At 45.4% G+C, this 60,948-nt stretch overlaps 1 protein-coding gene across 1 annotated transcript; it reads left to right on the forward strand.

Moving 5' to 3' along the window:
• The first annotated feature begins 18,591 nt into the window (after positions 1–18,591).
• Positions 18,592–57,575, forward strand: BBS5 (Bardet-Biedl syndrome 5). Its single transcript, XM_088474905.1, has 12 exons — positions 18,592–18,800; positions 25,542–25,624; positions 34,267–34,332; positions 34,493–34,542; positions 36,464–36,591; positions 43,425–43,560; positions 45,646–45,741; positions 47,231–47,293; positions 49,609–49,743; positions 52,447–52,530; positions 56,430–56,453; positions 56,558–57,575. The coding sequence occupies exons 1-12, from the start codon at positions 18,739–18,741 to the stop codon at positions 56,657–56,659; spliced, it is 1,029 nt and encodes a 342-aa protein (XP_088331031.1). The 5' UTR covers positions 18,592–18,738; the 3' UTR covers positions 56,660–57,575.
• The last annotated feature ends 3,373 nt before the right edge of the window (positions 57,576–60,948 follow it).

Genomic DNA, 60,948 nt, shown 5'->3' on the forward strand with positions numbered 1-60,948 from the left:
GGCAAAAAGTATAAAGCTGAAAAGTCAGTTTTTTTTGTGGGAAAAAACAAATAACATTTTTAATTTTATATTCCAGACTCAGAGGAGGTAGTGCCTGCTCCTGAGGTCAGGTCTGGGTCCAGCACAGATGGGGACTCTGCAGGGGAGGATCCAAGTACTCCATCTGGGGACCCTGTGGAGTCTACTCCAGGGCAAACATCAGACCGAGCAGTGCCTCTCCTCACCAGGTTGGTCTCCCAAACTCAGGATAACACATGTGTTCTTCTGAGGATGGAGACCACTCTGGTGAGGGTGGCGGTGGCCCTGGAGACCATTGCTGGGGCCCTAGATCGTTTGGCCAATACCCAGGAGCAGGCCAACCCACCTGCCATGATGGAGCGAGACTCCCTTCCTCCCAGGACCACCACCTCTGGCAGCCCAACAGCCACCCCCTCAAGTATGGAGAGCCCTATGCCTAGGCCAGAGGAAATCCCATCTACCACTGGCCAGGCCAGTCGGCGTGTTACACGCCAGTCGGCTGTCCGTAGCTGACCTCTTCCTCCGAGCCGGCCCAAACGACGCAAGTAGCCCTGGATATCTCCTCCCTCACCTGTTGTCCAGTCCCCATATTTCTGGTCACCAATGTCTCAAGCTCTTTTTTTTTTTTTTTTTTAATTTCTTTATTTTAATGATATACAAATGTTGCCTAAACAATTATTTTTGACATTGTGATGAAAGGCAAATTTCACAAAAATAAAAAAATTTCAACCCAAAAATGTCTATCTTTAACTTTATCAATGTATATAAGGTTTAAACAGTGTGGTATCTGAAAAGGCTACTACTCAAAACACAATGCTAGATGTTTTAAAAACTGTGAGAAAAAAACTGTTTAAAAAGCACAAAGAAACATTTTGGTTACGAATTCACTAATGCACACGCAAGTGAAATGACTTACAAGGTAATTAGCAGTGTTACTAGTTACAATGCAGCAATCTTAGCTGCTTGGTTTGTGTGGTTCAAAATCGAAACATCGCAGGGAACATCAGATTAACGATTGTACTGTTGTGGCTTACGGACGCTTCTTGCCTACCTTAGCCTGGACGATCAGCCTGTTCGTAGAGTGACGTTTTCATGCATCCGCAATTCTCGGTAGAGCTTGTACGCACATACGCACTGCTAGCTGTGCGCAGGCGCAGAAAAACATTGTATGCGTACGACCGTGCGTCCGCAACGACCGACTCTGAATGAGGTCCTAAGTCCTGTAATGGCAAGGCCAAAGTAGAAAAACCTGGGATCCACATTCTGCAGTATCCACACATTCCCAAGAAGGTACGAATTTGCTGTTGATTCTGCGGCAGTGTCATGGTTTGTATGGCCTGGATTCTATCATTTGTCAGATGTCGTAACCCCTAGGTTAGGCAATGTCCCAAGTATTTAACCCTGGACTGGCATGGCTGTAGTTTGTCCTTAGCAACCTTGTGTCCTGTATGCGAGAGATGAAGCAATAAAAGTTTAGTATCATTTAAACATGACATAAATGAATCAGAACAATAAATTGTCCACATATTGTATTAGAACAGATCCATTGGCAGGTTGAAAAGATTGTAAACAGTCGTGTAAGGCCTGGGAGAAGATACTGGGGCTGTCTATGAAACCCTGGGGAAATCGTGTCCATGTGTATTGTACACCCCTGTATGTAAAAGCGAATAGGTACGGGGGCATGGCCACGGAGAGCATGAGATAGCACACACTTTGGTGTGCTCTCCGGACCCATTTATCCGGCGGTGTTATCCTGAAGGCTTCCCCGGGATTTAAGTGAGGTGCTTGGCTGGCGGAAGGTCCAGGGGCCATGTTGTGCTGTGTGTTGGGGGTTCCGTAGGCTATCTTACCCAATATAAGGGGTTTGTGGAAGACGGGGCCTGTGCACGTATCCCGCCGGCGCCATCTTCTCTGCGTGTGCAGGGTCCCGGCGGCAGCTTGTGATTAGCGGGAGGCGCTCCTTTCCTGGCTGCTGACGGCAGAGCAGTGACTGACCCAGCGATCTCCCTGTAGTAGTGGAAGGTGAGAGTGGCTCCCTATTACCTCTTACCTTATTTCCTGCAAGTGGGTACAGTCCTGGTGCACATATTAGGGGGCAGTGTTCTTATACTCCCACTGAAGTACACGGGCAGATCCAGCCTATAGATCATCTCTCCTAATAACTGTGGCTATTACAATTCTCATCTGTATCAGTTATACAATAAAGAGGGACTCTCTATATATACATACTCCTCTACACTCCTATTTCCAGCTCTATACAGTAATATATGGCAGGACCCTCCCATTTACACCCTCATGATGGGGAAAAATTCTGCTGCTGCAGCGAAGCTGGAGAAATTCTCCAGAGTACCTCCTGCTCAATCCACTTCTACTGCACGGGGTGATAACTCCCTCCCTACATCTCCAGCAGAGTCGACGACCTCGGTTGAGCCTTCGGACGCTGCACTTCAACGCGTTCTCGAGGCAGTGACATCCTGTGAGACTAGGTTATCAGAAAAAATTGGAAAAGTGCAGTCAGATCTATCAATTATACACCATGACCTGCAGTGTGTGCGTGAGAGAGTTGGCGAGGTGGAAACCTACACTTCAACCCTGGAGGATAAAATAATACCTCTGAGTGTTAGAGTTGATTCCATGGACTCGCAGCTTCTTTCCATGCAGAGGAAAATGTCTGACATGGAGGGACGCTTAAGGCGCAATACTCAGGTTATTTCTGTTATGGGATTTGTAATCTTTTACGAGTAGATTATTGTATGTACTCCCGCTGGTTAAGTACCGACTAATTCTCTACTGAAAAATGTTTAAAGATGTGTGTTTATTCCCGGGGGACGACTCTGTGTATGGAGACCTCCATGTGCTTTGTTCTATTGCCATTATATATTTTGCTCCAATTTTTATATATATTTTTTTCTTGTGTTGGTAGTCAGGTAATATAATATAATTGTATTACCAAGTTTAGCTTGATAGTGTGGGGAAGGTTGCCCAGGTATAAGGTATGCCTAGGTTGGGTATGGCATACAGGGTGGGGGGTGTTTCAGGGGGGGGGCTCAGATGATGGGTTAATATTCTCGCATGGAACGTGAGGGGTTTAAATGATGCAGTTAAGAGATCATTAGTATTCAGATAAAACAGTACGCTTCTGATATAATTTGTCTAACTGAGACTCATTTGATTGGAGGGAAACTGATGTCTTTAAAAAAGCAGTGGATTGGTTGGACATATCATTCTACACACACTTCTGCATCCAGGGGCGTGTCTATATTAGTTCGTAAATCTGTCCAGTTTTCAATGGAGCAGGTGCAGTGTGATGTCTGGGGTAGATACGTTTTTGTAAAATGCAAGATTAACTCTATATCATTATTATTGGCGGTATACATTCCACCACCGTAGTCTCATGAGGTTCTCAAAAGGTGGCTGAATTTCTGCCCTTGTTCCCGGACACGCCCGCCATATGTCTGGAGGATTTTAATAATACCCTAGACCCAATGTTGGATAGACACAGAGTGTCTGCTCCTGGTACACAGGGGAGAGGAACGGGTTTTTCAAGTACGGTCCAGGGAATGGGATTGGTCGATGCCTGGAGGATGAGATATCCTAATGTGAGACAATATTCTTGTTTCTCATATACACACTCTTCATTCTCCAGGATTGATATTGCATTACTTACCACAGGTCTATTGCCAAGAGTAAATAGGATACTATATGAGACTAGGGGTATATCTGACCATTCTCCACTGACAGTTAGTTTGGACATGGAGGGACAGAGGGGGCAATAATATTGGAAATTTAATCAGTTCTGGTTGTCACGCATGGGCTCTGGAGCAGAGTTGGAGGCCGAATGGAAAGAGTTTTTTTAATTAAATAGTGGTACGGTAGCTGTTGATGTTCTCTGGGATACATTTAAGTAATTTCTAAGAGGTTCTTTGATTCAGAGAGTTGCTAAATTAAAGGCTTCCTACAAAAAAATCTGAATTGGAATTGGAAGCTTCCTGCAAATCTTTAGAATTAGCCTATATTTCTAACAGTCCAGAAACAAACAAAAGAGCATGGTGTGATGCCTCCAAATTATGGAAGGATTGCTTTATGGACAAGGCCCAATATAAGATTCTTTTTAATTCGCATTTACATTATGCAACAGGTGATAGGCCTGGATCATATTTGGCCAACCTGGCTCGAATAGAACAGAAGTCATCCAATAATGTGGTTAAATTGATAGGTTTAGATAATATTGAATATGTGCGTACCCCAGAAATTGCAGAGGAATTTGAAAGGTACTACCGTCAATTATACAAATCTAGGTTAGTCCATTCTCAACCAGAGGTGCAAGAATTCTTGTCTGCTATTTCACTTCCAACACTCTCCCCAGAGGCGAGAGTTTATCTAGATTCTCCCTTAACACTAGAGGAAATAGAGGTGGCCTTAAAATCGTCTCCCAATGGTAAAGCCCCAGGGTTAGATGGGATCCCGTCCGAGTTATACAAAAAACACAATAAAATACTGGTACCCCAACTACTAGAGCTATTTACTCGCATATACGAAAACAATATACTACCTAAATCTATGTCTGAGGTATTAATAACTGTCTTACCTAAACCAGACAAAGACACTACTCGGCCTGATTCATATAGACCTATATCACTCCTCCCCACAGATGTAAAAATCCTAGCAAAGGTGTTGGCCTCCAGAATTAATCAGGTCATAACCCAACTGATTCACTCTGATCAGACATGCTTTATGCCTGGTAAGTCCACGGCTGTCAATTTACGCCGAATACTTACACACTTACAGTTAAAACGGGACGTTGCACAAACCTCTATTATTGCCTCATTGGATGCAGCTAAGGCGTTCGATTCAGTTGAGTGGTTGTTTCTTTGGGAAACCATGGAACGCTTTGGTATTGGCCCGGGATATATTAAGTGGGTAAAACTCTAATATATGGATCCTGTAGCGAGACTGTCGGTAAATGGTTTCGTGTCTACATCATTTCCTCTTTATAGGGGAATAAGGCAGGGATGCCCCTTTTCACCCATTTTATTTGCTATAGCTATTGAGCCTTTGGCATGTATGATCAGGGCCCAATCAAATATTCATGGGTTTCAGCTGGGTTCAAGGGTAAACAAAATCGCACTTTATGCGGACAACATACTACTATTTATCTCGCGATATGAGATTATGCCTAAGGCCCTCGAAATTATTGATTTATTTGGCAAATACTCAGGATTAATAATTAACTGGGACAAGTCGTGTATCCTCCCATTCAGGGGGTCTCGCCCCAATGCTCCTATTATAAATCTTCCCCTAAAATGGGTGGATTCGTTTAAATACTTGGGAATCTAGATCTCTAATACACCTCAAAAGTATATATCATTGAACGTACAGCCACAGATTGAGTATCTCAAGTCTCGTGTTCCGATATGGGGTAAATTACCACTAACTTTAACGGGCAGAATAAATGTAGTCAAAATGGTACTTCAACCTAAAATCCTTTATATTTTGAATCATTCTCCGTTTTATATCCCTCAGAAATTCTTCAATAAGATAGAAGGGCTACTATCCTCATTATTATGGGTTAACAAAAGAGTTAGGATCAAATTGGACACTTTAACCAGACCCCGTGAGTTAGGTGGCTTGGCGCTACCCCTATTCAAACTATACTACTATGCCACGCAATTATCGCATATATGGGAATGGGTAAATGATAAAAATGCTGAATCCAAACCTGCCCTTATACTACTCAATCCAAGACTGGTTTATCACCATTACATTTACTATTGAGTGATAATATACACATAGTTACTATACCCTTATTTAAACAGGCCATTACTATTTGGAGACTTGTCTTACGTATACTGCAGACGGAGGGCATAGATCCAGTTACGCCGTTAGCACATGCCAATAGCATTAAGGAGCTCTCTGCTCTACAGGTTGGAGGCCTGGGGTCAATGGGAGGTAGTGTCTCTGGGACAGATATTTCAGGCGGGAGTTCTAAAGCCCTTCCATCAATTGCAGCTAGAGTTTGATGTTCCCAATCACTTTTTCTTTCGTTATCTGCAGCTAAGACATGCTATCAATGCCCAATTCTCTGAAGCTCCTTTAATTATACAGGAATCTCCTATTAAATCTATGTTACAATCTGCTAGTGCTGGACGCTTGAAATCTGTGATTTATACCAACTTATTGAACAAACATCATGGGCCAAATGTAATAGGGTGAGAGTTTAGAAAAATATGAGATATGGTAAGAACTTACCCTTGTTAGCTCTATTTCTACGAAGTCCATAGGGTTCCACAGGATACCTTTGGGGTATAGGTGTGACGTCAGTCATCAGGCACCAAAGAGTTAAGCTTTCAGCCTCCCAGGATGCACTAGGTCCCCCTCCTATACCCCGCCCCCGAGCCAAGGCACCTCAGTTAGTTACCAAGCCATAGGCCGGAGGAGGAGAAGGAAGAGAGAGAAAAAAGATCTGGACACACACAAGAATCACATTCTCACCAGAGGGAGACGGAAAAACCGGTGACCAGAGCAAAGCCCATCTGCAGCACAGGTGCGACAGGGCGGGAGTCCTGTGGAACCCTATGGACTTCGTAGAAATAGAGATAACAAGGGTAAGTTCTTACCATATCTCATATTTTCTACTTCAGGGTCCATAGGGTATCCACAGGATACCTTGGGGATGTCCCAAAGCAGTATCCTTTAAGGGTGGGGACGCTCCTGTGCAGAAAGGAGAATCCGCCGCCTGAAGGAAGCATCCTGAGAGGCGAAGGTGTCAAACCTGTAATACCTCACGAAGGTATGGACAGAGGACCACGTAGCCGCCTTGCAGATATGAACTGCAGAGGCACCACGTCGAGCTGCCCACGAAGGACCCACAGACCTAGTGGAACGAGCCTTCAGAGAAGGAGGAACCGGTAGGCCTTCATGAAGATAAGCTTCAGAAATAGCTATACGGATCCAGGCTGCCAAAGTTTGCTTTGAGGCAGGCCAACCCTTTTTACGGAAGCCATAGAGGACAAACAAAGCGTCCGACTTCCTAAACGAAGAACTGCGGTCAACATAAGTCCTTAAGGCCCGCACAACATCCAAAGAGGCCTCACCCACGGAAAGACCCGGTGAGTTAAAAGGCCGGAACAACGATTTCCTCGTTAACATGAAACTGGGAAATGACTTTGGGAAGAAACTCAGGCCGAGTGCGGAGCACTGCCCTGTTCCCATGAAAAACCAAGAAAGGGGGTCTACAAGAAAGAGCCCCTAAATCAGAAACACGTCTGGCCGAAGCAATAGCCAGAAGGAAACAGTCTTAGCTGTTAGCCATTTAAGATCCACTGAGCCCAGTGGTTCAAACGGCGGTCCCTGGAGAGCCCTCAGCACCACAGCCAAATCCCAAGGCGCCACAGTTGGAACAAAGGGCGGCTGAATGCGGAGAACACCTTGCATAAAGGTGCGCACATCCGGGATTGTAGCAATCCTACGGTGAAACCAGACAGACAGGGCCGAAACCTGTACCTTCAAAGAAGCAAGGCGAAGCCCATGATCTAGTCCCGCTTGCAGGAAGGCGAGAATCCGAGACAGACAAAACTCCCACGGTGCATAACCTCTCGGTCGACACCACTGGAAGAACGTATGCCACACGCGATGGTATATCCTCGCGGAAGACGGTTTCCTAGCTCGCAACATGGTGCACACCACAGAGCTGGAAAACCCCCGGGACCTCAGCATGGCCGTCTCAACAGCCACGCCGTCAAAGACAGCCGAGTCAGGTCCGGGTGAAGACAAGGACCCTGAGACAGAAGGTCCGGTCATAGCGGCAACCGCAGAGGACTGTCCATGGACAGACCCTGAAGGTCTGAGAACCAGTGCCGTCTGGGCCACGCGGGAGCTATCAACAGGAGCGTCCCTCCTTTCTGTTTGAATTTCCGGATTACCCGTGGAAGAAGGGAGACCGGAGGGAACAGGTATGCGAACCGGAACGTCCACCGGACGGACAGAGCATCCACCAGAGACGCCCCTTCGTCTCTTGTGCGAGACCCGTACACCGGCAACTTGTTGTTGTGCCGGGACGCCATGAGGTCGATCTCTGGAAGACCCCATCTGTCCACCAGCAGTTGAAAAACGTCCCGGTGCAGGGACCATTCCCCCGGATGAACGTCCTGGCGACTTAGAAAGTCCGCCTCCCAATTTAGCACTCCCGGGATGAAGACCGCTGATATGGCCGGAAGATTACGCTCCGCCCATACCAGGATCCGAGAGACCTCCACGAGAGCCGCCTGACTTCGGGTTCCTCCTTGCCTGTTTATGTAGGCCACGGTGGTAGCGTTGTCCGACTGGACCTGTACCGGACGACCCTGGAGAACCCGATGTGCCTGCTGGAGAGCATTGAAGACTGCACGGAGTTCCAAGATATTGATTGGAAGCTCCGCTTCTGTCGGCGTCCACCTGCCCTGGAACAAGTGTGGACCCGAAACTGCTCCCCAGCCCCGAAGACTGGCGTCCGTTGTCAACAGGACCCAATTTGGAACCCAGAACGGACGTCCCCCGCTGAGATGGGTCGTCTGTAACCACCAGGCGAGGGACAGGCGAACCTCCGGGGTGAGCACAATCATCTGGGACCTCAGAGACTGAGGCAGCCCGTTCCACTTGGACAGAATCAGGTGCTGCAGAGGTCTGGAGTGAAACTGGGCATATTCCACCATGTCGAACACCGACACCATGGAGCCCCAGTAACCTCATCGCCGAGTGTAGAGACACCCGGCGGCTGAGCAGACAACTGCGCACCCTCGACTGTAAAGCAGAGATCTTTTCCTCCGTCACGAAGATCCTCTGCTGTTCCGAGTCCAATAAGGCTCCGAGGTGCAGAATCCTCCGAGACGGGATTAGAGTGGACTTCTGCCAGTTGATTATCCAGCCGTGCCATTGCAGTAGTGCAATGGTCAGGACCAAGTGGCGTAGAAGGCGCTCTGGAGATCCTGCCACCAATAAAAGGTCGTCCAAGTACGGCAACATGCAGACTCCCTGCAGCCGCAGAGAAGCCGCCATGACCACCATCACCTTGGTGAAAACACGTGGTGCTGTCGCCAGGCCAAAAGGTAACGCCCGAAACTGGAAGTGGTCGCTGCGGATTGCAAACCTGAGGAACTGTTGATGGCGCAAAAGAATAGGGACATGCAGGTAAGCGTCCTGTATGTCCAATGACACCATGTGGTCCCCAGGTTCCAGTGCCAGAATGATGGACCGTAGGGTCTCCATCCGAAACTTCGGAACCCGCAAAGACCTGTTGAGAGCTTTGAGGTTGAGAATCGGATGATATGACCCATTGGGTTTCTGCACCAAAAAAAGATTTGAATAGAAACCCTGGCCCCTCTGGGAGAATGGAACAGGCACTAGAACTCCAGCCTGGAGCATAGTGTGCAATACCTTCCGCAGCTCCGTAGCCTTGTTCCGGTCTGATGGTAGACCCGTGGTGAAGTATCGAGCCGGGGGTCTGTGCCGGAAGGAGAGGGCGTACCCGTGGGAGACCACCTCGAGAACCCAAGTGTCTGTCGTAGTGGCCGACCAACACTGGGCGAACTGCAGCAGGCGGCCTCCCACCCTGGGATCCCCCAAAGGGAGGCCCCGACTGTCAGGCTGCAGGCTTGTCATCTGGCTTGGGGGCCGGACGTCTGGTACTCCATGCCTGCTTCCGGGGCTTGGCCGATTTCTTAGGGCCAGCCTGTCGAGGAAAAGACTGTGGTTTGGGCCTGCCCTGGGCCCTAGATGACCGAAAGGATGAAGGTCCAGAACCAGAAGGAGCAGCGGCCGACGGGAGACAAGCCGATTTGGCTGCCGCCAGCATGGCCACAATCTTATCCAGATCCGGACCAAAGAGAACTTCTCCGGTAAATGGCAACGCCTCCAGACCCTTTTTGGAATCTGCGTCCGCCTTCCAGGATCGCAGCCACAAGGTGCGACGAGCAGCCACCGCTGCTGAAGAATTTCTAGACACCAGAGTACTAATGTCTAAGGCCGCCTCGTTGATATAAGTGGCCGAATCACGGAGATTACCAATCAACTCCGCCTGTTCGGCCGGACAGTCGGAATCAAAAGATGCCTCTAATGAATCCGCCCAGCGCTGCATCGCTCTGGCAACCCAGCAAATGGCCATAGCCGGCCGTGCTGCCCCCCCGCAAGGGAATAAGCGGACTTAAGGCAGATCTCCACCTTGCGGTCCGTAGCATCCTTAAGGGAGGACATGGATGGCATTGGCAATGTGGCACTACGGACAAGATGGGTCACGTGAGAATCCACTTGTGGAGGGGATTCCCACTTTGTAAAATAATTATCCGCGAATGGATAAGCCACCGCCAGACGCCTCTGCAGCTGGTATCTTTTGCCAGGCTGTTTCCACGCCTCCTCTAAATGGTCCACTAACTGACCCGAAAGAGGAAAGACTGTGGCATCGCCCTTCACATCCTTGAAAAAGGCATACTTAGATTTAGCCGCTGGGGGAACTTCGTCCTCAATCACCAAGGCTGTGCGGACCGCCCGAATAAGTCCAGGAATAAATACCTTGGACTTAGCATCAGCATTAGTATGGAGAGGTTCCTGATCGTAAGGATCCAGAATCTCCCCATCATCAGACATCCCCTCGTCATCCTTATAAGGAGCCGACAGAGACACCACCGGCCGCATCACAGACTCCCCTTGCAACACATCCGACAGGTGCTGTACAGAACTCGTCAGGGAGTTAACCCACGCTGGCTCCTGAGAAACCGGGAGCGGGGAAATAGGGAGACTGTGGGGTACCACCAATTGTCGTGGGAAACCCTGCATGGGTGACGACACCACTGACTGCTGGGACAAACCCATCGGTGTAAATGCGGGCTGCGGAGCTAACTGGCCCACTAAGGCTGTAAGCGCCTGAGCGAAACAAGCCCAGGGCGGCTCCTGTACCGGTGCTGTAACCGTAAGAGGCCGCGCCATGGACAAACACTGGAGGCAAAGGCCCTCCGCGCTACCCTCCCCCTCCGCTAACGGCACTTTACACATAGTACACTGTAGCCGGAGGGGAAAATCACTTTCAGACATGATGGCACCACGTATGTGACCCCTCTCACCAATTATATATTAAAAAGGTGAGAGACCACCCTGCAGCACCACACCGCAAGGGCTTAGCAGAAAGAACAGGGACAGTAATAAAGCTGACAGAAGAAAAGTTACAGGCAGCAGCGCTAGCACAGTCACATACAATGCAAAGAAATATCAATTCCTGCACTAACAGCGCTGATCACTCAACTACACAGACACAGGGCCTGGTAGGACACAGCGCAGCATACACAGACCTGACCCAAATCGGAGAGGTATGTGGGGGGACCCAGACCACGATGCTTCCATCCAGGCTTCCAGCAGCGTTCACCATGTGTTCATAGAAGATGGCCGCCGAGGAGCTAAAATTCCCTGCTGTAATAATCGCTCAATTATGGGATAAACCCCTACTTCTACCTCCTGTTTTAATGGGTACTGGGGAATTTTTGGAGCTTGACTACCGCTTTTTAGATTTACCATTACGGGAGCTACATTTACCATTAATCCAGTGTCCTGTCCATCCTTGGTTCAAAGTGAATCTGGAATTTGGGATAACATTTGATCTACCTGAGATGGATTTTTACCTGAACCAGTAGTGTTATACATTATCCTTTGGGGAGTGTTCAATATATGCCTCACCTCATGCACAACTCTCTCTGGGATATCTAGAAATATACCATCAGGGGTACAATATATGACACATCCCATCTTACATAACAAATCCCTTCCCAGTAGGTTAGTAGGAGCTGCTGCTGCCAGGAGGAAAGAATGCCTGGTATGCAATGGCCCGATAGTGACCTCTGTGGATTTGGTTAAAGGATAATGTTGCACTTTACCCGTTACACCCATTACTGGTACTGTCTCGCTGGTCACCTGTAAATTAGCTGGAGATTTTATCACTGATCTGGTCGCCCCCGTGTCTACAAGAGGATATTTAGTACCAGCTACATCAACCATCATCACCGGTTCTTCCCTAGTACTTCCCGTTAACCTATCTGTAGACTACAGGTATGACCCGACCCCTAGCGTTGACTCTCACTCTCCATTACAGCATTTAAGGCCACTGTTGGAAATTTCCTGTACATATCTCTTATGAGGATATCCAGGTACTCCCTGGTTAGGGGGTCCTACCTTCTTTACCTTACAGTTCCTACTTACATGTCCCACTTGGTTGCAGTTGAAGCACCTTCGTGAGTGGGGTGGGTGAAAAGGTTGCTGTTTGGGTTGAGCGGTAGAGAACGATTGTGGGTGTGGATAAGGATTTTGAGGGTAATATGGTGGTTGTGGATAGTATGGGTTTTGTGGCTGTGTGTGATAAGTGGGGTAGGGTTGTGTTTGCGATGATGCAGGATTGATGAGGACGTGTAGCTGTGCAGGTGCATGTGTGTCTGGTGGCTGTGATGTTACAGTCATTCCTTCTAGAGCTTGTATACTAACAGCCATTAGCTTCTCACTCTGGGTCTCTCTCTTTTTGAGGATGTTTTTATCATGTTCAATAGCGGATTCTATGAGTGTCTACAGTAACTCCTCTCCTGCCAGGTAGTGAGGTCAGAACTCGGGTCTTTAGATTGTCTTTTAGACCATCCATAAGTACAGTAATGATCATTCCCCTGTGGTGAGTGCGATCTTTAATATCCTCTATCCCAGTGTACTGGGTGATAGCCTGCAGAGCTCGGGTACAGTAATCTTCTGCAGATTCACTCTTTTTGTTTTATGGTGAAAATTTTACTCCAGTTAATTACTACTACTGGAAAATATACACCCAACTGAGTTATTATGCGGGTAATGTTACCTTGGTTACTCTCGTCTGTTAAGGGACCATCTCCATCCAATACGCAATCCGTGATATACTTTTTCACGTCGGTATTGTGTGGAAGACAAGCCCTTAACACCACTCGCCAATCTTTATTGGTTGGCTCGTGAGCACTACCCAAATTTTTCAAAAATCTTTGGCATTTGGCTAATTCCTTTTTAGGATCAGGGGAATCATTCATTATGGAATTTAGCTCCGCTCTTGTCCAAGGACAATGCATTGCTACCTCCCTTGTGGGCACTACACCGTTCGCACCCGCATTCCCATTCGGAACAGTTATTGTCCGGATGGGATGCAGACTGGCCGCACTGCTTCTTTTGACCTTGTTACCTGGCTGGGGATTTAGTCTACTACTGCTACGTATGTGATTAACAATTTCCTCTACGGGTGCAGTGGATGTTAACACTTCCTGTACTATCACTGATGAAGATGGGGCCACCACTTGTGCTTGTTTTGATGGAGCATCTAACATGTGTACAGCATGGGAAATGACAGACATAACAACAGGTTCATCATCCGCATCAAAAACATTGTCTTTGTGATTACTCAAGAGAGGGTACAAGTTACTTGTTATATTTTTATGGGCTTTTACGACTGTACCTGCACCCCCATCCGCATAGGGCAGTGGTGGTGCGCGTGAACCGCTGGCAATACCTTCTGCAATGCTACCTTGCTGCACGAGCACGCTATTTCGCGGCGCGCAAGCACCGCAGTTTAGCACTGCACGTGCACTCTCCTGTAACGTGCTCGTGACACTAGTTTGCGTCGCGTGCACACCTTTAAGCCATGCATCCCTCTCATGCTGCCACAACTTTAAACACTCATATTTTACCTTTTACATAGCTGTGCTCCAATCGTGGCAGGGATGTGGGCCGCATGTGGCCTGCGGACTGGCTATAGCTGCCTGATCGTTGCTCAGCTCCGATCGCGGCAGCGGGCCAATGTAGGTACTGGCCCAGCGGTGACCACCCCGGGGGGCAGATGGCACCCTGCCCACCGGCCCAGCCTGCCACTGCCTATTGGTACCATATTTAGGTAATAAGCACACCAGTGTTATTTTGCATTATGTTCTAATTAATAAAGGCAATGTTAGAGATCTTGTCCTACCGTTCTCATTCCCAATTCCTCCAAAATATATTGATGTAACTATATGATTTGTGAATATGTTAATTTTGGATTGTACAAACCTGTCATAATAAGATGGATAAGAATGTAAAGCTCATTGAGACAGGTATTCTCATACTGCTACATGTATATAGTCAGTCCTCCTGTAATCAAAATAAAGTCATATACATGCGGCGCAGCTCACAACACGTAGAAAAGTTTTCCTTCATAAAAAAAAAGAGATAGTCCTCATTCAGACGATTTCTTCATTTAAAAGTTCAAACAATGGATGTCTGTGCTCCCCAATATTCAGCAAGTTAGTCCAGTCACTTGGATAAATATACAATAGAGAGGGGCAAATATAGTGTAGTATATTTCACATACATTTATTAGATATCATATGGTGTAATTTTAAAACAATACACATCAGTCTATAAAAATGTGTTCGGCTATATATTCAGCCGCTGCATTAATAGTACAGGCAAAGTACAAAATGTTAAACTTATAGGAAAAAATGGACAGTTTCCTAATACAGGTTGAGTCTCCCATATCCAAAATGCTTGGGACCAGGGGTATTTTGGATATCGGAATATTCCGTATTTTGGAATATTTGCATAAAATAATGAAATATCTTGGGAATGGGACCAAAATCTAAACACAGACTACATTTATGTTATAAACACCTTACACATAGCCTGAAGGTAATTTTATACTATATTTTTAATAATTTTGTGCATCAAAAAAGTTAGTGTACATACATGAAATTCATTTATGTTTCATATACACCTTATACCCACAGCCTGAATGTTATTTTATACAATATTTTTTAATAATTTGTGCTTTAAACAAAGTTTGTGTACATTGAACCATTAGATAGCAAAGGTTTCACTTTCTCAGTTATGCTAAAAATATTCCGTATTTTGGAATATTTGGATATGGGAGACTCAACCTGTAACATATATTGAGATTGGAACCGTACCATGTATGGCACCATGGTTCAGCGCTGAGCTGGAAAGCTACATGCCTCCACCTGTTAACACTGACACTGCTCACAGGCTGTCAGTGTAGGACAACCCCCTAAAACTGATGTGAGGGAGGAAACTATCATGGGTAAGTGGTCTGTGTTCTATAAGCAAGAGCTCCAACTACCCATCATTCTTACCAAATCCGGTGCTGCCGCCACTTACTATGTGAAGCTCAGTGCGGCGCAGGCCCAATGCACCCGCGTGCAAAGTCCAGTTCACCCAGCAATCTTTTGCCCGCCAACTAGCAGCAAAGCAGCGCCCAGCACCGGGACTTCTCCTCCCTGGGACACTGCTGCTGTGCATACATGGTAAGTGACGGCTGCTATGACTGATAAGGGAGCACCCACCACAGCCTCAGCACTGCTATCCGATTGCTAAGTTAAAGCACTGTGTGCATGTGCTAATATGACAGTGTCCATTAGCTCATCCGCCGTGGTCGGTGCTGTGTGAGTAGGTAAAGTGTCTGCAATGCTGGAGCTGACTGAACCAAGGAGCCTCCAGGGTGAATGACCAAGAATGACTTCACAGTGCAGATGGACAATGACCCGAAGCATACTGCAAAAGCAACCAAAGAGTTTTTTAAGGCTAAAAAGTGGAATGTTATGCAATGGCCAAGTGAATCCCCCGACCTGAATCCGATTGAGCATGTATTTAACTTGATGAAGACAAAACTGAAGGGAAAATGCCCCAAGAACAAGCAGGAGCTGAAGACATTTGCAGTAGAGGCCTGGCAGAGCATCACCAGGGATGAAACCCAGCATCTGGTGATGTCTATGCGTTCCAGACTTCAGGCTGTAATTGCTTGCAAAGGATTTGCAACAAAGTATTAAAAAGTGAAAGTTAGATTTAGGATTGTTTAGTTTGTCCCATTACTTTTGTCCCCTTAAAAAGTGGGAGGCACATATAGAAACCGTTGTAATTCCTACACCGTTCACCTGATTTGGATGTAATTACCCTCAAACTAAATCTGAAAGTCTGCAGTTAAAGCACATCTTGTTTGTTTCATTTCAAAGCCATTGTGGTGGTGAATAGAGGCCAAAATATTAAAATTCTGTCAATGTCACAATATTTATGCACATGAGTGATTGTGTGTGTGTGTGTGCGCGCACACACACACACACACACAGCTTTCCCGCTAGGCTGTTTCAGCGGGGCGCCGCACCCTGTCCTATTTCTGAAGGGCAGAAAGCACCCTGCCCTCCAGGGCAGCGCCCCGCTGAAAAAGCCTGCGGGCTCTGTCCTCCACACACGGGCCACAGTGGAGGACGCAGGTGGTGAAAACGGCAGAGCAGTGGTCACCGCCGGTGAATGGATAGCGGGCGCATGCGCCCGGCATTCATTCACAGTGACCGCGGCGCATGGGGGCTGCCCGGCATGTCATTTAAGTGCCGGGCACACCCCCAAGAGTAGTGAAAGGAGGGACGAGTCATAAAGACACGCCCCCTTTTCAGCGTGCCCTAGCTCTAGCGCCCTGCCTGCAGCCGGCCCTAGAGTGAACACACAAATACATACACATTTATACACACACACACGTGCATGCATATAGTCACATACATAAATACATATACACATATTGTATATTTTTTGATAGTCATGAAACAGTAAAAATGAAACTAGGGCAGGGACACAGTGTGTAAGGGAGAGGAGTGAGGGCGATAAGGGATGAAGCACCCAGGAGCTGCAGCCATAGGGCAGGGACACAACGTGTGACATGTCCGTGCTGCTGTGTATTTCAATTACACAGATGCACGCACGCATGGACTAGGAGATCCGTGTTACTTGCATCTGTGTCATTGACAGAGCACGGACGAGTCAGTGAGACCCGTCTGTACTGCTGTGTACTTCAATGAAACAGATGCACGCACGGACCAAGAGATCCGTGCTACTTGCATCTCTGTCATTGACCCGTCTGTGCTGCTGTGGTTAAAAAAATAAGTAAAAAAAAAAAAAAATGGCCTGTCCGAACCAGCCCTGGTTGCCAAAATACAGGGGACAAATGACGTAGGAGTCCCCCGTATTCTGCGCAACCTGCACTGGTTGCTGATCTAGTCCTGGTTCTAGAAATACAGGGGAAAAAAAAAATGGAGTAGGGTTCCCCTGTATTTACCAGAACCCGACTTTTTCTAGCGAGGGGCAGATGCAACGGCCAGGGGAGTCCTTTCACCGGGCCCCCCAGCCGCAGCATCAGCCCAGGCCAGGGATCCCTGGGGACCCCACCCCACTAAAGGGGACCCCCCTCTCCAGGGCACCCCAGGCTGATAGCCCGGGGCTATCCCCAGCACCCCTGAGCGGTGGGAGCCAGGTTGATTGTGTGGTGTAAATAAAGAATAGCAAACATTGTCTTTACAAGTGAAACTGCAGGCCCCAGCAAGCCTCCCCCCGCATGCTGGTACTTAGAGAACCACAAGTACCAGCATGCGGGGCATTAAGGGCCCGCTGGTACCTATAAAGACATGTTTAAAAAAAACACAATAATCACACACCATGAAAATAAAGTTTTATTGCATACATACACACTCACCTACATTACCTGGAGTGGTCCCCTTGTCCCTGTAGGCATCCATGTTCTTGGTAAAACAACGAAAACTACACGATCCACACACTAGAAAAACAACCAGGATGGTTGTTACTTCCCGAATGAAACACTCAGATGCGGCTCTAGCATTTGCAGAGCCGCATCCGAGTGTTCATTGGCTGATTGAGGTCAGCCCCCATCTCTCAGCCAATGAACGGCTCCCTCCATTGAAGTCAATGGAGAGCCACAGGGTTATTAAAGTTTACTCTGCGGCTCCCAACAGGTCACTAAAAGGCCGGGGGCTGGTTGCTCTTTTGATGGGAAAGGAAGGGGGACCGCCATTTTTGTTTTTTTGTGCACAGGGTTTTTTTTTTTACCGTAGCAGCACAGACGGGTCAATGACACAGGTGCAAGTAGCACAGATCTCCTGGTCCATGCGTGCATCTGTGTCATTGAAATACACAGCAGCAGACGGGTCTCACTGACCCGTCCGTGCTCTGTGTCAATCTCACAGATGCATGTAGCAGGTATCTCCCTTGTCCGTGCTACATGCATCCGTGTCAGTTCATACACTATCTAGTGATTATGCAAATCATTAGATTTTGTACGATCGATTGGGTGAATAAACATCAATCACTTCAACTGCCAGAGAGATTTCAAGGGCGAATGCATACGATAGCTCATCGCATGCAAATCGCACCGTGTATGGGGGCCTCAAGGGAGAGGAATGAGGGCGATAAGGGATGAAGGAGCCGGGAGCTGCAGCCATAGGGCAGGGACACAGCGTGTAAGGGAGAGGAGTGAGGGCGATAAGGGATGAAGGAGCCGGGAGCTGCAGCCTGAGACTGACCTCTGCATAGTATAAAGAGAGACACTGACACCAGGCGCCACAAACAGCAATTACTAAACTCAGTCTCCCGGCCCCGGGGGATCTGTACCTGATAACATGCAGCTACTGTATGTGTGCAGCCTGGGTCACACAGCTCCATGCTGCTGCAACGGCGCTGACTCTGACACACTGACTTCGCCCCAGCCGGTCACATGGTGCTGACATCATCAAATGACCTTTAACCCAGTTGGATGTAGCATATCCCAATCAGTCAGTGCGTGCTGGCGTGTTGTTGCCGGGGTAACCTCTGCCGCCTCCGCCGTGTGTTCCCATCAGCTGCACCGTCGGAGCAGGCCGGAGACACCGGAGCAGCAGAATGCTGTCCGTCCTGGACGCTCTGTGGGAGGACCGGGATGTCCGCTTTGATATCTCATCTCAGTGAGTGCAGGCCGGCGTCTGTGTGATTGTCTTAGACCGAGATATGGGATTTGGGAGCTGGTTTGGGACTACAAGTCGGAGATTGAACACTCGGAGATGCTGTTGGGACCTATGGTTCCATAATATCCAGGCAGCGGTAGCCACATATTAATTCACTCTGATTCTATTACCTTTTTTATGCTCGGTGCTGTGGATCATGGTAGCCTGGTCGCTGATATGCAACAGCTATAAATACACTTTTACTATATACCAAAATATGGTTTTAGTAAAACAGATAGATTAAATAGATCATATGCCGGGTACACACTACATGATGTGTACCCAGCCAGCGCGATGTGTCGTGTCACGGGTCCTGGCGGGGTGCCGGCATCAGCAAGTGCGTACACTTGCCGATGCCGGGCGCGACAGCGGGGGCCATGCTGCATTTGGCCACATGCTGCATTTGCCCCTGCTGACAATATTGTCTGGTACAATGGGCGATGTCGCTGACGATGTGTGTCAGCGACATAGCGGCTACACATTACACGATGTGGTAGATAGGTCGTCTAACCTCGTCGTACGCAGTGTGTACACAAGTTGCGTATGGCATCGCAATGGCTGATTTATGCATGCCTCTGCAACGGCGTTGAAATGCACTGGCACGCCTGCCTTTCGCAGACCACCCCCCCATCACCACCCCCAAACGGTGCTTCCTGTCAATTACTTTCTGATGGTCTGCGTAGTCACTGCAGTCAAAGTCTCGATTGCAGTGGAGTGTTCGCACACTGCAATACATACACATGCGCAGGATGCAACAATCATCCGATTGCGTGTGTAACCGCAGTTGCGATCCTTGCTGAATCAGGCCCTTGGTCATATGTCAGCTGCTTTATTATACCACAGTATTTTCTATAACACCAGCCAGTGACCTTGCAACTTAATCTTATTAGGTGCAAAGCTGCTGTAATTCTCCTGGTAACTAATAAAGGAAACACAAAACTGTCAACAAGTATAAATAGGAGCATGTACTATACTTGTACTATATAATAAGTACACCAAAAAGTAATGCACTGTAACAAAATCTATCTCTTGGATTGTTTAAAAGTTTAAGCTGTATACACACTGGACAATATGTCATTCGTACAGCTGCCAAGCAATAAATCATACCGACTGCATTGTGTACACACAGTATAGCTGTGAATTACGTCTTTCACAGATCTATAGCATCAGCCGTGCTGTACGGCAGATGCAAAATATCGTACAGATATATCATTCACATCTTTTTGTGTGTACAGACAGCCAAACAACTGCTGAAAACGACATCACAACTAGTTCTTCTGGCCATACATATTGTGCGTTTGATTGGCAAGTGTGCATGCACAATATTTTTTTGCGCAACCTTACCAAAATAGGTACATCAGTCGGTGAATTGGTTGATCGGACAATCCATAATTCTAGTGTTTACACCTTATTACTTCACATTTGAGAAAGGTTAGTGTGAATTAAAAAGTGCAATAGAGAAAGCAACAGATCATTGTATCAAAAGGGTTAGGAAAGGCACATGGAAAAGGAAGCCAGTATGGTTTACACAAGAGGTATCAGCTAGTGTGAAAGCAAAAAAGAGGGCATTTAGGAAATATAAACCGACTCAGAATAATGAAGACAAAGAGGTGTATCTTTTCAGTATGAAGGAGACCAAGAAGGTGATCAGATGTACCAAGGCACAAGCTGAAGAGAAAATGGCCCAGTTAGTAAATAAAAGGGTCAAAACTTTTTTTTAAGTATATAAATGAAAGAAGAAAATAAAATGGTGGAATAATAAGAATGAAGACAGCCTGTGAGAGACTTGTGGAGGAAGACAAGACCATAGCAGATCATAAAATGGTTATTTTTGCTCTGTATTCACTACGGAAGGAGAGGGAAAGGGGTCACAGTTAAGTTGCAAGGATATACATGAGGTAGATACAAGTGTACTTAGAGGAAAAGGTCCTAACAGAACTGACAAAGCTGAAAGTGGACAAATCAATGGGGCCAGGTGGGATACATCCAAGGATACTAAAAGAGCTTAGAGAGGTGCTGGTAACACCATTAACAGAATTATTCAACCAGTCTCTAGCTACAGGAGTAATTCCAGAGGGCTGGAAAAGATCAAATGTAATCCCACTGCACAAAAGTGGAAGCAAGGAAAAGGCAAGTAACTACCGACCAGTGAGCCTTACATCAGTAGTAGGGAAAGTAATGGCATCACTATTAAAAGAAAGACTCGTGGAACATCTCAAATCCAACAATTTACAGGATCCCAAACAGCATGGGTTTACTAGGGGGAGATCATGCTAAACAAATCTTATTGATTTTTTTTGACTGGGTGACTAAAGTAATAGATCAAGGGGGGGCCGTAGATGTAGCTTATCTAGACTTTAGTAAGGCTTTTGATGCGGTCCGACATCGCAGACTGATAAATAAACTTGAAAACTTGGGACTGGATTCTAAGATGGTTAAATGGATAAGAACTTGGTTGCAGAATAGGAAACAGAGAGCCTGATTTAGACCTGCGCGCATAGCGCTCGCAAGCAGGTCGATGGTGGCCCAGTGCGCACAAGCGAACCCCCCGTGACTCACTACAAAAGGGGCGGCTGTCGATGTTGATCGACAGCTCGTCTCGTTTTGTAGGCGTGGCCGGGGGTGGCTTCACAAACGGATGCGTTCCCAAGCGAACGCCTGCCGTTCGTGGGCGGCCCCACTGACATCACCAGTAATGTCAGTGAGAGAGCTTCCATCTCTATTAGAGCCAGAAGCTCTCTGGGGCTTGCGGCCACGAGACCCTACCACAAGGGTCTCGTCGCAAGCCCGATGGTCGCGATGGTCTTGACCATCGCGACCATCATCCTGGCCGCTCGCAATAGCTGTGGGTGGTCACCCACAGCTATGCGAGCGGCCAGGTGGCCGCAACTTAAAAAAAAACAGCGCCCGCTCTAATTCAGAGCGAGCGCTCGCTTTTTGCGAGTGCCTCTGAATCAGGCCCAGAGAGTTGTAGTAAATGGAGTGCAGTCTCAGGAAGGAATTGTGACAAGTGGTGTACCCCAAGGTTCTGTACTTGGACCAGTGCTTTTTAATATCTTTGTTGGTGACATTGCAAATGGTATTAAAGGGAATGTATGCCTTTTTGCAGATGACACAAAAATATGCAACAGAGGGGTGCTTCACACAATAAAAATGTATTTGAAAAAAGAAAAAAAAGGTGAGACTCATCTTTTGGGGTTTTGCAGTTGCTTTGCATTGTTATTTGTTCACTGAACAATATGTACATCTAGATATTATTAATATTAGCGGCTCAAGTTAAATTGGTGCATCAGATACAACTCTTCTTTTTTTGTTTTGCTAAGACACCTACACAAAGTCTATATATTCATGAGCGTCACAGAATGCATCGGTCAGCGCAAGTCGTTTGCTCAAATGCCTTATGGCTTTCATAGATGTAACTGTACTCAATCTACTTTAAAACACTCCCTACCTTACTGCTGCAGGCACAAGTGCCAGATTGTCATATCTACATAGGGGCATACGTTTACAGATGCTTTTCTGGGCATTTGGTGAGCAATTTTACATCATTCATGCTACTTTAATTGGTGTAGTTCTCACTATGCATCATCCCTATAGTTATCAAGTTACAAGTAGCATTGGTACCTATAGCAGCCAAGAATAAAATAAGAACTATTTATGTGGTTGGCCACACCTTTTCTTTTTTTTAGGGAATGAGAAGCATGGCAGTATCTATTAACTATATGAATACAGGGCACTGAAATGTCCAGGTATGGCACTGAGGGCCTGATTTAGAGGTACATACTACACCAGCTGCGACTGCGTCTTTTGCCATAGTGCAACTGCACCATTATGCTAATGCTTCAGCTGATGGTATTCGTACAGAGACAACCACCAGCTGCAGCACTAATTCGCCGCTGAGCGTAATAATACGCACGATCGGCTGCACCATCGGGGATTGCATCAGCCCTGTGAAGGTGGCGCAGAATCTCCGTCTGAACATGCCCGCCTGTGTCAGGGTAACTGCCACTCCACTGTTACCACCTAGAAACACCAACCAAAATTGCTTCTATCTGCATTCAAATTTGTTCTGCGGCTCCCAGCGGTAACCATCGGGACATATGCACACACAGAAAAAATCGCCCACTTGCTTGCGGCATTGACATTTTTTGTTTATTTATTAACAGTTTCTTTGCACTTTACAATTGGAAACAACTTTAATAGAACAAAATTAGGTAAAAACAGACAAACCTAAAGGTAAGAGGGCCCTGCTCGCAAGCTTACATCTATAGGGAAATAGGCATTGATACACAAGGGTAGGTGCTACACATTACATCTTGGTCAGCCAGATTGCAGATGTTCTTGGTGAGCTGTATGATCAAGTCACACAGGATTGTTGGCCTAGGGTTAGGAGGATGTGAAAGTGAAGAAAGAAAATATGTGAGTTTATGTGTGGGTTATAAGGAGGGATGTAATTAGATAGGGAGCTATGAAGGGCGGTTCTGGAATCTGATAAGCTTGTCTGAAAAATTGAGTTTTTAGGGAACACTTGAAGGTTTGGAGACTAGAGGAAAGTCTTATTGTGCGAGGGAGGGCATTCCACAAAGTGGGTTTAGCCCGAAAACAGTCCTGTAACCTTGAATGGGAGCAAACGATGCGTGTGGTTGAGAGACGCAGATCTTGTGCAGAGCGGAGAGGTCGGGTTGGGAGATATTTTTATAATGTTGGTGCAGGTTGGTTAATAGCCTTATGTGTAATTAAAAGTATTTTATATTGAGTACGGTTGAAAACCAGTAATTAATGGAGTGACTGGTAGAGTGGATCAGCAGACTATGAACGTTTGGCAAGGAAGATCAGCCTCGCAGCTGCATTCAAAATTGTAGTGGTAATAGTCTGTTTTTGGGAAGACCAGTATGGAGACTATTGCAATAGTCAATGCAGGAAATAATGAGTGCATGGATTAGAGTTTTTGGAGTGTCTTGTGTATGATATATTAGGTTAGTAACTACTATCGGCCAGTGGAAATATAATTATTTATGTTTTGAATATAATGAGTTTGAGGTGCGAAATGACATCCAAGATGAAATGACAGAGAGACATTCACTGACACAGACCAATACAGGTGGTGACAAATCTGGGGAGGATTTGAGTATCATCCATGTACAGATGATACTGAAATCCAAGAGAGGTGGTATAGATTGATAAAAGCAGAGGACCGAAGACTGAGCCTTGCGGTACTCCAACTGGTAGAGGTAGCGAAGAGGAGGCAGAATCAGAAAAACAAACAGTGAAAGAGCGATTAGATAGGTAGGATGAGAGCATTCACTACCTTAGTCAGTTGTCTCTGGAGTTTTAGGAACGAAAGCCTGACTGAGGTGGGCTTTGTGTCAGATGAGTGTAGGCAAGTCTCTCAAGTAGCATGGAGGTACCTGGGATCTGGGAGATGTGATGGTAATTTGAGAGTGAGAGAGGGTCAAAATTTTGTGTTTCAGAATGGGAGTAATCACTGCATGCTTGAGAAGTGATGGATAGACACCAGTAGAGAGAGAGAGTTTACAGATTTTAGTTAATGTTGGAATGAGCACAGAGCTCTACTGATTTGTGAGGGTATAGGATCAAGAGGAGAGGTAGTATGTAGGAGGATGAGAAGAATGTGGATACTTCATCTTCATTTGTGGGGTGAAATGAAGAGAATGTGCCAGAGGGTACAGGTAGGGACTTGAGCAGGTCACTGGCTGAGGACATAACGTGCACCTCTGAATCAGGCACAGAATGTGCATTTCTCTCTAAGGGGTCAATCCAATTGGGTGCGAAATGCAAGATGTGAGTTGCCATTTTCTCTGTGAATTCACATTGTGAATTCATTTTTGCATTCCAATTAGCAACTTGCATTTTTCCATTTGCAACTCCCTGAGATGGAAGGTAAAATCTTTATTTGAAGGTTAAAATGTCGGGACACTGTGCAGAACACCTTAATGACTAGACAATTGCAAGTTTTCAATTGGCTTAATTCCAATAATTACACTTTATTGGGGATTAAAAAAAAAGACTCAAATTACCCCTAAATCGACTTTTCCGTTAGTTTAGGCACCCCAAATTTAATTAAAGTATTTTTTTTATTAAAAAAAAAATTGCTTTTTTTATCAATGTTTTTTACATTTCTTTTACATATTTTAAAGTGCCATCAAATTACCCCGAAATCACCATATTTTTTTTTTCCTTACTTTTTTTTTTTGCATTTTTTGTTAACTTCGTTTGGGATTAAATGAAAAAAGTTTGCTATTTATCATTTTTTTGCATTTTTTAAAAAAAAGCACAAATTACCCATTTGACTCTATTTAAAAACCTTTAGTACTTTCCTTATGCCCACTAACCACTTTCTATATGGTCCTGCTAACGAAATGATAAATTTTCGGGCTTCTACAATGGTCTCCCTACTTTTTCATGCACTTCTGTCACATTGCTTTTGTTAGTCAATTCGCAAACCCCAGCTGCGAGTACCGCAAATAGGCATTTTTAATTGAATTGGAGAATTCTTGGGTGTGCTCATTCCATGAAACAAACTCGCAGTTCGCACCTAATTGGATTGACCCCCAAGCTTTTGTAGGAGGAGTTGTTGAATCTTTGTTGTTTATATGTAAATATTGTATTTGTATGTCCTTACTTATAATATTGTAAAAGTGTAAAGTGTAATATTGTGTTTTTGCTGTTATTGTATTTCAGACAAATGAAAATGAGACCGGGAGAGGTGCTTATAGACTGCTTAGATTCTATTGAAGATACCAAGGGAAACAATGGTGACAGAGGTAAATAACTTACTGCCTATTATTACATAAGGGGTATGGGAAATTGCTACATAAGGTAGAGGAATAATAATTGTAACAGCTTTTGGGAATGTGTGTAAGGCATCATCCCACTCAGCAACCAGTTAGATGACTGGTATTTCTGATCAGCTACCAGTGGTGTGGTTCTGTTGGAATGAGGAGAGACAGTGGCAGGTATGAATACAGTATGAACTAGAGATGAGCACTTTGGTTTTACTGAAAACAGAACACACACATACTTTGAGGTTCCAATTTGAACCTAGTCCCGGCAAGGCTCACTTTGGGGTTCTGAGTAGAATGGAGTCCTGGCTCGGGTCTATTCCCCAAGTTCGAAACATTCAAGTCCTGTAAGGTGGTCAAAATTGTTATTGATCTTAATAATGCTATAGGAACAAAAACAGGTCCAAGGTACATGATTTTAGCTGTTTTTATCAATTTTTAAAGAAAACCGAACCAAAACACTTAAGGGTGGCTTAACCAAAACACAGCAATTATTTAGAACCAAAACACAGGGGTCTGGGTATATCTTTAGTATGAACATCCTTATCATTGTATCAGAGTTTTTGGATCTGCTATATGGCAAAGGTTACCCACATGCGGTCTAATATGTTGTTCAGAAATCTGGCCAGACAACTATATTACAGTTATTGGGACACCTACCTCTGCCAGGGCAGCCAGCCACCCTGATGGTTCTAATCAGGCAACATCATTTTCAGTTCTAAGTGAACAGTTGGCCTTTGATTCATCAGATTACATGGACGAGTTTGTGAATAACTGACTTCAAAAATATGCTACTACTTTATGCTTTTGTGAGATTAATGCTGGGTACACTCTGGGCAATCTATCTGCCTTTCAATCAAACACCTCGGCGGTGTGTACCCCCCAGTATGCCTGTGAACGACGTTATTCACAAACATATTGCCTCGGCTGTGCAGTACGGTCCATCGTATGCCCGTGCACTTGCTGCAGGGACTGGCGTCAAAGCTGGGCGAGCAGTTTCAAATTGCCCGCCCAGCTGTGACCACAGGACGACATGTCGAGCGGCCAAGTGTTCATACTTGCCTGAATCGGCCGCTCAGTCAGCGCAACAGGCAGTAGGCCGTCAAGTCGACTTAGTGTATCCACCTTGACTCTGTAATTCTCGTCGCCAATTGTATGAATGTAATTAGGTGCTCATCCCATTGTAGTCAATGGACTCGATTGTTAACTTAAAGTTTATGCACATGTTTTAATTTACAGATTGGGGGATGGTCATCCCACACAGGGATGAAAATCTGCCTGTGTATATCCGCACATAGAATCCAAGCTGTTTCCTTCTACTGCAAGAATACTGCAAAGGCGCATAAAGGAAAAGGCTAATGGGACATTGCTGCTAGTTGTATAATTAAATTGCAGTAACTCAGCACATGCACCAGGGGTGTAATCTATACTGAAAATGCCGTCAGGTCATTTTGTAAAGGTCCATTATGCTAGTGCAGTGATTGGCTACATGTGGCCTCACCCAGCTCCATCATCCTTTTTCTCTATATTTTCTCCTTCATCCACTAGGGGACACTGGAGTTCAAGACAGTGGGGTATAGACGGTGGTAGAGTAGAGCCTGGCACCTTAAATAATTTAGAAGTGTGACTGGCTCCTCCCCCTCTATGCCCCATCAGCCCCAGTTTTTAGAATGTGCCCGAGAGAGCCGGTCGCACATCAGGCTGTCTCCAGCCTTTTTCATATTTTTAAATTTTTATAACACTGAGGACAGGCAGGCTGCTTGCTGTGGCAGTCTGCCTGCTACGTGGGAGCCGCCGGGAAGGGCACCACACGGCTACTGCAGCCTGTGTCCGGTGACCCTGAGGAGGGGGCACACATAAAGGAGTCATCGGACCCCGAGAAGACCCGCCACTGCTGACACCGGCATGTGTCCGGGTTCCTCTCCGCCCCCTCAGCCCAGCATCCCGGCCGCAGCAGCTGTAAGTATGACCACTGCTCCTGATTAGCAGGAGCAGTGGAAGTATAGCTGGGCTCAGTGACACTGTCACTGTTAGGAGGGCCCGACTTTCCCCTGCCCCCGCACCACCCTCTCCCCGACTTCGGATACCAGGTCAAGGGGGTCACCAGGTGCTGTAGTCACGAGGGCGCAAATTACAGCCCCGGTCGTTGCTGGGGCTGCTGGAGGCGCGTCATGCAATCTAGCGGCGCCTATTATAGTCGGGCTTCCGCCGCGCTGTGTGCACCACGCGGCTGTCGGCGCTGCTGCATAGAAGAGCTCGTTAGCAGCGCCGATCGCGCTTGCCCTCCTCACACAAGGCGGGCTGCTGTGGCTACTAAGTCCCGCTGTCTTAATCAGCGCACGGACCCGGCGTCGAGACCCGCCCTAAACAAACACTTATGGCGCGTCCTGCAACAGCGGCGCCATTTGTAAGGGTTCTCCCCCTTATTGCTCCGCAGCAGCAATAGCCGGCAAGCACAGCGCTGAGTCATTTCACTGGAGCAGTGGACATCAGCTGACGCTCTCCTCTCCTGCTTAGCAGGAGAGGTGTCCTTTTTAAGAGTATGCAGCGCGGACCAGCGCCTGCAAGGGAGCACGCTTCCCTCTTAAGGAGAGGGGACAGCTTACAATATAAACAACTTCCCCTTTTATTAAGAGTGGTCCGTTGTGTAGCATAGCGCTGACTCACTCCTGCTCGGGGAAGAAAAGGGTCCCGCCGCCGGCTGAGTCCGGGTCTCCTGCCCCTCCCCCCACAAGGGGGAGATGTGTATTGAAGCTCCGTTAACTGTAGGTCAGGTAAGTGACAGACGGCTGACTGCGCTATCACTTACAAAAAGCGCTGGAGCTCTCACTGTAGGTACAGCGCCAGTCGCACTGAGGCAGCCTGTATATATTTAACAGGGCAGCACAGACTGTGTAATGGTTAGCATTGCTGCCTCACAGCACTGAGGTCATGGGTTTGTTTCCCACTATGACCCTGTGTGGAGTTTGTATATTCTCCCTGTGCTTGCGTGTGTTTTATAACAGCGTAGCTGTTAGTCTGCTGAGGCGGTGCTTTAATGTATAAGCTCCGGCGCTAGCTACTTCGGGGCACTTGTGTTTAAGCCGCTTCGGCGCCCTCCACAGCAGTATAGCTCATTGCCCTAACACCTGCTGCTCTGATGGATATGTCTAGCCTTTTGCTGCCCCTCCCTCAACCTTGCGCTTAGCAGGTGCACTATGACTCCGCTTTATGCGGTTCTGTTGAGGGGACAGCTTATGTTAGCCGGGACTCTTCCAGGCTAGCATGGACATTTTGCGCACACAGCGCGGTATAACTTTACCCTAGCGCAGTGTAAGAGTCATCTCTGTCACTTCTGCAGATCGCTCCCCGTGTCCCGGCGCCTACAATGTACGTGTTGTGTGTGTGTGTATGTAGATGTATATGTAATCCCATATAGGGATGTGTGTATATATATATATATATATATATATATATATATATAGTATGTATGTGTATATATATAGTATGTATGTGTATACCTTTTTTCTACTCTGCTAATCGGGTGGTCTATGGACAAGCCTTATTCCAGAGAGGTTAATTAGCACACTGCGCAAGGTTGACAAGCGTTCCAGTGCACGCTTTGGCAGCACATATACAAAAATATTGAAACGATATCTGTGGGTGAGGAGAACTCTCCATTGGGTTGGGTCTCAACCCAGCGTTGGCTGAGGGGGCAGGCCTTGGGTCAGGTCCTCCCGAATCATCCATTCTCAGGAACGAGAATCCCATATTGGGCTTACCATCCCTGTGGCCCAGCATTAGAGGCTGGGACGGCCACTTCTTTAGCTGTGTTAATAACAACAGCAGGCCTTTATCCCCTGTTTAGATGGGGGGATTGCGCTGTGGTTTTTCCCAAGGGACAGGTCTCCCTTTTAATATGTTGGGAAGGCTCTGTTAGAATACAGCTCACTTTTTGGGGACAGTAATCCCTTAAGGTTGTGGATTGTTACTCTTCTGCACATATATATAGCTCAACTGATTAAGGCGAGCACTCCAGTAACAGAAGGGTCCCAGGTTCGATACCAGTCTGGGACAGCACGCTGATAAAATATCCTGCCCATTACACCGTAGCAGGCTGATGGCTACACGCAACACTTGAGCAGTCTCCCTGCGTTGAGGTAAGCCACATGTATTTATACTAAGCCCTGCTATAGAACATATACGTGTATTGCTCATGTTCTAATTTTAAATATTATCGCACCTACTAATCTTGTATGTAGGTATGCATATGTGGAGATATATATATCGCTTCTTATCCTTATAAGGCAGAGGTAGGATCTGTTATCAGTTTTATGTCTGGTACCTAGCTTATTTAAAAGAAGGATTCTGCAATTGAAGTCTGGACTCTCCTCATCCAGTAGTTGGTACAATAACTCCGCTTTACACCATCTCTCCCTAAGGATTTGTATGTGGGTGTGTGTACGTACCTATATTTCCACGGATGGGAAGCCGCCTGCGATTACCAAAGCTGTCAGCTTATCCATATATGTGTGTGTATATATATATATATATATATATATTTATTAAATGGTGGCTCTGTAGACTAGAGTCACGTTCTGCAGCTTACATAGTGATAGACATTGCTTCTATTATGAACCCTATACATGACTGGGGCCTTCTTGTATATAAAGATATGTACTTACATCCTCCTGGGGTTATAGTTCCTTCTTGTTAGTCCCTATCTATGGCGCCCCCCTTTAGGGTGATCTATGATTATTTTAACTTTGCACTTGGTAGCAAACTTATAAGACACTGAGAATGCAGGATATAGCAGGACATATATAAATATAGCATGCTGATCTCCCGATGCAGGAGTCTGACAAGTTAACTTGCTATGTTGGCACTACTCTTCCCTTTCAAAGAGATGGCCTTCTTATGCAACTAGGTTTATCTGTATGTACGGGTGTATATATACTCATATATTCCCATTACTTGTATGCTTATTTTCTAATAATTGGCAAAACCTGGTTTTTAACCCTATTGGTTATCACTACAGATATGTCTCTTCCTTTCTCGGGATAACTAATGCACTCTGTCTATGTACAATTACCCTTCTCAGTATAGATTCCGGTACTCCATATTATTGTCTTGTCACATATCTCAATAACATGAGTCTCTAAAGGGCCCCTAGGTACATTCTATCTGTACATAGAGAATCCAGGTTCTATTCTGTAATCAGGGATTCATTTGTTAAATTACATGAAGGCCTAGGGCCCCCGCCGATATAGGCAGGGTCAGGCCTGGATTTTATTAGATTGATGGGCGTAATACACACTTCTCCATTATAAGTGTTAATGTACTGATACTTAAACTAGTAGACCGTTTTGTGGTATAGGTATAATGTCTATATGGATACACATCCCTAATATAACAAGCTCAGGTATAGAGTCCTGTTGAACGACCTTCCTGCCTCCACTAACATTTTGCTAGTTTATACAGTGTTTTCTACTGCAACATCTCCAGACTGAAGTCCGTGCTGTAGAGCATTGGGTCTTAGCCCACTGAAGCTATTCCCTATACCTGACGGGGCAGGTTGCTGTGAGATGAAAAAGGTCAGTGACATTCTACATAGCGTCCAGAGGGCTTTTGGCCGCTCACAGGTAAGCGGGCTTACCCCACTAATGCTCAACCTGTCATTGCATAGCCGCTTTCTCTCTTATGCACCCTAGCTGCGGTCCTAGCAGCCATCTGCTTTTTTAATCAGTTGGCTCTACACTTTAGAGCTTCCCTGGTGCATAGTTTCAACATTGAGATTAGTGACACTCTTCTACTAGATCTGTTGGGATTATGGACTGAAGCGCTTTGAGGGTCTAGTGCACATCTTTACATTAAAGTGTGACAGTCAATATGTCCTACGCAGGGGGCCTGGTGGATTTCCTGTTCAGTCTCTGTGGATGTTTTCATCACATTGACGGGTACCTGACTGGTACCTTCAGGGTTGTCCTAGTGCTCTAGCCTTGTGGTATGGAATGCTTCCCTATATTGGTAGCTTCCTGCGTGGCTGTTGCATCCGTGCTCTATAACTACTAGGGTATCCTGGTTGTTCACCCTATGTTCAGGCCAGCGGTTGGTACTGCCTACGCACTTTCATCTGTTGTTTTGAAGTTTGTGGCTGTGATTTGCTTTTCGACTGCAGGTGTTCAGTCGCTGTTTTCTACTCTGTTTTCAGAATGGGTTGTTCTGCTGTCTGACCCTCTGACAGGTATTGTAATCTCAATCCTCTCGAAGCTGCCTCGGCCTCATTCCCAGTGTGATCTCCACTCGTTGGAGACTTCTATGGTCTCTCCCTTCCGCTGGTTTACAACTTTGTAGTAGTTGGACTTCCAGAATGGTTCATGGTGACTGTTCGGCCTTGACTTTTACCTCTCTGCATACTCTGTTAGGAGTCTGTGGACAGGATCAGCTCTGTTTCTGTAGATTGGTATCGTTATACTTGTATCTTTATGACTATGTCCAACAGTGCTGGTATTCTGCTATCTGCGACTGTTGCAGCTTTCTGTTTCTGAATCTGGTACGGTTTTCTCGAGTTTTGTTCTCGGGTTACTGCCCTTCTCATATGGATTCGGGTTGGAATTCTCTGCTCCCAACAGTCCGGCTTGGTCTGTTTTCAGCTCAGCTTACAGCGTTAGGATGCTTCTCACCTGAGGGTGTTTTCTCGCTAGCCGCTTATTCCATTCTATTTACGCTGTAAGTTGTGGTATTTCTGTGTCTGTTCCGCAGGGAGTTCTGATTGTCTCCTGGCTCACGACATTTGATCCTCAGCTCTTGCCTTTCCGTTGAACCTCTGGTTCTTGGCGGTCCCTATTCGGTTGGCCAAAGGGTTGGCATGTTCTCAGCGCTTCCCACCCAGGAGGTTGGCTTTGGGACGTCCCCACTGTCTTGAACTCCAGTGTCCCCTAGTGGATGAAGGAGAAAACAGGATTTTGGTACTTACCGATAAATCCCTTTCTCCGATTCCACAGGGGACACTGGACGCCCGCCCAGCGCTGCATACCTGCCAGTTGTTTCGTTCCTTCTATGGTTGTGTGACTGCATGATTCCCTGCAGTGGTTTCCTCTGTTCTCCTTCAGTCGGTCTTGTTCCGTTCTGTGGTCTTCTCCTTCTCCTCGTTTTCCTGTTGTCCTCCGTCTCTTCTCGGGCTCAGTTCTTAAACTGGGGCTGATGGGGCATAGAGGGGGAGGAGCCAGTCACACTTCTAAATTATTTAAGGTGCCAGGCTCTACTCTACCACCGTCTATACCCCACTGTCTTGAACTCCAGTGTCCCCTGTGGAATCGGAGAAAGGGATTTATCGGTAAGTACCAAAATCCTGTTATTCCTCATTGGCAACAGTTTTTATTATCTGCTTTATAGCCCAATCTCTCATTAACTTAGCTTGGTGGGGCATAAAGCAGAGAATAGAACCAAACTTAACTAATTTTCCTGGGGCAACGGGCTTTAGTATCAGGTGACTTCTTGTGCAATTCAGGGGGGTCATGTATCGCCAAAAGCACATCTGAGATCACAATGAGGGACATGCAGCCTGCACAACACAATCTTCCTTCCTCTATGGGAAAGAGCTGCATAATTCCCAACCTCAAGTGTTGTTTGGAGCGCATGTGATCATTCTACATTTATGTATTTTGTTTATTTATTACCAAAATTAGGGGTAATATAAAGTCCTTGAAGTGCACCAGGCAGCTATCACTGGGCTAGTTTCACGCTACTGAGAGGTTTAATCTCATAACTTCTTGGGTCCTGCACATGGTGTATGTGCATGTAGTTGTGCCCCTTGGAGGGGACGTGGTTGATCACTAAAAAAATAATTACCTTTGACTATTTGGCTTGTTTAAGGTGATTTTAGGCATGATTGGGGACTATAGATTACATCCAAAACAATAATCGTGGGCATTACTGAAAACAAATTTTGTTGTGTTATGCTGGCCACACAAACCATAACATGTAAGTTGAATGAAGACAGTTGGCACAATAGTGTCACGTGGGTGATCCCAAAAGTGTCCAATAATGACCCTAATGAAATCGATCACAATCATTATTGGGCAAATTATTGAAAAATACAGTGGTAAAATGACCACTTTTGGCCTGTATCTGGCAATATCTTCTAACAGGCCTTAGTTACATCTATTGCATTGTAAGGGATCATATCTTGCCACATGAGCACCGAATGGCTTGTTCTTATCCAATTTGACATTCTCCAGTTACTTTGTTCTCTAGCTGGCCCGCTGAACAGCAACATGTCTGGCCTGCTGTAAGTATGTGTGGGTATGTAAAATAAGCCATTATTCACCATTATTCCTCAGGAAGGTTATTAAGGGGTCTATTTACTAAGCAGTGTTAGGAGACAGAGGGAAAAGTGATAAGAAAGTGATAAGGTGCCAGCCAATCAGCTCCCAACTGTAATTTTTCAAACACAGCCTGTGAGATGACAGTTGGGAGCTGATTAGCTGGCACCTCATCACTTTCTTATCACTTTTCACTCTGTCTCCTAACACTGCTTAGTAAATAGACCCTTTGATGACTGAAGCCTTGGATTGAAAGACAGTAGTATCTGTTGTCTGCTTTGTTATTGTACTTATAGTCAAAGTGCTTGTTCTTACTTTTAGGACGGCTTTTAGTGACCAATCTACGAATAATTTGGCATTCAATTGCACTACCCAGAGTTAATCTTGGTAAGTATCACATGTTGCAGCTATTCTATTTGGCTAATATATCTGTGTGGCCCTTTGGTGCTGAACTACAATTCCCAGCATGTTCTGTCTACTGTGATTTTTAATTTAACCTTGCAGAGCGATTCCACCTTTAATTCGCTTTCTTTGTTTTGTTTTATAGCTGTTGGCTACAACTGTATTATAAACATTACTACAAGAACAGCTAACTCAGTAAGTGTACGATCATTGTGGTGTAGCTCCTGACTGGTAATCTGTCCAACACTTTCCTTTTTGCTACTAGTAAAATGTCTTCCTGTTTAGTATCCAGGTACAGCGCAGAGGCTGTCAGCCCATTGCTCTGTCTCGGATGCGATCCATACAACTGACAGTGACCAGAGCAGGGGGTAGCTTATGTTGGTACTTTAAAAAGTAATCACTAATCCCCAAGAGAATCACAAGAGCTATTCACATGGACATTCTGGACAATGCAGGCATAGTGCGTTATGGAACATAGGGGCTGATTAAGAGTCGCCCGCAGCTGCAATCGCTATAGCGTCTCCTGGTGTACAAGTGTAGGTCTGACTGTGCGAGGGCTGAGATGCCCACTTTGACTGTCTTCAGTGGCTGTAATACCGCATGGTGGGTCTTTAGACACCACCATCAGTAACACCATCTAAACTTGCTTCAGGCCTATTGTAGCCTCTAATGTGAGCAATTAAGTGTCTGTGTATGTAACCAGTTCAGCAATACTCCCATAAGGCGGACCAACTCCGTGCGTCTGTATAGCCACCCCCTCAATCACAGCCCAGGAACACCAAGCACATTTCCAATAGATTTCTGATAACGTACATCTCAACAGCAACCGAGCCTCTGTGTGAACACACAGTGTAACGCAGGCGCTGTATGGATTTTTAGGATTTGTCGCACACAAATGCAGTAGCCGTAAAATGCACAACACTCAACATCGACAGTGAATGAGACTCTGAATTAGTTCCGTAGATGGAAGAAAATGAAACGCATTAATGCTTCCCCGATTATTCTGCCGACATAGTGAATGATCCTCAAAGGGATCATTTATTTTATTTTTCCAAAATCATTTTATTGAACCCGAAACAAGTGTCACCCATAATTATACAGTGGAGTCAGCAGTCGCATAGAAACAGTCAATACAACTGCATCTGGAAACAATAGCTATATGGTCCTAGATCCAACAGACTAGAGACAAACAAGGTCAGAATAAAAGTCAGCCAAAAATAAAAAAAATGAAAATAAAATGGTACATATAAAAAGTATCAGACAAATTATTGTAAGAAATACATAATAATGCCTGAAAAACATATACTTTAACATAATAAATTGTGGGAAGAGTCCCTATGAAGTTCTCCCAAGTCGCAAAGAATTGTTTAACTTCGGTCTCCTTACAACATTGCACTGTTAGGCTTTACTACATTTATGCACGTGGAGCAAATACTAATGTTTTTGAGATGGGTGCATCTAGATCAGTGGTTCTCAAACTCTGTACCCCAGACCCCAAACAGTTCATGTTTTCCAGGTCACCAGTGAATCTTTAAAATGTGACAGTTTGTAATACACCCGGGCATCTGCTGGCAGTCTGGAAAATGTGACCTGTTAGGGGTCCTGAGGACCAAGTTAGAGAACCACTTATCTAGAGGTAAGTCCGACTCAGCACACCCTCATATGTATGCTTTTTCCGGATATCTTTTTATGGGTACTTTCGAAGCACAAATGCATCCAGCTCTAAATAAGACACTTAGGGAGAGCTATTCAAATGTTTGAGCCAGGGGCTGACAGTGCCGGGCGCCCGATGGAGCAATTTAATTGTTGCTCCATTCAGGCGCAAACAGTTGCCGGCATTTCACTTGACGCCTCCTGATATGGTGGGCAGAAATGTGTGAAAAGTCCATGGTTTGGGCACCTTAACCAGGACTTTAGACGGGTTTAGCCGATATATGCTGCTAAACCCTGTGTAATTGGGGGCCACAAGCCCGATAAAAAATGGGTGCCCAAAACAATTAAATTGTTATGTTAGGCGCCCATTGATTCTCACGGCGCCCAAAACAATTGAATCGCCCCCTTAGAATCTGACTACTGTCTTATGTTTCACATTTCATATATTTTTATTTACCAACAGAAATTACGAGGCCAGACTGAAGCACTCTACATATTGACAAAATGCAACAACACTCGCTTCGAGTTTATATTTACAAACGTGGTACCAGGGAGTCCTCGGCTCTTCACTTCCGTTATTGCTGTACACAGGTAATCCTTTATATATTTTTTCGGGGGAAGGCAGTTGCAATTATAACGTGCTGAGCTGGTAAAATCGAACATATGTTTGATCTATATTGAATGTTTAGCCAGGGTTACTCAATCACAGTCTACATTGTTTACATGCAATAGTTTGTAACGAAGCTTGTGTTCATAATTTTTACTCTACTACAAAACTTCTGTCCATAAGATAAACCTCTTCAAAGAATGTGATCGTGCTCATTAGCAAAATATTGAAAAATTTAAATTTCTCCTTCATCAAGCAGTGGACACTGGAGTAATATTCATGGAGTATAGATGGGTGGTGAGTGGAGCCGGCACTTTAAGAACTTAAACCTGTGACTGGCTCCCCACCCTCTATGCCCCCCGCCCCCCTTCATCCTCACCTTTATGAAATGTGCAGAGGGAGCCGGTCCTTGGCAGCATCTCATGCTCTATGTTTTATTTTTTTAAATTATTGTTATTACTTATTTAATCAGCACAGACAGACAGAGCCCCTGTCTGCCTGCACCGTGGGAGCCGCCTGGGGAGGACCGCTGCCGCCTCATGAGGCGCGCGTCCGGGTCCCTGATCCACCGGGTAATGTCTAAATCCCCTTCATGGAGAGGACCCTGACATCATCATCAGCCAGTGTCCCGCGTCAGTCCCTACCAGCCAAGTGGGCATATAGGAGGAATAGAACCATGTAGCGAGCCATTGAGCCCGAAGCGTGGCGAGTGCAGCAAGCCCGCAAGGGGACAACTTTCTTCTTTATGTGGCCTTAATGGGCATGGAACTGCACTTCCGCCCTCACTCACGTTACTTCCAGGTCCCTAGCATGAAGGGGAAATAAGCTCTACCCTGACCACAGCACACAGCAAGGCTGCTGTGATGGGGGGGGACCCCGCCGCAGCTGCACGCGGCTGAGTCTGGGTCCCCCAAGGTCCACCCCACACTGGGCGGCACGGCTGGGCGAGTATTCCCAGTCTTCCCCGCTAGCGGGGATAGGCTGGGTTAGCTGTACACAGCACACACACCGTCTGTGTGTGTAGCGCGTGTCTCCCGGCGGCTCTCCTTAGGGCTTGCCGGAGGACAATGGACATTACCAGGGCGGCAGGGGGCGGAGCTCCTTCCTGGGCTGCGAGGGCGGGCGCTCACTCAGCACGGGTTCCCTCTTCCGCTCAGTACATGTCAAGGTCATGGGCAGAGCAGCTCCCGCCACTGGAATTGGTATGAAATACCGCCGGCCGCATGGTCGGCAGCCCGACAGGAGCAGAGTGCTACGCAGCGGAAGCCCGACAGCGCTGGAAATCCCGATCGTGGATAGGTAAGTATCCACTAACCTAACCCCCCTAACCCTCCTTAGGGGTGTCTAACCCTAACTTCCTCCCAAGTGCCTAACCCTAACCACCCCCATCCCCGCTGCCTAAACCTAAGTCCCCCGGGGGGTTGCCTAACCCTCCCTCCCCCTAGCCTAACCCTAACCCTCCCGGGGGGTGTCTACCCCTAAGTCCCCCCCGGGAGCCCCAAACCTTCTCCTCACTGTCACTGTGTACCTGTGAGTTGAGTTGTTGTTTTTTTGGGTTTTTTTGCTGTACAGTATCTGTCTCCTGGTTCTTATTAGGACAGGAAAAGGGGCAGCTTCAAATGCTTTGCAGAAGCTCTTTGCCTGTAACAAGTGTAACACTAAAATTACTCTGGCTCACTCAGATGGCACTCTGCTTTGTGATTCCTGCGAAGGGGGGAACCCTGCTCCTACTGCGGTGACCGCCCCTGTACATGAACCCAGTCCGTCCTGGATTGCCGCCCTTACTGGTATAATGTCGGGTATCTCGACATAGCTAGTTGAGTCCTCTGAACCGTCCTGGCTCAGGCCTTAACCAGATCCATAGAGAGTCTAATCCAAGTGGTGGGTTCGTCCTTTCAGGTGCAGGTTGCACCAGTGCAGCCGCCACCCAAGAAATGTTTTATGGCGGCGGTTTTACAGTCAGACGACTCAGATGAGGACCGTTTATCCCCACTGGAGGAGGGTTCCTGCATGATTCAGATGAAGAGGTCCCTCCGGAGGATGATCTCCAGGAGGTGGACGTGGGCCCTTAGGGATTGGAAGCCCTCATCTTCGCGGTGCGCCAGGTACTTAAGGTGCCTGACACAGAGTCTTCGACCCAGGTGTCACTATTTGGTAAGAAATAGAAAACCTATGTTACTTTTCCCATTTCCCAGGAGCTCAACGATTGTCAACGATCAACTGGCAGTGGCATGGAAGCATCCGGACAAGAAGTTCCAGATCTCCAAGCATCTTCTGGCTACCTACCCTTTTCCCGCAGAAAATAGGATGAGGTGGGAAACTCCCCCTCTGGTGTATTCGTCGGTCTCTCGGCTCTCCAAGAAAACTACCTTACCGGTTCCGTGGGTGACTTCTTTGAAGGAGGCTTTTGACCGTAAGTTAGAGACTGCCCTTAAGTCTCTCTATACGGTAGCTGGGGTACTCCTGCGTCTGGACCTGGTTAGTTCTTGGGTCTCCAAGGCTATAGAACGGTGGACTGAGGAGTTAGCAAAGGGCTGTGTTCGGGAATTCCATGTGTGGACCTGCTTCTCTTGGCAGAGCATATACGGGAGTCGGCCATATACATCGGGGATGTCTCCAAGGATGTGGGCCTTCTCGGTTCTCGTATTTCAATATCTGCTATTGCTGCCTATTTGGCTCCATTCCTGGCAGGCTGATGCAGAGTCAAAGAAGGAGGTGGAGGCATTGCCATTCTCGGGAGATATTTTGTTTGATCCAGAATTGGACAAATGGATTTCCCAGGCTACTGGTGGTAAGTCTACTTTTTTGCCTTCCTCTTCCTCGGCTACAAGGAGAGCCTACTCAGGTACTTCCTTTCAGTCCTTTCATGTCCCCACGAAATTCTGAGGTCACGCAAGAGGTTCTTCGTCCACCTCACAAGGATCCCAAGGACGAAGTGGTGCTTACGCTTCCTTCCGCCGCCAAGACCCTAAGTCTGCCGACAAGCCTGTGGCATGACAGGATGCCTTCCCACTTGGGAACTTTCATGGTGGGGACACGCCTCAGCTGTTTTCAGGACGTATGGCAACGCACTTGCTCAGACGCCTGGGTTAAAACCTCATAGCCCAGGGTTACCGAATAGAGTTGGCGTTTACTCCTCCCAATCGGTTCTTCACAACTGGCCTTCCGTCCTCAGCAGACAAGCTAGAGGTATTGCCAAGCTCCTGGACTCTGAGGTTCTGGTGTCGGTACCTCCCCATGAGCATCAGGCTTTTCTGTGGTTTGCTATTCAGAAATCCCATTATAAGTTCCGAGCTCTTCCGTTCGGACTCTCTTCTGCTCCCCTGGTATTCACAAAGGTCATGGCTTCCATGGTTGGCCTTCTGCGGCTACAGGGCGTGACCATAGTTCCCTATTTGGACGAGCTCCTCCTCAATCTGTCAAGGGAGAGGCTTCTACAGAAGGTGTCGACCACCTATCACTTGCTGCTGCAGCATGGTTGGATCATCAACTTCCCAAAGTCTCAGCTGGTTCCATCTCAGCGGCTCCAATTTCTGGGGATGATTCTGGACACAACCCTGCAGAAGGTGTTCCTCCCAGTGGACAAGGCTGGTCAAACTCGTCCTTCAACCTTGACGGGTGTCAGTACATCTCTGCATCCGCCTCCTGCGGAAGATGGTGGCCTCTTTCAAGGCCTTGGAATTCGGACGATTCCATTCCAGAACCTTGCAGCTGGATCTCTTGTCCAAATGGACCGGGTCTCATCTACAGATGCATCATTTGGTCCACCTCTCTCCCAGGACGCGCATATCCCATTTGTGGTGGCTATAGTCCAGTCATCTGCTAGTGGGTCATCTGTTCAGCATCTGGGATTGGGTCCTTCTGACGACAGACGCCAACCTCAGGGGCTGGGGAGCTGTGGTGCTGGACCATCAGCTTCAGGGGCCGTTGGTCGCATCAGGAGACTCTTCTGCCAATCAATGTCCTGGAGCGGAGAGCAGTCTACAAGGCCCTGGTTCAGCCAATTTCCCTGCTAAAAGGTCTTCCTATTCGGGTACAATCAGACAATGCCACGGGGGTGGAGTACATCAACCGTCAGGGAGGAACCAGAAGCCACACAGCCATGCGAGAAGTATCTTGCAATCTTCTCTGGGCGGAAAAACATGCCGTGGTGATGTCTGCGGTGTTCATCCGCAGCGTGGACAACTGGGAAGCAGACTATCTCAGTTGTCACGATCTGCATTCGGGGGAATGGGACCTTCATCCTCAGGTATTTCAGCAGCTGCTATGAAATTGGGGTGTACCCCAAATAGGCATCCAGGCTCAATCATCAGCTTCCCCGATATTGCTCCTGCACTCAGGACCCGGCGGCAGTGGCGGTCGACTCCTTGATTGCTCCGTGCCAGTTCCAGTTTGCATATCTGTTCCCGCCAATCCCTCTCCTTCCTCGACTGCTCAAACGCATCAAGAGGGAGAAGGTCACTGTCATCCTGGTGGCCTCGGACTGGCCCCGCAGAAGCTAGTTCTCGCCCCTCCGGATAATCCTGGTGGACGAGCCATGGTCGCTTCCTCTGCGACCACACCTCCTCCAACAGGGTCCGTTCCGTCAGTGGCTGCGTTTGACGGTGTGGCTGTTGAGACCATGCTTTTGAGGTGCAGGGGCATTCCACGGGTGGTCATTCCGACCATGCTTCAGGCTAGGAAGCCTGTTACTTCAACCCCCTATCATAGGATCTGGAAGCCCTACTTGTCTTGGTGCGAGCAAAGGGGTTTTCCTACAACCTCCTTTTGCCTGGGACATTTATTATGTTATTATTACGTTTATGTTATTTTTGCAGGCAGGTCTGGATGCCAGTCTTCGGTTGGGATCCCTGAAGGTTCAGGTTTCGGCCCTGTCCATTTTCTTTCAATGTCAGTTAGCCTTGCTTCCGGAGGTACAGACTTTCTTTCAGGGGGTTCTTCGGATTCAGCCTCCCTTTGTACCCCCGACAGCGCCAGCGCCAAGGTATCTCCCCTTGGTTCTGTCTTTTCTTCAATCTGCGGTTTTTGAGCAGCTGGAGACCATTGATTTGAAGTTTTTGTCGTGGAAGACAGTGCTCTTACTGGCTTTGGCTTCGGCCAGGAGGGTGTCTGAGCTGGGCGCTCTTTCCTGCAGTGCGCCATATCTGGTCTTCCACGAGGATTGCGCAGAGCTTCGTACCCGCTCTGGTTTTTTGCCAAAGGTAGTTTCCTCCTTCCACATTAACCAGCCAATTGTGGTGCCGGTTTTTTTCTGAGGACTCTTTCTTCACGCTCCAATGGAGCGTGCCTTGAGGATTTTTGTGGATCGTACTTCTTCGTTGCGTAAGTCTGTTTGTCCTCTATTATGCAGCCAAATGTGGCTGGCCTGCCTCTAGGCAGACTCTGGCGCGCTGGATCTGTTTTGGCGATTCGTCAGGCTTATTTTGCTGCATCTCGGACTCTGCCAGTATCTATTTCTGCGCATTCTACGTGCTCAGTTGGGCCCTCCTGGGCGGCTGCCAGGGTGGCTTCTGTCGAAAAGTTGTGTCATGCGGCCACGTGGTTTGGCACCCACACTTTTGTGCGATTCTACCGGTTTGACACCTTTGCATCTCTAAGGCTCACTTTGTCCGTTCTGTTTGCAGGTGTTGCAGCGCACTCCCTCCAGTGGGGGTAGCTTTGGGACGTTCCCATGAGTATTACTCCAGTGTCCCATGCTTGATGAAGGAGAAAACAGTATTTTGGTACTCACCGGTAAATCCGTTTCTCCGAGTCAGCAGGGGAAACTGGACGCCCTCCCTGCGCCGTTCTCTGACTTGTTGTTCTGGTGTGATTGTTGTTATATTGGTTCTCGTTGTGTCTGGTTTTTCCTCCCTCTCCGGGGTTTTCTCTCCTTCCGTCTCCTCTTGGGCTCATTTCTTTAACTGAGGATGAGGGGGGGCATAGAGGGGGAGGAGCTAGTCACAGGTTTAAGTTCTTAATGTGCCGGCTCCACTCGCACCCATCTATACCCCATGAGTATTACTCCAGTGTCCACTGCTGACTCTGAGAAACGGATTTATCGGTGTGTACCAAAATCCTGTTGTTTTTTTTTGAGTTCCTATTAAACGGCAGTTAATCCTAAAATACATCTATTTAATACAAAAGAGTGATTAATAACATAAATACTCGTAGACATTTGTGTAATATTTCAAGAGTTTGTCTAAGCTGCAGATAGTTACATACATGGGTAACTGAAATAGCCTGCAAGGTTTTGGCAATTTAGCCGTTAGATTTAAAGCAGCGATAATTTAAAAGGAAAAACTAAACCCTGAGTTGTGGTTGAGGAAGATTTCTCCTCTAAGCAAACCAGACTTTCTGGCAGTTATTGTACTGAAGGCAATGCAGAGCATCCTTCTGTGTCCAAAATGGCTGATAGCAGAAAGCAATAGCATGGACTCAACTGTACAAACATTATAGATATAATGTAAACAAATTCTACTATGGTATGGGCTCAATTATATCTATATTTGTGAATGTTATACAATCTTTTCATGATGCCTGTTTTCTATATATAGCTATTGGTCCCTCCAACAAGAAGAGTTTCTCATTATATGTATAAGAAATATTGAGAGCCAGCAAATCCAATGCAAAAAAAGTTTATTTATCTAGCATCATAAAAAATATCCACAAAATGACAAGTGCATGTCCATGCAAGAGCAGCAAATAGGAGACTTGGCAACAATAATAAGCAACATATATAAACGGAGTACTTATCATCGTGTCATGGCAAAGAGAACAAGTTATCCTGTTATGTGTCTGCAATATTTATATTTTAAAGTATTTGCATTTATTTCAGAGCTTATGAAACATCTAAAATGTATCGGGATCTGAAACTAAGAGGCGCACTGATCCAAAATAAGCAGCTTAGACTCCTTCCTAAGGAACAAGTTTATGACAAAATCAATGGAGTGTGGAATTTATCCAGTGACCAGGTGAGAAGAATATTTTAACCAGTAAAAAAAAATGTTGTAGCTGGAATCTGGAAGTGGTCTCTGCTGTTAGCAGCGCAGCTTTGTGGCAGTTATCATGCACTCAGCGGTATTACAGTTACAACTGAATAGAGTTCTGCTCAGCCTTGGCAACTACATCAAAACTGCATACTGTACGTGTTGAAGTATGTGCACATGCTATTCGAAAGTAGTAATATGTGGACATAGGGTAACTCAAGACAAAAAGATAAAAATAAGCATTAACACCTTTATAGCATTAACATGTCTAAGAATAGTTATCTCATTTTGTGAAAGACTTCTCACAGTTTAAAGTTCAACTCAACCTTTTATGATCCATTCTTCTCCACATAAGAAAGCTAGAGTTCTCTAAATACTGCTAAAAAAAGGCTTGCTTAGTACTGTGGAAAGTTTATTCTTATATATTTTAGTATTATTTTTCACTATATTATTTGCTATATCTCTGTATTAGTTGCACTATTCCCAATCACATTTACATTCTCTAGCACCTTTTATACCCCTTGTGTTATGTCTTATTATATATATATATATATATATATATATATATATATATATATATATATATATATATATATATATATATATATAGATTATAAACTAGGCTGTGACCTGTAAATGTTGTCTGTCTCTGCAGTTTTAGTATGTTTTTTTTTTGCTCATTATTAGTTATGCTTGTATGCCCGTGGAAATAAATAAGTTATAGTGATCTCTTGTTTACTTTGAGGACCATAGTATTAGAACTCAGATAGTGGTATGAAGAGACAGATGTACCAAAAATGCAACTCAGCAAAGAGTTTGAAGTCAATACAGCCGTTATGGTCCCCACAGTAATATTCCAGTCATTATTGTTGGTAGTTAATGGGCTAATCTTTTTCCTAAAAACACTGAGAAATAGTTTTTTTTTTTTATTACGTTAACATATTCCTCTGGGGTGTCTCACACCTCCTCTGTTTCCATTGGCTTTATCTCCCACCCCCCTGGTGGCAATAGAGCCTTAGTGGCAGAGCCTCCCACCCACCGGTGTCCATAGGTCCCCACTCTGGCACTATCCTCCCCATGTGATATAATACCACACCACGCACCCACGCCCTCCTCCCCCAAGGACATTAACATAGGTGTGCATTGTTCAATGCCAAAATTTTGCCCACCCATACCCCGTCCCATTGCCTACCAAACCCCATGGCATTACCCCTCCCCCTTGCAATCTTGCATAGACCAGTGTAACAGTGCTCAGGGAGGAACTGAAATTGCCCTCCTCCTACTTTTGGTAGTGATGCATGTGCTCCAGAATGCCATTTGCATGGCACCCCAGGGCGTAATCTTATTGTGATGTTGGTGGTCACAGACTGCTACATCACTGCCGGAGGCCAGATGAGGAGGAGGAAATCTGTGACTACTTCTTCAACAACCAGGCAGCCGTGTCATTGAAAGCTCAGCTGTCCACACTCGCATCCCATGTTACCACACAAGTTAAGTGTTTAAAGGTAAAGTCCACTTTAAAGGTAAAGTCCTGTTTAAAATGGAGAATCCATTCCCAAGAAAACCACGTTACCGGAAACAACTAGCGGAAAGCCACTCTCTTTTTGAGATTTTCTGTGCTGAGACACTTTGTCCATTTATCAGCCATAAAGCTCACTAAAAACCATCTAAAGGTGAGGCATGGGCAAAGTGAGAGGTCACACAAAACTTATTGCTGCCAAAGGTGCATCAACAAAGTATTGAGCAAAGGCTGTGAATTCTTATGTACATGTGATTTCTTCGTTTTTTTTTTAAAACTTTTTACACGTTGTCATTATGGGGTATTGTGTGTAGAATTTTAATGACAAAAATGAATTTATTCCATTTTGGATATAAATAACATAACAAAATGTGGAAAAAGTGAAGCGCTGTGAATACTTTCCGGATGCACTGTATGAGCACTGTGATATACAGTACATAAACCTTTTCTGCAGTTCACGTACCAATGCTATCAGATGTGATTATTTTATGCTGATATCTATTCATCCTACAGGTTTTGCTGTGTTTACCTTTCATTTTATTTACCCACAGGGCAATTTAGGCACGTTCTTCATAACTAATGTCAGAATAGTTTGGCATGCCAACATGAATGACAGTTTTAATGTCAGCATTCCTTATCTACAAATAGTAAGTTTTTCATTATTCTTAATGATAACATAGCTAAGTGTGGCTTAGTAGCTATTGAACACTACTGCTTAATGATTATTGTTGTGTCGGTCACTTGTCCGCTGTAGAGTAAGAGGTGCCCATACATGGGCAGTTCTTGGTCCAATTTGGCCACACACATAAATGGTCACTGTACATGTAAAATTGCACTCCTCATTGAATTATATTTTTTTTATCAGTCCAGACGCAGTATGATGGATACTGATCAGATGTTGATTGGGGTTAGCAACGATCCTAGAGCCACAGGCGCAGTGATTTTTAGAGCTGCTGTGTATGTGTGTCTTGATACTTTCAGCTGCTGGAGAACCTCTTCAGACAATAAGATGTCTATCTGAGTTCTGTTGCATAAGCTGATTTGTAAGAATCACAGGAGGTGACCTGAACTTTTACTACAGTTTAGTCTGGCAAAAATATCTGTAACCTGCGGCTCTGTAGATATTTGTCAGCCAACTGCTGCCCTGATTTTAATCCAGCCACACAACTCATGGTAGATGATTATGTACATCCGATTGCTGACTTCTTCTTAAAGTGTGTGGTTGTGGGCTCTGCTAAACCTAACCCCCCCCCCCCCCCGCGGCTGTCTGCACCTGGCTTGCCTTCGATCGGAAAGCCGGGTGTCGGGCTCCCAGCGTAGATAAAATGACCCTTGCCGGGATTAGACAGGAAGCCGGCGGTCGGGATTCCGTCCGTCGGCTTCCCGACTACTTCCCCTCACCGGCGCTTGAAGATGGTGTAATATGTAAGCGCCAGCAGAAAACTTAACACTGCACCTGTGTGCAGTATAGACTGTCCGACCCATGAACAACTCGGGTCGGAACTGCAATTCAAACGGGGAGTGTGCCAATCCCGGGTCAGACCCAGGATTTTGGTGTAAATAATAGTAAAAGATAGTATGGCAGGAGACTTCTCCCGAGCCGCTTACCTAGGATATACGACTGTATGTAGTAATGCAGATTGGGCAAGTCAATGAAGTTACCACTTTTAAATGACAGCAAAGGGGGTGTGTGAATGGTAGGACCAATTGCAAGCTGCAGGAGAGGACCCCCCATCCGCCTTTCTCCACATAGGGATAGGAGCCCTCTCCTACCACCAGCTTTTACTAGGTGGCGGTATAGCCTAGGCAAACACAGATCAATCATGGACTGGCCGCACTCGCTCTAAAATTAAGCATTTTGGAAATCCCCTCTAGAAATCCTGCGTTTGCCCCTGTGGTAGTGCAGCTTTAAGTAATGATATATGTCTGTTAGTGTTTTTGAACATCTATTAAGTTCTGGTGTGTATTAGTTTCTTAGTTTAACACTTATAATACATGCAATGCGTACTACTATCTATATAAAAATATAAAGACGTTCAGGTATACATTTTAATTGATGTTTTGTCTCTGAAATGTCATAGTAATTTGTACAAAGTAACTGTGACCATTGCTCATTTGCTTTTCTTTTCTAATCAGCGTTCTATAAAGATTCGAGACTCAAAGTTTGGTTTAGCTCTTGTGATTGAAAGCTCTCAGCAGGTAAAATATTATGTTTATTTTCAAGTATGTTACAGTAACATGTGCATGTCCTTTTACTGCTTCCTATATTAAACAGCAGTGTGGTCTCATCCAAGATCAGATAACACTGCATCCATTAAATAAACTGTTCGTCAGTTGCTTGAAAATATCTTGCGAGTTTAGAGTGGGGATAATATGAAAAGGGCTTTGAAAACCGTGGTTACAAACTGGACTATTGTGATATACTGTTACAGCCTGATGTTTTCAGGTGCTCTGAACCATGGCAGTGACAAGCTGGGAAGTTGAACATAAAAGTAATGAAGTACCTATGTTACACTTGGCGCACTAGTCTAATAGTGAGATGCAGCTTCCCTAAAAGAAGGATCATGGAGATCTTTCAAGAAAAATAAAAGGGGATAGAAGAGATGCACAACCTCTATTAGTCAACAGGTCTCTTGCGCTATGTACATCAGTACATAAACATTTGGATCCACACTCGTATAGCAAATATACGGTTTAATAAACACACCAAAGTAGAATAAAAATGCATTAATAAAGCAACAATAGGACACAATGTAAAGATGTATTAACATAATACATGGAGTCCATAGAATAATCAGTGTAATGTTCCACCACTAGAGGAATTCACTGTTGCTCAAACAACATTTCCCCTATTGCTCCCTTTCCTGGAGAATTCTCTTGTGGCATCTGGCAGCAGGCTGATACAATCCACCTTCCACACACACACTGGGCGCATGGGCTACTGGGCCGCGATACGGGGTTATACAATGGTCCCACCTTGCACGCTTTCTCGGAGGATTCTCTATCTTCTTCTAATAGAGTGAGATTTTGCTACTATACAATCTGTGAATTCTGGAACCCTATACTACTGATTATTAGTGATATTAGTACTGATTATTAAGCATATGGTCCTTATAATTCTGTGAATTATTGGTGATGCACACTGACAGCCTAATCAGACTGTTGCTGGGTAGCTTTCTGTATTCCAAACAAGTATACCTGCTATAGATATTTCTTATTCCCACAAGTTGTCTTAAAATTTCTTCAGTAATTTTAAAGGAACATTACATTGATTATTCTGTGGACTCCATCTATTTTGTTATTATATATATTCATTGTGTCCTATTGTGGTTTTATCAATCCATTTTTATAAAAAAAAAATTTAATAAACCTTATATTTGTTATAGTACAAGAAAACTGTTAATAGAGGTTGTGCATCCTTTCTAACCCCTTATTATTTTTCTGTGTTTCAAAACAATTTGCGTTGATTACATTTTTTTTCCATCTACCGCAATATACTTATTTGCATACTTGCCTACTGTTTGCATATGTGATAATAAGGAAATAAGGTTACCTCCTAGAGCAATAGCATAGTGTTTATACACCGTGGCAGCACTAAAAAAAATAGTGAATAAGCCCCATACTAAAATTAAATGGAAAAAACGCTAATCTGAATCACTTTTACAGCTACTTCCAAAGATGTCTTCTCCTCATTTCAGCTATATCCTTAAGGAAGAAAGATATAATGCAAATTAATAGTGTGGCACATTCACACACATGTGCAATTTATTGAACACATAAGAACCGCTTCTACATTTAAAAATAGATAAAACCACTTATCTGAACATAGATTTGTTGAAATCTGATCAAGCATGACCTGACGTATAAATCAATGTCAGAAACATTAGTGCCAGTGGTGTCATCCAACGCGTTTCGTCTTGATATATACACGTTAGTCTGACTTCATCAGGGATATCATAGACTTTTAATATTGTCATAGTATATTGTGTTCAGGCTTGTTATCCCCTTCTGTTGAATTATACATTTAAAGAAATTATTCCCTTATCTTATAATTTTAAGACATAAACCTTTAAGGTGCACACTAGATGATATTTTGCACAATTTGCCCGATTATGACGCATCGGAACGACAAATCTTGTAAAATATGTCCAAATCGTGAGTGTCCACTCACGATGCCGATGCGCATACCCGCGGGTCGTACATTGCATCTTCAGATCTTGCCTACAACAGGCAAGATCTGCCAATCTCGTTAACAAGATTCAGGTCGTTGGTCAGATTGTTTGTTAGATTGAACAGTTTATGCAAGATATCATTTGTCTGGAAGTGCAGGGGAGTTGCCGGGGGAGTACAAGGGAAATCGTTGATGACATTGTATCTTTTGCGAGTCGTCTCGGTGTACGCAGCTTTAGATATGTAAGAGCATTGTGTAGGCGTTTGGTATCCAGAATTATTTACTAAATGAATGTTGCTTTGGACTTAATAATGACTTATAACTATTACTCGCTTGTTCTTAGAGTGGTGGTTATGTCCTCGGATTTAAAATTGATCCCGTAGAAAAGCTCCAAGATTCTGTGAAAGAGATTAACTCATTACACAGAGTCTACTCTGCAAGCCCTATATTCGGAGTAGACTATGAGATGGAAGAAAAGGTAATTTGTCCTAACATATTGTTTTACACTGTAGAGATTTTCAGCAATTTTGTTCTTAAATAAGGATGGTATGTGCAATGCATTTATCCATACATGAGGGAGTAAATTTACTAAAGGTCCATTTTGCATTTCAGAGTCTAAATCATACATTTACTAACAGATCATTTTTGACAATTTTTTTTAAAACAATGTAAAAAATCATCTCTTAGAAAATGTGTGATTTAGGGGCAGTGGCGGGCTGGGCCGGGGGCAGGGTGCCATGTGCCCCCCCGGGCCGCAGCGTCATGCGGGCCACGGGCAGTCTGTGTCACTGTGACACAGACTGCACCGCGTGTGTAGCGCTGACCGGACGGAGTTCGGTCAGCGCTACACAGCACAAACACACAGCCGCCGGAGCCAGCAGCTGTGTGTTTGCTTTAGCAGCTGATGAGAGTCAGACTCTCATCGGCTGCTGCTCCCACTGCCAGAGCCGGACATCTTCCGGCTCCCGCAGTGGGTAATGGGAGTGACGCGTCACTCCCATGACGCGTCACTCCCATAATGCAAAGCGGCGGACGGAGGAGCTGATCTCGGCGGCAGGAGCGGGTGTCAGGTAAGTGGTTTTTTTTAATATATATATATTATGTGTGTCTAATGCGGGGGGTCTGGCACTATAAGGAGGAGACCGCTACTGGGGGCACTACAAAGGGGGGGACTACTACTACTGGGGGCGCTACAAGGGGGGCGGGACTACTACTACTGGGGGCACTACAAGTAGAGGGACTAGTACTACTGGGGGCACTACAAGGGGGGGACTACTACTACTGGGGGCACTACAAGGGGGGGACTACTACTACTGGGGTCACTACAAGGGGGGGGGACTACTACTACTAGGGGCACTACAAGGGGGGGGACTACTACTACTGGGGGCACTACAAGGGGGGGACTACTACTACTACTGGGGGCACTACAAGGGGGGGACTACTACTGGGGGGGACTACTACTAGGGGCACTACAAGGGGACTACTACTAGGGACATTGCACAGGGGGGAGGGGACTACCACTGGGGGCACTGCATCGAGTGACCACTACAGGGGGCTCGATATAAAGGGCAATAGTGGGGGTACTGCATAGGGGGAAGACTACAACTGGGGCCACTATTTAAGGGGCACTGCATAAGGGTTACCACTACTGGGGGCACTATATAAGGGGCTTACTACTGGAGGCACAAGGGGCACTGCATAGGGGGGATCACTACTGGGGGCACTACTCAAGGCCTGCATAAGGGTGTCCTCTCCTGAGGGGGGGGCGCCGTAGCAAGCACGTTCTTTCGGGCACCCTGGCTACACGCTACTCCTCTGCCAGGGCTGCCTGCATGCATTTGCCCCCCAGGCTAAAAGTTGCCAGCCAGCCCCTGTTTAGGGGTATATTTACTGAAAGTCAATGTTTGGTCGATTTTGTGTTTCAGGGTCTAAATCACACATATACTTAGAAGTGACTTTTTGACATTGTTAAAAAAAAAAAAAAGCCAAAAATCATCTCTTAGAAAATGTGTGATTTAGGGCCTGAAACACAAAATCGACCAAAAATCATCGACACATCGAGCAAAATTAAGTTTTAGTAAATATCCCCCGAGGAGTGTTCTAGGATGCATTGTGGCATAAGCATGCCTGGTAAACCATTTAGAATAAGACACATGAAGTACAGATGCTGCATATGTTCATTACTATAGATGTATGCTCTGTGACTGCAGTGTATATCATTGTTTCAGAAAGTCAACCGGCAAATGTTACGTTACATTTATACATCTCTGAAAGAAATCTAAGATTATAGGATAGGATTAGTGGCAGAGGAACATACAGATAACTGTGACAGTCTGTGATCTCCTATTACATAGCTTATAGTGAATGATGCAGTGACTTTGTAAATACTTAAGAATATATTGGTTGTGTCCATGATGTCTCAGAGTCCTTGGCCTCTAAATCCCAGGATGGCTTATGTGTATTCCATAACTGCTGGCACTAAAGCACATTGCTGTCCTGTGAATAATTCAGTGGACTTTTCAAGAATATATATAGTTGCATGAAAAGCTTAACTGTGTCATAAGTAACATGACTTAGTGCGGTGCTATGAGTTATTTATGGATTAGTGCATGTAACTTGTGTTTGTTCCAGAACAACTCTGTTACTGTTTGTTTAATCCATGATTTATAAATGTGCTGTAGCACTGTACTAATGGTGTTACTGAGAGATGTAATGTGTATCAGCACTTCTTCATCCCAAATAACACAATTGTGAATGAATACACTGCACTTAAATATTTAATAATGTCTAATACACAGCTATTTTGTGATATTTCTTTATGGCCGAGCCCTTATCCAGAAGTACTTTAGAACATGAAGGGGTATATTTTACTAAGCAACTGCTTTTCAAAGCCACCGATTGACGGCTTTTCTGGCCACGGGATTTAAACAACAATAATAGTAACTGTAAAACCAAGAGCGTTTTGTATTTAATCTTATAGCCTCAGAAATCCCGCAACCAGAACTGCTGACAGTCGGTGGCTTAGTAAATACTGTATACCCCAAAATCTGTTGGGTTTGAAAAGAATAAACATCAGATGACAATTTGACAGATGACAAACTCCCCCAAACCAATATAAACACAAAAGTAAACTTCATGGATCAATATATCAAGGTATAAATACTCATGTCATGTTTATCAGCCACAAGCCCTGGAGGAGCTGACAGTAGAACAAGTTCAGGATGATGTTGAAATAGAAGCAGATGACCACACTGATGCATTTGCGGTAAGAACACACTCCATGGCTTTTTCACTAAATTAAAAATATTACATTGTCAAACTGCACATTCCAAATCAGATTTAATATTTATTGATTACTGATTGCCATTGTTTTCATTTGCTTTATTATATGTCTAAATATAAAAGTGACTCTTTTGTACTTAATATAGCTGAGTGCTAATGTGTATTGTGTACCTGAGATTTTTAATTTTTTAATTATAATTAAGGTCCCTGTTTGCTTTCTATGATTGTTTTCATTTTGGATTACGCGTGCTTCTGTATAATCTGTGTGAATTTGCTAATAAGACACTTCACTGAGTAGAAGGGCTCATATGGACACAAGATTATAATGGGTGAGGGATGAAAGGCCACCTGCTACCGCTAATGATAGTGTTAATGCTGATGTGAGTGCTGGTAATAGCGCTAAAGTTACTTTGTATGACATCACTGAAGATGTTCTCACTCTTGATCTGGTTTCCCTTGCTGACCTTATAGTGGCAGAGTACAAGGATCTCACTGTCTATAGCATTTAAAACATTGCAAAATTGTGAAAAGTAAAAAGGTGCTATTACTCTATTCTTCATAATGGTGTCCTTTATTGGAGGGATCAGCATACACTGACAGGGAGGCATTGCAGCAAGTGGAGACACGTTCTGGGCCACAATTTGTGGGAGCCAGCGTGGTTCCGGTAAGTTAGTCATTAGATTCAGAGTGGCAGTAACCAGGATCGTTTTGTGTATAAAGTAATTTTCACTTTCAATAACTATCTCTCCGGAATCGCACTGTATCCGCAAATTGCGGACTATTACATTTGGCCCTCTGACTTTATATGCAATGCCATAGGGAGCTCACCTGAGAAGGGTCAAACCCTCCAGAGTATCACAGCCTGTTTTATTTGGCTTGAAATTTATTCCGAGGTGACCAAGTTCTGCTCTTATCTGTCCAAAATGTCAGATGTCATGTGTTCAGTCAGAAACAATAGCCTTTGTTGTGGTGAGAACCACCATAGAAACGGATATATTTTTATTCTTCTGGTTCTAGATTACACCACCTGGCTTCCTGAACTGAAGCTTTTCCATTACATGTTGTCATATTTTGCATTCAAGGCTTGGGGTACAAAGATAATTGACCCCTCATTTGATATGTTGTCTGCTTTGCCAAATGATATGCCCTTCGCCATTTTCCAGAGATACACTATGCAGAATGCCCATCCCTGATTGACATGGTTTTATCTCTTTTGAGGTGCATCGTAGTCCAGGATACTTGTATCTTAGCATCCTTTTAGTTGTGCTCAGGGCTGGAGTGTTAGGTTTTTGCATTTATTCAGAACCAGCCTCTAGTGGGACAGATCTGCCACATGTGAGGAAGAAGTCTGATAGCCTCAGCCCTCACCCACATATGTGAGGGAGGGGTGGAACTATGGCCATTATAAGAAATGATCTATTAGGAGGAAAGAGTGCTTGTGTTAGAGCTCTTTAATTCCTCTGCCAGGCCTAGTGGCACTAACTAAGCCAGATTTTTTGTCATCATGCGATTACTTTGCACCTGTTGCTGTGTAATTCTTCCACCAATGGTAATAAAGTCATAATCTTTGCATTTTCCTGTGTACACAGGGCCTGATTCAGAGCCGGAAGCTCTGACAAGCCTCCTGGCCGCTCGCATAGCTGTGGGTGACCACCCACAGCTTGTGCAAGCGGCCAAAAAGATGGTCGCGATGGTCAAGACCATCGGGCTTGCGATGAGACCCTGCTTTAGGGTCTCGCTGCCACAAGCCCTGGAGTGCTTTTGGCTCTATCAGAGCCAAAAGCACTCCCACTGACAACACTAGTGATATCAGTGGGGTCGTCCCCAGACGGTAGGCGTTCCCATGGGACGCCCCCGGCACGCCCACCAAAGGGGGCGTGCTGTCACTCACCATCGACAGCACGCCCCCTTTGGTGCGAGACCCATAGCGTCGGCTTGGCCGTCGCTATGCGGGTCTCGTGCATGCGCACGACGGAGCTCCCTCCGTCGTGCGCATGCGCACTAGGGCACCATCGACCCGCTTGCGAGCGCTCGCGAGCGGGTCTGAATCAGGCCGACAGTTCCAAGTGGAGAGTGTTCGCTTAGCATAGCACCGTAACGATTGTAATTTATAGATAGGATGCTAATTAGTGATGAGCATAGTTTGATATGACATTTACCCTTTGACACCATGCTCTGCCTGTCTACTCAGCCAGGCTCACTTTCAGTTTGCACACACATCTCCTAAGCGCAGGTAGTTGGTGTGGTTTTAGTGGGTGCGGTATGATTTACCGCCGGCCGCATGGCTGGTGGATCAAGTCCCGGCAGCAGCAGGCTGACACAGGTGGAAATCCCGAACGTCGGAAGGTAAGTATAAACTAACCTATTCTACCCCCTAACCCTAATCCTCCCTTAGGGGTGCCTAACCCTAACCCTCCCTTCCCCGCCGCATAAACCTAAGTCCCCCGGGGGGGCCTAACCCTAACTTCCCGGGGGGGTGCCTAACCCTAAGTCCCCTCGGGAGCCCTAAACCTAATCCTCCACCCCCGTGGCTGTCCGCACCAGGCATCCCTTCAATCAGGGCACCGGTCTCCCGGCATAGGTAAAATGACAGGTGTCGAGATTTCGACGCCTGTCATTTAACCCTTGCCAGTATTTAGCAGTCGGAAAGCCGGCGATCGGCATTGCGTCCGCCGGCTTGCCTACTGTTTCCCGTTTTAGCTACTAGACACACAGGGCCTATTTCTTAGTCGGACGCAGAAGCACATGCAGCAGCATCTATTGGTGATCGCCCGTCTGCTACTTTATGCAAATGCCTCTACAAACTCCTTCCCTGGTGTACATTCATGCGCAGAATGTGCAACGTCTGAGACACCCACTGTCACACCATTGAAACTTGCACCAGCCGTATGGCAGTTATTTACTCCTTCTGACCATGGCCTCCTGTGCCTGCGGCTTTGCCTGCATCTGTATATGCAAACTCTTTCATTGGCTCATCTGTGACACTCCCATAACTCGCCCACTGAACTGAACATTTTTGCGTGTACTACTAGTCACCCCCCAGTCACTGCCCAGGTCTGGATATCGCTTTTGCACAACATTGATGATACCATGCGTCTGGATCGCAACAGCGCCTTTGTGCGTACACTTTATGTAATGCCTGTGCATGTCCCTTTGCATATGAATTATCATCCATGCGCAGTTGCAGAAAATCGCTCAACTACGTGAACATCGGCTCTGCTCGCGTGCGGCTCTGTATCAAGCCCATATTCCACAGAACACTATATGGATAATCCCTTAAAATATTTAGTTCCAGGTAAAAATGCAAGACCATACTAGATCATTTAACTAATATATGCTCATAGGGCTTGATTCTGAGTCACGCGCATCTAGCGAGTTTTAGCAAATACATATCTGCTTTTTCCCTTGCGATTATGAGTTGAATGAATCTTGAGTGTTTTTCCATATGTGAAATGGGCATTTTTAGGTTGCAGCAATGTGAACGCTCACAAGAGACAACCGTCTTGTGGGTGTTTTGGGGTGTGTCATGGGCGTGTTGCCAGAGATCTGTTCTATTCTGAGTTGTGCTTATGGTGAGGGGATACACAGTTCAGGCGAGTCTCTTGCTCCTAGCATGGGGTAGGTGTAAGTGCCAATGCTAGTAATGATGGCTGTGCTAGTGGACTGAAAAACTGAGGGTAGTACCGTTACAGGGCTCAGAACACAGGAGCATACTAAGTAACATGTGCATCCCAGTTGCTACTCAGCCATTTTCCGAATTCAACCGCATTGAGACCTGCATGTGTCTCAGAATCAGGCCCATAATGTTTTAACGCGTTATTCTGTTATGTGAACTGCATTATAAATGTAATATTTCTACCGCCTTTGTTTTTCTACTTGCAGGCTTATTTTGCTGATGGAAACAAGGTAGGTTCATTTTGTTTCCCTGACTAGATTGTATGCTCTTGTGATACTCTTGCAGACCTGCTCAATCTCTTTTTTCCTGTTTATGGTTTAAATGATATTACCAGCAACAAGATCGCGAGGCAGTGTTTTCTGAAGAACTTGGAGTTGCCATAGAGAAACTAAAAGATGGCTTTACCCTTCAAGGATTATGGGATGTCATGGGATAAGTCTTTTCCCATCTTTGGCATGATAACCAAGCAATCGCTACAAAACAGCACGTTTCTCGGGTTATTACACATCCCACAGCAGTAAATACATGGTTAAGAAAGGATTTATTGCCAGATTTCTGTGATAAATAAATGTTATGTATTATTCAGTAACAGCTTAGAAACAATGTTAAAGAAATTTTATTATGTTTTAATTAGCTAATAATTTTTATTAACTTGCTAGACCTCATACCCACTGGCATCAAATTTATGCAGTTTAACACATTGCTCATGTTTTGGAGCGTTTCTGTCTTCTGAACGCTGCCTACTCCATTCAGTGCATGTACCGTGTCCTCTGTTGACCCCCAAATGTGAGGAAAGCTGCAAGTTAGAGACCACCTGTCCATATTTGCATTTAACATCTGATGTAAATGGCATTTGAATTTGTGTTTTTCAAACTCCAGTGCCATAAACCCCAACCTGTCTGTCATGTACTTTTCCTCTCCTATAGACGCTATTTACAGACATAGCCACATGCAGCAATTTGCATTATGTTCTCCTTAAAAGAAAAAAAAACAAAACAGTAAATCAAATGTTATCATTAGTTAATTATTTTTACTATATATTTTAAAAATATTCTAATAAATCATTGCAAATAATTTATATATTTGAAAATATACTAGTAAAATGTTTTGTATTTTTTATTTATTTATAAACATTACATACGTATATCTCAAATGGCATTTTTATAGGAAGCTCATAAGTTATGAGTTTGTGCAAGGACATGTCACATATGTCAGCAAAATAGTTTTTGTGTTGTCTATTATTATCTTTTTTGTTAATTTTCAGTACCTATGAAGTTAAAAATATTTAAAATGTAAGTCTATTTCTATCTAATATTTGTTTATTCCTTGAAAAATAAATCACTCAAAAATAATATGACTCTCATTCAATATTATGTTAGCTTGTTGCTCTGGTTTCCTGTAGAAAACTACATGTGTAAATGGGTATGAGAGTGTCTCTTTTTTTTTTTTTGGTCCTAGCTCAAAGATGGCCTTTTACCAATCTAGCACACGCACAGGCACGCACGCTCGCCTTGTCTGAGACTGTGTTGATACAATTATAGTACAACCATATCTGACACCTTGAAAACCCCGGCACTCATCCAGATAAGTCACCTGGGTGTTTGCACGCAGATTACTCGGCAGAGAAGTATGCCACCATGGTCCAGAGCTCATTGCTCTCGGAGCCATGCTCTACAGCACCCACATTGCATACAGTTCTAACCAACGTCACCCTTGAAATTTCAGTACATCATGTATAAAAAATAGGAATGTGGTGAAAGCCATTTGGTCTACAGACTCTTGTGTGTGGAACAGAACAACTAAGGATAAAGTAATAACAATTTGAAAAAGCAATAGGAGGAAAGATTGCCATGATACAATTATTAGCACCCATTTCAGAAATTCATAGACAGAAAAATAAAGAAAAGTGCCAGATTAGACTCTTGTGTGATAAATTAGTCACCTGTGATAACTGGCAATGTTCTCGCCTGTTTTGCATTAATCAATGAATGATTGCATTAATGTTTTTAAAAAGGCCACTTTTTCTTCCCTGTTCACCGTACTGAAAGGAATCATGAAATGGGAGAAATGAAATGTGCTACCCAGTGTACGAAAATTAGGTTTGGCTCGAAGATCATGGGTCCTCCAGATAAAGACCCAAAACACACATCCAAAATCACAAAAGAATGGTTGAAAATGAAAGAATGGACTGGTTAGAACTGGCCAGCAGTCAGTCCTGATCTCAAACCAATTGAAAATCTTTAGAGCAAGCTGAAATCTGCCATTGGGAAAAGGAATCCTGCAAACATTCAAAAGCTTCAACACTTTGCAATGGAAGAGTTAGGTGCAGGAAGCTTATAGTTGGCTACAAGAAAGATTGAGGGCAGCGATTGTTGCCAAATTGTGTGCAGCCAAATATTAAGGAAAGGTGCCTTTATTCCTGTCCAGATCATGTTTTTATTTCATCAATTACATTACTACATGTTAGTTGAAAAATATTTTCTCCTTCATCCACCAGGGGACACTGGGGTATAGATAGGTGGATGAGTCGAGCTGGCACTTAAAATTTTTAAGTGTGAGTGACTCCACCTCATCTATCCCCCAGAAGTCCCAGTTTTAGAATTGTGCCTCGAGGGAGCCAGTCACTTGGGCCTGAGGGCCTGATTCAGAGCCGGACGCTCTGACCAGAGCGCTCGCTCTGAATCAGGGCCGTCCTACCCAAACTTGGAGCGGCCTCCTGGCCGCTCGCATAGCTGTGGGTGACCACCCACAGCATATGCGAGCGGCCAAAAAGATGGTCGCAATGGTCAAGACCACCGCGACCATCGGGCTTGCGACGAGATCCTGCGGTAGGGTCTCGGTGACCGCAAGCTCTGGAGTGATTTTGGCTCTATCAGAGCCAAAATCACTCCCACTGCCATCACTAGTGATGTCAGTGGGGCCGGACCCAGACGGTAGGCGTTCCCACTCATGCCCCCGGCACGCCCACCAAAGGGAGCGTGCTGTCTCTCACCATCGACAGCACGCCCCATTTGGTGCGAGACCCGGAGCGACGGCTTCCCTGTCGCTAGCCGGGTCTCACGCATGCGCATGACGGAGCAGCCTCCGTCGTGGGCAAGCACACTAGGGCACCATCGACTCGCTTGCGAGCGCTCAGCGCTCGCGAGCGGGTCTGAATCAGGCCCTGAGCTCAGCCCACACTTAATTTATTTTAACTTTATTTAATTTCATAATCTCCCACAGCATTGAGAACAGGCTGACAGACAGCTGCCTCTGTCAGCCTGCTATATGGAGGCTTCAGGAGGGACCCGCCGCCGCTGTCCAAGAGTGGGTGCCTGGGTCCCTGGCATTAGCTCACGGAGGGTCATGCCACAGCTGAAAAAAAGGAGCCCCCGCCGCTCACCCTCTGTCAGGCGCCTGTTCTCCCCCCCCCCCCCCCCCCCTCTCCACGAGGCGCTGAGGCAGAAAAGACTATGTTCCCTTATTCATGCAGGCATGCTCGCACATGTAGGGTGCCCGCCATTTACTCAGCACCTATTAGCGCTCTGCATATAGCGCGCCGCTGTCTTGGCTCATTAAGAACAGGCAATTTAACTACTTGTGAGATGGGGGGCTCAGTCAGCCTCCCCACCCCCAGTGCACGCAGTTCTAGCAGTCTACCTGCTTAATTGTTAGGTAGCTGCAGAATCTTTATGGATAGCTCTGCCTCATCTTTTTTATAACTGAAGACAGTATATTGCACTGTATATAGCAGAAATGCACTTAAGTAGCTTATTTTCTGTCTGTTTATTTTATTCAGTTAGGGATCAATGTGGCTGAGCTGTTATATGGCTGTGTAAAGAGTCCACCTGGTAATTCCAGGTGCTAATACCCTGTAATTGGCATCAGAACAATACACACTAATGTCAGATGTTATTCAAAGGAAGCAGCAGCTACACTGATATGATATGCAGATTGTTGAGTAAACTATCAGTGTTATCTTCAATGTCTGTCAAATTTGCCTATATAGGCTAAAAAAAATTAACAGCATGTTTAATTGCATATTGGGGGCTCCCTTGTACCACCTATATATAGCTAATTCCTTCTCTGCCTTTGGATAGGATAAGTGTCACTTAGTCTAATATCTGATATGCCTCCTTTTCTGGGGTACAAACAGTGTGTCCATCTGACATCTCTCAGTACTCATACCTAGAACTCTCGATCTAACTTGATGCCTTTGTCTGCCAGGTCACTCACATTCACCATAATAAATAGTTACATTATGTGTACCCCTGCGTTTAATATTAGGGGTAATCATACGCCTAAAATGAGTGGGCATAGCCTTGGTGCTTATGCAGGTTCTAGTCCAGGGCCAGAACAGAGGGTGTAATGGTTAGCATTACTGCCTCACACACACACATATATATATATATATATATATATGTGTGTGTGTGTATATGTGTATATATATATATATATATATATATATATATATATATATATTAGACAGAAAGTGAAGCTGATAAAATGCGACCAATGTGCTAATACATACTATGATACAGTGCTGAATGAACCAATTGAATAAATAAATGTGCAAATATGCAAGACTGTGATAATATGTGCAATAAACGCAAATAAATATATAAATATAATTCCAAACTGTTATCAAGTGCATATGATACTATAGGAATCACAAATATAAGTAAAAATTAAAAATAGTATTTATTACAAGTAACAGCTGACCCTAACACATAGGCCAGTACAACA

This window comes from Taudactylus pleione, unplaced genomic scaffold (genome assembly GCF_031769625.1).
Source record: "Taudactylus pleione unplaced genomic scaffold, aTauple2 ptg000156l, whole genome shotgun sequence".
Classification (NCBI taxonomy): Eukaryota; Metazoa; Chordata; class Amphibia; order Anura; family Myobatrachidae; genus Taudactylus; species Taudactylus pleione.

Coding starts and splice junctions, on each gene's coding strand:
- BBS5 (XM_088474905.1), top strand. CDS start 18,739: ATGCTGTCCGTCCTGGACGCTCTGTGGGAGGACCGGGATGTCCGCTTT. Junction 18,801..25,541: donor CGCTTTGATATCTCATCTCA/GTGAGTGCAGGC, acceptor ATTGTATTTCAG/ACAAATGAAAATGAGACCGG. Junction 34,333..34,492: donor ACTACCCAGAGTTAATCTTG/GTAAGTATCACA, acceptor TTTGTTTTATAG/CTGTTGGCTACAACTGTATT.